The sequence below is a fragment of the Typopeltis vanoorti genome, chromosome 1 (assembly GCF_054136105.1).
Source record: "Typopeltis vanoorti isolate ZY-2024b chromosome 1, IOZ_Tvanoo_1.0, whole genome shotgun sequence".
NCBI classification, from domain to species: Eukaryota; Metazoa; Arthropoda; class Arachnida; order Uropygi; family Thelyphonidae; genus Typopeltis; species Typopeltis vanoorti.
In genome coordinates this window covers 80,193,383-80,265,471 of record NC_143549.1, presented here as the reverse complement: position 1 = coordinate 80,265,471, position 72,089 = coordinate 80,193,383, and positions in this window count along the sequence as shown.

The window sequence follows — 72,089 nt, the reverse complement described above, 5'->3', positions numbered from 1 at the left end:
AATATATCTATACTAATCATTTATCCGAGAATTATGGTTAAGAGATAAAAGGATTTTATCTCTTAACCAGAATTTAGCAATGGGAAATAAAAATGTGTAAATAAAATATTATACATTGTGATTATTGTGTATATTAGCGGCACACACACACATTTTTGCTATTTTTTTATATAGCTTCATTGAAGTTAAATGTTTTTGTTATTCTAGTGGAAAGTTCAGTATGACAGCCTAATCCACCAAAATAATTGATAAATGGGCACCTTTGCGCAAGCATACATACCTCTTAAAGGCGGGGAATTATAAATCCCCCACCTAGTGTCCCTCATGTACGCCTTGGGTGTGTGTGTATATACAAACAAAATGCTAATTGCTGTTGATTGGAATTGCAAGTATGCGTGTATTTTTTTAAAATCTATTTAAAGAAAGGCAGCCAACTAGTAAATTTCAACCTGCTAGCCTAAAGCAATGACACGACATTTTGTGTTGATTCCTAAGCTTATTTCGAAACGCATGGAAAGCGTTCATATACATGACGTCATGGAAGCATTCTACAATCTAATTAATATTTGCCCAGCCAAGCGCGTTCTCTGTATGAGAAATAGCTTACGGCTACGTAAGTTTCCTTAACGATTTACGTGAGACACCCATTATTCACATCGGTCTTTGTTCATAGGCTTATTTTTAAAGACAAGGAGAAGATTTATTTGTGTCGAAATTCGAGAGAACAATCTCTTCAAACATTTTTAACATATGAATAATGGATCAAATATTGGTTTCATGTTTTAAATATTGCTGTAGGTATTTCCTTTACGAGATCGGGTTATTGGTAGTAAAAGACTGAAACGACCAACCGATATAATCAGTGGATGAGCGTAGCTTTATGTTTATTTGTTTGCCAGCAATTCCCTAAAAGTAAATGGTAGTCAGGAATTTGATGCAATTTTCTAAAATGGCGGTTGGCTGAAGAGAGAGAGAGAGAGAGAGAGAGAGAATTTGAAAACCAGCCTTGCGAAAAAATGTCAAAGCGATTATAGGATTATATCATAAATATTTGTGTTCAAAAATAATAATAACATAAAAATATGAATTTGAAATAGCATAAAGAAATATAAATTGTATGTTATTCTAACATAAGTGGTAAGAATTTTTTTCTTGAAAACTTGGACAAACTAATATGTTTTGAATGAAGCGTGTATAGAAATATTTACATATTTCTTCCTACAAGTACACATCCGTTTCTTTGTGGGAATGCGCATGCTCATTTCACGTTCATACATCACTTGTCAAATTTTGACTTTGCTCCAAGAATTCTAATTATAGCACTCAACTTAATAGTCTCATATTAATAACGTCCAATTGTATTGCAGGTAATGTTATTGACGTAATTCCAGACAGTGAATCGCATTGTTCATTCAGAAATTTATCCTCAGGTATTTCTATCGTCGTTATTTAGATTTCATTACATACTAATATGGTAAAATGCTGATAATCTCTCTCTCTCTCTCTCTCTCTCTCTCATCCTTATTATTTAAAACGAAGTTCCATCATAAGCTGTCTACCAATATTGAAATCATCAATTCTTCCTAATTAACTATTTCAATATTCCAGCAGATAATTTTCTATTGACTTGCCAGCTACCATACTTTATTGCGTAATTCTCTAAATAAAAGGGAAGTAACTTCATTGCAAATACCAATAGATGAAAGGTAGTGTATTTAAACAATTCTCTCAGGCCCCCATACCTCTATCTTCTTCCTTTTCCCTCTTTTTTCATCCCTCCAAAATAGACAAACCATCCGGAGAACACACACTGCTAACAGGCATAATACATTGGCCCCACATAGTCTTAGTTGCCTAGGTTGATTATAAACAATAATTTTTTCTTTTATTACGTTTGCTCTCTCTCTCTCTCTCTCTCTCTCTCTCTCTCTCTCTCTCTATCTATCTATCTATCTATCTATCTATCTCTCATCTTTCTATTTATTGCTTTCAATTTTTTCTCATTGTCCATCTCTCTTTTCTTTTTGTTCTTTTTCATTTCTTTCTCTCTCTCTCTGTTTGATTATGTTTTTTCTGTTTTTCTTTCTTTACCTATCTGTTCAGCAGTTTGTGTGCGTGTACACACACACACACACACACACACACACACACACACACACACACACACACACACACACACACACACACACACACACACACACACACACACACACGCACGCACGCACGCATTGAGTAGCACTTTATTAGTTACATTCCCAATATTTGCGGAACGTTTCATGCCTGTATCTAGCTGGCATTTCCCTCAACGAGAGATGTTGTACGAATAATTATGTTGTAGAGACGGACGATACAGCAACGAGGGTAGGAAATGATTTTGGTTATAAGAAGCTATTGAGCATCGCCAGCCGTTAGTAGCTCACAGCTACTTGTGACACCAAATAAGTAAAAAGAAGATAGCTATAAGTTCGATGCTGACTAGGAGAAGTTTTGTAGGGGGACAGGGGGGGGTTAGCCGAGATTTAAGCAGGTAAGTAGAGCTTACCTCCAGGAAACTCGTATTTTTAACAGAGCAACTGAGAAAAATCTCCCATAGAACTCACGCCGTTTTAAACAGTATCAGTTAGAATTAGGAACAGGACATGGTGGTAGTTGTCTGCAGTATTTTCACACCCATAAATCCCTACAAATCGCTAGTAGAAATAAATTCACCTACCGATAAACGACAAAGGATAGATACTGGCTGTCCGAATATCGAACATTTTTAGTGACATGTCAATAAAAATTACCGAATTCTACTCAGTTCTACTCCTGTCACTTAAAAACAACCGCTAATGGTTAATTGAACATAGCAGTCTAGCGCTATACACTTGAGGATGGAAAAAGGCCATATCTGGCATAACAAATACTGCAGAAGAATGATAGCAAGGTTTAATGGACTCATGAGAGGTGGCAACAATGCGGGACTAATGATATGATCGTTTACTTGGTGTTTTCTTGACACACATTCCCTATACCGATGAAGCAATGTCTGAATGCCACAGTCTATTCGAATCACTGTTACTCATCAAATGGATAACTATATGCATACCTTATACTCGCAGTTTATACATAGCGGTGCCAGGAGCGAGACGGTAAGTTTACTATCCTGCATTGACTTCCTCTGTCATCTGATACTAACCTGTGTGAGCATCTTTGGGATAAGTGAAATGGGATATTCACGGTAGAGATACACTGAAATCCGGTGTGGGGACTTGCGTATACCAGCAGTCATTGAGAAGGCTTTTAGCATCTTGCTGATTGCAAGCCCCAACAAGTTGCTGAAGAGACTATGAACGTGCTCTTCCTTATTAAACAGTTGTACCTCTCTCTCTCTCTCTGTCTCTCTCTCTCTCTGTCTCTCTCTCTCTCTGTCTTTTCCATTCTCTAGACTGTTTTTTTTTCTCCACTTTTTTTTTACTCCTGGCTATAAAAACAGAAGCAAATTACGATGTTATCTTTTAATTTCGGTTAGCTACAACATGTTTCTTTTGGCTGTTTTGTGTTGTTGATGACAAAAGCAGGTTTCATTTAGTTTTTTTTTTTTTTTTTTTCTCTTTTGGTCTCCAAAATCCTTGGCAGAGGATATTGACAATGTAGCTAAATTAATTGAACCGTCCGGGTCACAGAAATTCTTAAAGTGATTTGATGCTTCTAATCTTCCCGAAGTGACTGCCCGGAAGAAAAGAGCTGTTCAGTTAATTACGTGGTGAAGAGGATTAAGGGATTATAGCAGGGAGTATGGAGCCACGGAGATGGATTACATAACCTCGCATGCGTCCAAGAAGAAAGGCGAAAAGGTGACGACAGCATGGAGCCTAAAGTAGAGACTTAAATGAGCGTACAATAGAAACGCGTGCGCTGCAATTCACCACAGCATCATCATGATTCATCTGACCTCACTAAGGGTTCAGTCGCTTTTTTCTGTACCCCAATATTGAGGTTAGTTTAGCAATGTCTTTGTGGTAGGTTTGCCCGCGCTATAGTTTTATTCAGAGGAAAGTTCTATCAAAAGACAGAATTAATCCTTTAATTTAAAAGAATGAGCGAACTCCCGCGCGTGTGTGTGTGTGTAATATTACTGTTTGTTTTCTAAAAAATACTACCTGTTTTTCTGAAAAAAAAATTGCATTTTTTTTTTTTTTTTTACTTTCTCAACTTTGAAAATCCTTTAACTTATTCAGAAATGCTCACTCGAGTTTTCTTTAGGACTTAGTGAGTTTGTTTTGAATTATATATTATACACGAAGCAATCAAGGACACGTGGTTAGTGTATGTTGTATGTTAACTGTGTGTGTGTTCATCTGGTCGTTTTCATTGGATGAAAATAATGCAAGGTTTTCAGGGAGAGAAAACTCTGCCATCGCTGCATGAGATCGGATATACCATTTTCATTCTCCTCCGTCCTAGATCGATTGACATCCCTAATTAGGAGTTTTAGGCAATTAATGCAGTCCCCTTGCCATTCCTCTGCTGCATGCTGTTAGAAAGTTGTGCTTTTTGCATTTTGTTTTAACAATTCTTTACTGTATATGATAAAAATCCTTTAGATTTTTAATATTTGTGATACTTCTAAAGACGAAGGACTCCCAGAAGAAGCAGAGCCATAATAAGATATTTGATAAGCTTGATATACTCATCTAGAGAACTGTTCACTTCATTATTTCTTCTTGGCGGGGTTGGTGAAACTAAGTCTTATCACAAATTGTGTATAAATTTTACCCTCTGTGTGTGTGTGTGTGTGTGTGTGTGTGTGTGTGTGTGTGTGTGTGTGTGTGTGTGTGTGTGTGTGTGTGTGTGTGTGTGTGTGTGTGTGTGTGTGTGTGTGTGTGTGTGCGCAAGGATATCACAAAGTCAGATGTCTGACGTCTTTTCAAATAATGAAAAGACTTGAGATATCTGACCCTAATCCAGAGTATTTTAATAATAAGGTAATATGCCTTTTTTATTATTTGTATATAAGAAATATATGATTTTGCATTAATTTAACCAGTCCGCGCGGTTAGCCTAGTGGCTGTGCGCTTCACAACCATATGTCTGGGGAAGGCGTGTCCTAGGTTCGATTCCAGTCGGTGACGTGAGGAGCTGAAGGATTTTCCTTAGCCATAGCCAAGTTAGCGGGTCTTGGGCGTGGACAGCAGGGTTTTTCCCCCCAGTTTATCCTGGGATTTTTCATCCTGCAAAGCAGGCAAACCGCCCTTCAGAACTCAACACTGCGGACATGGGATACACCGGGGCGTAGGGCTGACCACCTTATCCTGTGAACGGCTTGAGGTCCGATGATTAATAAACCTTCGACACCGCAAGGTAAAAGAGGATAAAAAGAAGATGAGATTAATTTAACTTTGATGTTGGTATCCTCTTGGCTTCAGCTGACACTGGTGAAAGGTTTCCAGTAATGCAGGATACTTTGTGGCCTTTGTCTCTGCATATCAATAGTTACAGGTGCTTGTTTATAACATACCTTCTGCTAACGTGACCTTGATCAGCGCCATTCAGTTTAGGCTTTCTCTAGGACAGGGTTTCTCAATCTTTTCCTACGACGGAATACTCCAGAAATCCTGAAATTTTAATGGAACACCTTGGTAAGAGTCGAGTATCATCGGTCTCGTATTCAATGAAAAGCTAAGCGCATACTATCACCGCAGCAGGCTGTATCGCATTGCAAAAATGCGACGGTGCACTACAGGCGTGCAGGGCCGCATTGCATCGCATTGATCTTGCTTACGACCGCACGTTTCCTAGAATAGATACCTCCGTACTTCACTCTCGCTCGGCGGTGTCGACAACCGCGAGCTAATAATAGCAAAATCCACACGCAAAGTGAGAAGCGCCTGATTTTCAAACATACTTGAACTTGTCGCAGCATTTCAAACCATTCCAGGCTCATATTAATTTTGATAATTTTTCATGAACTCTTATTCACTTTCCGTGGAACTATGCGACCTATCTGATTATTCTAACCAAAATAAGTGACCCGACTCGCAAGATTATTGTCTAGAAGATGAGCTGTTGATTTTGTCTGTCACAGTAAAACCACCGCCGATTCTAGACAATAATCTTGCGAGTCGGGTCACTTATTTTGGTTAGAATAATCAGATAGGTCGCATAGTTTTTGAAGAAGAAGACCACATTACTTATAAAGGTCCTGGTAGTATCCTCTCTTAATTCCAGAATTATCCTGTTACTTACTGTAATGAAGTTTAAAATAAGAAAATGAATTGCTATCATAATCATGTTCGAAACAGACATTGAGAAGAGATTACGAACGTGTTTTTTTATTTATTTATTTTTATTTTTTAAGAGTTTGGAGATTATTGTCTTTGTGAGATAATGATGAGATGAAATATCAGTGTCACAAAGCGCTTATATAAGTAAAAATAAATCTTAACTAAAAGTGCAAGTCTTTATTACCTATTGGGTACTAGACAAATCATAGAGTTGCAATGTTTTGGTATGTTTACACACACACACACACACACACACACACACACACATGCACTAAGAAGACCATGACTTATAAACATCGCTGCATTACTGTTCTCGGCAGATATTCTTACCATATATCCACTTGTGGCACATTCTGAGGTTTTCATATCAGTCAACAGCCTCTCTTCAATAGTATATAACTTGGTACTTTCAAAACATCCTAAATCTAAATATGATCATCTAAAACATTTTCTATCTATATATACAAAGATTTGAATCATTGTTATTTCTTTTTTCGGAAGTGATGCTTGTTAATATACAGTATATGAGTTGTTTCTATTAATCCTTAATATATGCATTCTATTCACTTCATTTAATTGGTAATGAAACGATTAAAATGGAGAGTGTGTGGCTTGTGCACATTGCGCGACAGTACTTAATTACTGTTTTAATCTTTTCGCAAATTTCATCTGCGAAAATTTCGGGAAGCAATTTTTTGAGAAAAAGACATTTTCTAAAGTTATTTCTAACAATAAAATTCGACTTATCATAACGCTCTATTTAAAATAGACTTTTAAAAGTAGCACCCGCTGACTTCACTTGTCACTATTGATTTAATATTCTAGAACTGGATTCCACCCAACGTTTCACCAACAGAACTAACAAATTGAAGTTCACCAATGATGCCAATTGTAAAAATCTTATGCAGGGAGTATAAAATTACTTATTTGAAGAGCACACAATGTCATTGTTCTGACAATTTTTTTTTTTCACTTACATCTACGAAAGGTGATAAACCTAGTATATTGGAATCGCATGGACTAACGGTTAGATAATCCAGAAATCCGTTTTTATGCATTAAGTAAGAATTTTGGAGCCTCGAGCCTCTTCATGTCTCCAGTAAGTGATGCAGTGGTTTCACATCCCCTGATGAAAATCATCTATCCCAAACATCCACGGACATCCAAATCCACTGTGGGATTCAAACCCCACTGCCTTCCCTGCAAAAATATTACGCGTGCACGGATGTTATCCAATAGCCAAAATTATAACCAGACTGTCTGTTTTTCACCACCAGACTTGTCGTTATTGATGAGATCATTTACGGGGTTGAGGTTTAGACTAGGAATCAATATGATATTGATTATGATATTGTCTAATTAATATATCTTAATAATCATCAAAGGCATTGTTGCAGATAAGAGCAGACAGGACTGATTTAGAATGATGATCCAATTCATATTGAGGAATCCATGCTCGTATTTATTAGATGAGAATAATTAACATTTCGGCATTTTTTCAATCTTTTTTTTTTTTTTGCACTTTATTTATCGAAACACCATACATTAAAAAAATCCAATGCTCTAGATGAAGACCATAGATGTATGCTGTTTTACCGGTGAGTAATTTTAAATTTTTCTGGCAGGTGAATGGCAACAATACAATTACTATTAGTAAAGATGCATCTATTCAGCAATCCATTAGTTTTTATTTATTTATTTTCTTTTATGTTGATATCGTACATGAGAGGTTGGTTAATCAACCCATAGTACATTAGCACCGTGTATGTGTAATGGATTGGGAAAGGAGAAACTTGTTCTGTGAGTTTCGAGGTGTACTGTGAAGGGATGATGGACGGCAGCCGCACGTGTACCAACAGACTTAGTACTGAGTGGAGGAATTATTGATGCTATTTCGGATGAACATTTGCCATGGAAATATGTATAGAATACACAAGTTGCAGAAACCAAACGCCTGTACGTAAGTGGGAGGAGTGAGTTGGTAAGAGATGGGTTATTAACCAATCTAATTGCCCTCCTCTCAGTTGAGTCAATCATTTCGAGGGAGCTTTTAGCTCCCCTACTCCAAATGTGAGAGCAGCACTCAATAGCCGGGCGGATTTGTGATTCGTATAAGGTTAACAGCTGTTCAGAGGTGAAGTAACGTCTTGAGCGAAAGAGAAATCCTAGTTTTTTTTTAGAAGCTGAGGATGGTTGTGATGTGTTTATGGCAGAGAGGCTTGATGTCAGGGTAATACCAAGAAGAGAAATCTCATCTTGTCTGGAAATTTGAGTATTGTCAAAGGTAATACTGGGAGAAAATGATGCTTTTCGTGAGAAATAAGGCAAACTGAGTTTTGCTAGCATTGAATTGACGAAATTATCTGAATCCCATTGGAGGATGCCTTGGAGATCAGAATTGAGGGCGATGGTGGTTGATGTTCTGTAGATTGAGATGATTTGTGTATAGTAAGGTTTATCAAATGAAAGGGACGAGTGCAATGTGGTGTCAGCTGCAAAACTGTAGATTCGGTTGAAGGTCAACTGAAGTAAGTCATTGATATATAGAAGGAAGAGGGTTGGTGAGAGAATAGAACTTTATGGAACCCCCGGCATTAGTTGAATGGCGAAAGGATAAGGAACCATTCACCATCACACATAGTGTGCGTCCAGACAGAAAGCTGGCAATCCAGCTGTAGAAGCTCTGGGACATACCAAATGATAGGAGTTTCCCTAAATTAATTCGTTATTTATTTATTTTTGTTGTTGTTCATTTAGTTGTTTTGAAATCAGACGAGATGAGATACTGTAGAAAGAACCATTTTTATATTAATTCTAAATCCTTATATATAATTTTTTAAAGTTAACAAATAAGAATAACTTGTAATAACGTCATACAAGGGTGGAGGAGAGCTAGGTAGAACAGGATCGGTTGGGAATTTAGGAAACCAGCATCACACATCCGAGTAATAAGTCATTTAAAGTTATAGATACTGAAGTCTGTTTTGTGAATGGCAATATTATTCGATAATTATTATTCGTCTTTAAAGATTCTGAAAATCATTTGATCCTCACTGCCTTTTCTAAAATTAATTACTAGTAAAATTCGAAAACTGACAGGGGGAAACGGGTTCGAGTTAAAATTTGCGAATTTCCCCTCCCAACTACTAACATTTTATAAGGAGTCTCCGTAGTCAATCGATACTACGGAGATTAGAATCTTTATAAGGATTTGATAAACGATGCCTATCAAATCCTTATAAAGATTCTTCACATTTGACACATGCGAGCTTAAATCTTTTCGGATTGATGGGCATCGTTTATCGATTGAGTACGGAGACTCCAAATAATGAAATCTATTCAACAGACTTATCAATTAGTGTAAAAACTGAATCTTGAAAATCGAATTATTATTGTTATTATTTGACATTTACATGGAGTCTCAGTAGCCATCGAGATCACTACACACACACACACACACACACACACACACACACACACACACACACACACACACACACACACACACACACACACACACACACACACACACACACACACACACACACACACACACACACACACACACACACACACACACACACACACACACACACTTCTCTCTACAATTCGCCGAACTCCATCTATTACATATATTTTTTTTTATCTGGATATTGTGTGTTCTGAAGCCGGTTTGTCTGTTTTCACTTGAATCTTTTATTTAAGGTTTCTGTAGTATTTTGACATGGTTATTATTTCTTGGATAACCATCACTTACATCAGTAGGACAAAGCGATCTCTGGTTGCAAGAGTAGAGGAATATTTAAGTAACATTCAGTATCACCACTTGGAAAATTTAGGCCTGATTGTCATAGATATTGACTTCCGATAGACTTCTATCAAATCTTTTTTGCATCAGGTGTAGATCATCTCAACAAAAAATTTAAGATCATAAATAGAAAAGCAGATTACGCAATAGACTGACATCGACATTTTTTTCAATAATTGCAATAAATGTCATCTGCATACAATTCATTGTGTAAAGCGAGTACTAACGTGGTATGTGTAAAGTTGATTGTTGTAACTATGAAATCAGTATTATCAGATAATTTTTTTATCTTATGGAGCAATTCGCAAGTAATTAAACCAGTTTAATACGTTATAGTTGCAATCAGGCAATTAAATGTCCTTTGGACAAGTAACATTTCATTTAGATCGGTGTAAAGGCTTGCAGAATACAGTTTATCTGTGAATTACACATCTGAGATGTTCAATATGCTATCACTACAGGAAAGGTAGACAATGAGTCACTCGTGACAGCAATATCAGTTGATTAAAAATTTTCATATTAACAAAGAAGAACAAATTCCAATTTTTTTTCTTTATTCTTAAAAAAAATTAAGAAAGTTCAAAACAACAAAAAAAAATATATATTGCAACCCACATCTCCATTGTCTGCAGTGATCGGACATTTTTTTACTGATGGAGACCCACACCATTTTGCGTATGCAAATCTCACATCAGTTTAAGAATTGCAAATAACTCGTGATAAGGAAATGCATTCGACTTAAGCACTGCAGTGCACGTTATTAATAATCACTGTTAACTCGTTTTTTGAAACAATATTTTTCATTCACAGTGATTTTATATTGAAACCTTGCATTTGTATATTAACAATATTATTTCAGTGTATGTTTTCTACGTTTCTCTCTAGTTTTCCATGTTATTCGATATTGTTGAGTCATAACAACCTTCAAATCCTATTTAAATAGGTTAATTAGATTTTATTGCATAGTTTAAGGCAATATATTGCACAGTTCAAATCCAGAAATATAACCAAATCTCAGTTGTTTCCAAGTACATCTGTTTAAGAAAACTTTTCGATTAATCGAAAAGTTTTCACACAAATTTGGATAATATTTTCTGATAATTTTGATGTCTGACTGTATTTTATTGTGACTCTTTCCTAAATTTGTAGTATAATAATTATTTTATGATATCAGGAATGTGTCATTTGAAATATTGTTATATGAATATGTGAATTACTTTGGGAATGAAAACACGGAATTTTAGAACAAGTTAGCTGCTTTAAATAGAACTGGGATATTCTATATCATATACAAAAAAGACGTCGACATAAAATATTTTAAATTTCTTGAATATAACAAGAAAATGATCATTAATATTTTCAAACCTAACCAAGTTCAAAGACACAAAAAAATAAAACTTTATGAAGTTCTAACAAAACCGTCTCTCCTATAATGGAAGTGCGATATGGACCATATGGAAGAGGGAAGAAAAAAATGCAAACCAGGGAAAGAAACCCATATGGAGAACAGCAGACTATATATGCTGAGGAAGAAGAAGAAAACTAAATTAATTCAGTTAATTGTAGAAATATAAAAAGAAATTAATCGAACAAATCCAGGACTATGCAAAAAAGATCATCAAATACTACCGACTTAGAACATCAAGAAGGAATCTGAAAAACGAAATATGGAATTAGAAGGAATCCACGAGCTTAAAATCCATGGGATAATGATGATGATGCGACGATTGAAGAAATAAGTAGTGATAAAAATATCCAATATCCAAGACAAGGGAAGCTATTTGAAATTTGAAATGAGAAAAGAATGCTAAAATGAATGAAATTCGATCCGAAATCGAATTTGGAGGTGCAAAGAGTTTTATAGTAGCTACACTCACATAGCTCAAAAGAAATAATCAGAAGTGTGGAATTACCGAATGAGAATGAGAATTATAGAGGAATTTCTTACGGAATTACAAGTAAGAGTTAACTACCATACTACTGGAGAAAAAATCGCGGAAGAAAAAGCTTGTTCAAATAGAAGTCTTCAGAATCACATTTTTACTTTACGACAAATTAGATGAAAAATCATCGTAATATAAGAAGGATTTGTGTTTAAGTTTTCTAGATCTAGAAAAAGCATATGATTAGAAGCCAAAAGATCAAAACAATACAGTGTTTGTATAATATCCTATTATATTGTGTAAATAGCATATATTATACAAAACAGTCCGAAGCTAGAAATGAAAGGGATACAGAAAGATATTTGATGTAAAAAGTAGGTGTAAGAAGGGTACATTATTCATCATCTATATTGATCCCATTATAGAAGAAAGTGTTGTTAAGATGATATGAAATTTGGAGATATTAGTCGTAACTCTTTACTTTAGGCGGATGTGTTATACTCCTAAACAAATCCAGTATAACTCTTCGCGACTCCAACTAAATTGAATAATGTATTATTCAATTTAGTTTTAATTGTCGTAACATATTCAATATGAAGAGAAACAAGGGAACATCAGCTACATCCTACACGAGAAACCTATAGAACTAGTAAAATATTTCAGCTATTTATGAAGAATTGTAGTGAAAATTATATAAATTAAATATGGAAATATACAATAGAATAAGTAAACTGGAATGGTTTGGAGCCAGTTCAATAAATTTATATGAAATAAAAGAGAAATTATGTATACAAAACAGTTGAGTTCGAAATAAACCCGTTTATCAAACTCTATAGAACAAGGATGTCATTAATGGCAGAATCATATTAAAGATAGAGATAGGTGAATATTTGAAGGAATTTGACATTGTTAGCCTTCAACAATGTGTGAGCGAAGCTAATTTTAGCGAAGAGAAACCAAAGGATTTTAGCATTCAATGTGAGAGGAAGAGTTAGCAAAATAAACAATCCTGATCAGGTCCAAGATCTAGGTGGACTCATACTATCAGTAGTGCCTTACAGAATCAAAGTGTACGATATGAAAATATTTTGTATGTGTATGTGTGTGATTTTCAGAATTAAGTTTGTTTTTTTTTATTAAAATTTTTTTGCTGATTTCAACTTCTTTGTGTAACTTAGTTTTGTGATGCAATTAAATTGTAACTCAATGTAAGTCAACATTCTGTTACAGTTTTAAGGCTATAAGAGAATATAGACTCTTATTAAGTTACAGTTTGAATACAAATTGTTTTGTTTACAGAGTCATGAAGTTACATTCTGTTCATTGTTCGTGATGTATTTGAACAAGTAATGATACGAACACACAAAGAAAACACATTTCAGCATGGATCACATTTATTGTACTTTTAGCAGGAACACTGGAGTAGTGGTTAACTCCTGGCAGTTCTAAATTATAAACATTTGTTCGGGGTACATGAATAATGGAAGGTTTCCTTTGTCATCCCAAATTCTTTGCTCCTTATCATGGAATACTTTATTTCCATTTAGCCAAAGTACAAACATTAAATCTACTGATCATCTAGCATTTTATTGCGTTGCCATGGTAACTGACATAACACGCGATTCTGATATGAAACAGCCTTGAGAAGTGGCAAAACACGCTTCTCTAGACAGGATGAGGAAATCAACTATGCGTGGCACGTGAATAATTTTTTTTTTTTTTTGTGCGCTCCATTGTTAGTCATATTCCTGTCTAATGAGCACGCGCAGAGAGAGCCTAACAACAGTTACAGTTTGCTGTATAAAAATAGGAAGGTTACAAGACTTCCATAGAAGAGATATGCAGTATATCAGCTTTACAATAAACTGCATGAAGTCAGCCATGAAAGAACAGCTTTCTCATCCGTTTAAAGTCAAGAGTAAATATACATATTCATATTATATATATACATGCACACATATAGTTCCGTAGGCTGCATGGGAACAGTTGAACTTATTGACTTGCTTATGAATTCATAGCTGTCTGTAAGTAAGTTAACATTTTTAATACAATCAGAGGGGAAGAAAGCTATCTTACATTGAATACAGAAATGCATATCTTACAAGACTAGATTATGGCCTCGCATTTCAAGAGATATTTAAATATAAATATATTTGAACTAGGAAATATGAAAATGGATACCATTTTTGGATATATTTCATTGAATTCGTATTGGATGCACACACTTCTGAGTCAAGATAAAACTCACACTCGCACGCACACACACACACACACACAGAAAGAGAGAGAGAGAGAGAGAGAGAGAGAAAGAACGAAAATAAAAATCTCATTTACTAAAATGAAAAGCCAAACTGCAATTGACTAAAAAGAAAGAAGGGAAAAAAACCCAGGAAACTTCGAAGCATTTTACCTTTTATGTTATTAAAAATACCAAAGTGACATTTCATTTGATTTTTTTTCTCCCTTTCTAGATGATTCTCTCATAATTTCTTTCTTAACGCTATAAATTTCATTTCATTCATTTTGTTAAAAAATGAAATCAAGAAAAGTTATAAAAATGCTTCTCTCTCTCTCTCTCTTCTATCTATCTTTCATTTCTGTCACGCTCCTTCTTTCTTTCCAAACTTCCTTAATAATCTCCTCATTATCGAGGCAAAATATGCAAATTGCCAACTACTCAATCTACTGAAAACTTACGTATCTAAACTTCCTTAACTGCTGTTTTGTATAATAGAATTACAAATCTGAAAATTTCAAAAATATTTTCAAGTTTTACAAACCACTTAAGAAATCTCTTTACATTATAAAATTCTTCTAATCCATTGGGATCCAATATATCGAAAAATCACATTTGGAAATAAGTAAACAAACATTGAATAAGGAAGTCACAGAGCTAACAAAGTAAAATGAATCACCAACTCCAACAATATTTAGTTACTTTCAGAAGGAAGACCGTGGCAAGCATTGAAATGAATGATCATGTACATTAAAATAATAGCATTTCCTTCAAAGAAATGAATTGACGCTAGATGTATAACAAAACAGAACAGCTGAAATTAGAATAAATTATGCCGACCTCATCCCAAGTGTATTTCCTTGCTTAATGCGAAGATCAAACCACATTTGTGGACTCCCAGATAGGATTCTTCTTCTTTTTTTTTCGTGTTAAACAATGCATAATTAATGTGATAATGAGCTTCCAAAATGTCTTCATAGTAAATTTTATTCATTTTTTCCCCTCTTTTGACATTTTCAATGGAATATTTGCATAGGTCTTCTGAGATTTGTGAGCCTTCTTTTGAATCTCTTTCCACTACAATAGGTTTATCTTGTGTTATTAAATCTTAAAAATCAACTTTGCAGATGGGAATACTTGACACGTGTTAGTTCTACAGTTCTCCAAATATAAAAACCTTTACTCTAAATCACTGATAATCAGCAAAAATCGAAATTGATTGCTAATTTTTAAAAGTAGTACTTTTGAAACATCATGTTGCGAATTGATTCTTTCAGGAATTGATAATGATGGCTTTGTGATATAGTTTAGCAAAAAATAATGATAAAAACTATCAACGGCAAAAATGCAATATATTCATATTTCTTTACAAAGCTATATTTTTATTTATTTATTTTTTAAGAGGAAGTTTTTAAAACTGATATCCTTATAATGCACATACAGAGCTTGTTCCATCTGTCAATAATATTAAAAGTAAATGATTTCGAATGTGACTCAGTCATTTGAGCACGCCATAATGATATTTATATATAATCCATCATGTTATTACTATTATAAGTGAAAAACATAAATATATTATTTTTGACAGTATAACAGATACAAACTTTTATAATAGATATATAATTTAATTATAGGTGTAATGCCAAACTTAGTATTTTAATTAAAAATTTTAGGTTTGAAACATTATCTAAAAAATAAAATTTTTTATCATATAAGTTACACTAATATTATATATAAATTAAATATAAATTAAAAATTGAATAATATTCCTTTATCACATCTGACATAATGGATCATCACTTTGTAGAGTAATCGAACATTTTTCATTATATAAAAATTATATAAAATTACAGTTCAATTATTTTGATAAATATTACCCTTTTAAAACGTGACAAAATGATGAGTAAAACAACAAACAAACAAAAAAAAGATGACAGAAAAATTGGGTTTAATAGGTCGGAGATTTTTATACAAACCTCCGACCTATTAAACTCAATTTTTCTGTCATCTTATGTAATATATAGTTGTCGAAAAAAAAAACTTTATCAAATACAAAAAAGTTCTGTCTTTTAAAGTATGACTTGCTTTCTGTTTTTTTTTTTTTTTTACTTTGTATGTTATTTAACTATGCTTATTTATATGTATATCATTATTTAAATTAAGGGGGATATTTAATCCCACATTATTTCAAAGCCGAATAAGAAACTCTAAGATAGAAATCAAAGAGTTTCATGCCGAATATAGCAAGCTATAAAAGTTCATTTCATACATCTCCTAAGGGATGAGTTTTACATTAGGGTTAATACTAAGAATAGTGATCCTAACTTGATCCTAATAATAGTTATCCACCTTTATTACGAGTTTCCCGGTATTGTACTACCCAGGTGTTTGCTTACGCTTGGACTCACCGAGCTTTTATAGCTTGCTATATTCGGCATGAAACTCTTTGATTCTTATCTTAGAGTTTCATATTCGGCTTTGAAATAATGTTGGATTAAATATCCCCTTAATTTAAATAATTTTTACATCGTCGAAGCCTTTTGGCTCTTTATTTCATTAATGCATATCATTATGTTTTTTGCTCTTAACGAGTTTAACTAGACATAGTTGTGCATCGCTCATTAATAATTTTTGAATCATTAATAATAGTAAAATTAATTTTATAGAACCAGCGAAACTTCAGAATATAACCTGTATAACTGATATTAATATTTTTTTAAAGAGAATATTTGGTTAACTCTGAATATTACAAAAAAAATCAGTACCATCAACGTTTTGATACTAATTAATGTAGTTATATAGAAACAGTTAACCATACTCAAATCGACTATTATAGACAAACAATGACTGACAACTTCTCCCTCCACACACACACACACACACACACACACACACACACACACACACACACACACACACACACACACACACACACTTATAGCTGTTAAAAACCCGAAGTGACTGCTTCACATTCCTATATAATACAATGGATTTATAATTTGTAATGTATAATTGTAATTTCGTATTTTGTATTTTTCTCTTTTTTAGGTTCCACCATCTTAACAGTACTGTTTCGATGTCGTTTCTGTTGAAGTTTAGAATTAAAAAAATAAAAACTAATAATACAAAAGGCACTCAAAACAGTACTTCCCATGCGGGTCACTTGGTTGTTCAATAAAATATCGTGTACGTTCTTGAAACTTTTTGTGTGCAATAAAGGGGAAGAAAATTAAAAACTACACTAATAGAAAGAGAAAATATTATTCCTTTTGAGGCTTTTTTTTTAAGTAGGGCACTCCGAGACAACTGGAGCAAAGATGGAGCAAGCTCTGAGCATAAATAAATGTCAATTTTGCCTTTGCTAAGTTCAAATACAAATATTTTATCTTCCACCAAATACTTCTTAAAACCTTGAAGTAAAATCTTTAAAATGCAGATTGAATCCTTTTGAGGGATTTTTTTCCCTTCAAAATAATGACTTAAAAGTATAACCTTATTTCATTCCTTAAAGCACAGCATAAACTACACCAAAATCCACATAGAAACGTATCAGATTCTAAAATCGATTCAGAGTTGGAGCAGTGTTCAGTGATGGGAAGATACTTGTATCTAACTACTTACAGGTGGCTTAATTACGAATGCGTTTTTGGTATTAGATAAGCGACTACTTTTCAGGACTAGAATGGTTGATGTGCATATAAGATGATTCTACAAAACTCGATCGACTCAAAAAAAAAAAATCCAGTGAAACAACAAAAAAAAAGTGGATCACACAGACTCCCAATGTTCAATCGAAAATGCAACATGTGTTCATTGTCCAGCATCAATTATCATTAAGAATTAAAGTTGATATGGCATTAAATAAACATTTATACAAGAAAATAACACTCTAACATGAATTACTATACAACTGAAGCTGATACCAAATGCATTCCATATTAATCAAGTGATTGCCAAGTACTGTCAATCTGATGAGGTCTTGGTTATGGTACTGAAATGGAGATTTGATCGGATACAAAAGTAATTATTTCGTAAGAAAGAAACTTCGAAGTTGACATTTGTCATAAAAAACAAACAATATAGAAAACGAAGTTTGTAATATTTAAATAAATACCATTGAAATAAACAATTTTCTACCTGGATACAAGAACACACGAATTTTACAATATAATAAACAGAAAAAGATTTTTAAATATTTTTTGCAAGCCACTAATTGTCCAATTCGGATTAAAAACATGCTTAAAGCTTCCAAGTGATCAAGAAAATACTCTTCACAGTAGAAAATAACAGAGCTAAATAAGCATACAGCATTTTGTTCCTTATTCTTACATAACTAAGATATTCTGAAAAAAAAAAGATTCAAAAATCAGTTTACCCAATTTATAAGAATAAATTTTCATTTATGATTTAAAAAAGAGCTTTAGAAGTGACTTTTTATGCGTTTTTCACTTTCGTATTTAAATATGGAAGTTTCGTATATGAAGGATGCCTTAATTTTAAAGGAGACAATCAGCTGAAATGGTACATCCATCTTTAATATGTACACAAAAACATGGCCATTAATGCTGTACAGTTAGATTGACTCATGCAGCTAAAAGTCTTCTTGTAGTTTTATTAATCCCGAGTTCTCTGAAGTGTTACGTCCTAGCCTGAAGACATCGCTACACGTAATTATTCCCATGTGAACTTCCGGAGGGTCGGTCTGCGATGCTTCATCCACATGCACCACGCACTCCTGACAGTCGCGTAGAAGTCCACTGTCTCCGTGAATCAGATGACCTAGGTTAGAGTAAGCTCCCTGTACGTCACTCGGAGACACCGATATACAAGGATCCCTTCCCGGTCTTCTATCGCTCGAGGCTCGACGCAGTCTTTTTTTCGTTTCCTCTCGGCAATTGCTGTCGGCGTTACGCTCTTCTGATTCCAAAGGTTCGTAGCCGTTGATCGCAGCGTTCAGGGAGAAAGTCGAACCCCGTAATTTGGTGAGTAAGCTCCTTGAGGGTTTCCTGGACTTGGAGGAAATCACATACGAACTAGTTCTCAAGTCACCCATGGACTGGCTTGTGGAAGACGGCTTATAATAAATCGGCACACGTGCTGCCATCTGGTAGCAAGCATTGTGATCACACAAAGGGGTAGGAGGGTAGGACAGAGGGGGAGGTAGTGGAGGCGGAAGTGGAGGAAAAGGTTCCGAACTAGTGTCTTTCGTCAGCTGAAGATCCAGGTATACTGCTGAATCGGGAGTGATGTCTTCGGTTCCGCATGCAGCATTGACCCTACCCACCTGAGTGTCCGCTTCGGTGCGGAGATTAAGATTCAGCGGAAGTTCGTGAACCCTGCGTGCCGTTTGAGTAAGGATCGGAGACACACTGCGCAACATCACTTCGTGTCCCTCGACACTAGAGTTCTTATCGTCTTCGGTTTCACTCCTGTACGAAGGATGCTGGACCACCCCTCCGCCGTTCAGGAAGAAAGTCACGTCGAAGCTGTTGGCGGCACTTTCGGAACTGCACGTGCTGCCGTATTTTCTCAGGTTGAAATCCAACGCGCTGTTCGAAAGACCATTTCGGAAGGTCACATTGCTCAACTGTTCTGAAGAGAGGTCGAAACTGTTGTCGGTAGTTTCGATACTTACCCGACTCATCCGTCGAAATCTGCGGTGGTAAGCATTTTGAAAGAAAGGTGATAGTGAACTTTGAACTATGTCGTCGTCAAGCAGCGAGTGAAAGCTCGATCCGGCATTCGCTTTCGTGGAATCGCATTCATCGTCGTTCCCTTCTTCGTGTCTCGGGTCGTCTTCATCGCTGAATTCCATGGGCTGTTCCGGATCTTCGTCTGTACGAAATCGGATGAATCCTTTGTCTTTGTAGAGCATGGATGCTGGTCGTGTGATACTTGATCTGCTCTCGGACACTGCTGACAGTGCCATCTGGTTGCCAAAGGTTCTTTCAAGGTCATCGAGACCATCATTAGTGGACAGGCTCAGATTTCGCTTGGATCTGTAATAAGACAGCAGAGAAAGAGCACTGGGATGGTTAGTGTTTCTTCCCCTTCCACTATAAGGAAAGTTACGCATCGGTAAGGTGTTCTCGATATCTGTAGATGGGGTGCGAAAAGTTGGCAAGGAGTTCGTCTGACCCCATCGTCGGTTATTCGTCGAGAAGGCGCAGTTTCTAAATCCTTGAAGATTGGCGTAATAATCGGAATGTGTTTCAAAATCGAAGACTTCGCTTTTGTTCTGATGGCACTTTGAGTGGCAGGGAATCCACATGAATACATTGCAGAATTTCTTGTCTTCGGTTTCGAACTGTCTCAAAGGTTGCGTAGCAACAAAAGAGATAATTCCCGCTATGGACAGTTCCACCAGACGACTAGCGGTTTGAAAACTCCACCATCCCCACGCATCGGGATTGGAATGGACGAACAATCCATAGAGACACAACAGACCATACACTTTCAACACCACTTCCAACAACCCAGTTATGGCACACGCGAGCATGGTCCTCACAGCAAGAGTCAAGGTAGGCCTTGGTAGTTTCTTGGGCAACTGAGCGCCATCTATGTGTAGTTTGGTGAACGTCACCCGTATCATTTCACCCTGCTTTTTCAATGCAGCTAGATGGATCTTCTTAAACATGATGACGTAAGCTATGAAAATTGTCACTGTCCACAATAGAAAAATCCCCTGGAATACAAAGTAAACCACAGGAGCATTGACGTACGTCCCGACGATAGAGTCTGTGGTTACCGAAAGGGACAGATGAAAAGCTGCGATGCATCCGAAAACAATGGGGCGTTGGATTCTAGCAGGAAGAATTTCAGTCTTGGTGGCTTCTAGTAGAGCCAAAAAAAGAATGGTAAAAGCGGAAACGAAACAAGGATGAGCAAAACTGAAAGTGAGACGAGCCACAACTGGAGGAAGAGAACCAGAAGAATTATAAGGATCGAAGAGTAAATTAACAGCCCTAGTAGTAACCGCAACAAACATGAGAAAGTTGACAGTTAAAAAGTAGCCAAGACTGAAAAGCCTTACAAAGCTACGTAACCTTAAGAGGCTAATGAGAGAATAAAGAGAAAGAATGGCAAACATACACCCAGCCGTGTAAACATGGGCCTCCCAAGCGGCACCCCATTGTTCTTTGGCAGATTTCCATTCAGGATGACCTTTAGAAGCTATCCCGGGGGATTTCACCACAGGATCTTCGATTTCTTTGATTTTTTTGGGAATTAATTTCTTCTTTGGTAGCGGTTCGTGTTCGGAGAACACACTAGGTCCCCGATTCCATGGAGGATCATTCATGTGGCTATCCAGTGTGGTAGAAGAAACGGGTTTGTCAGTGGTGAACAGTTCTTTGGTTTTTCTTTCGTGGAAGAATTTATCATCCTTGTTCGTGCGTCCGTCATCAGACAAAGGTCTATAGTCGGACTGCAATATGGTGCTGCCATCTGTTGGCGAAATGTTAAAAGATTCGCTGCTATTGTTCTTAGATTTAAGTGCGGGTACATATTTGATGATACCTTTTCTTTTAATTCCTGGAGAAACTCCAAAAGTAACGTTTCTAGGCGTTTTTGTAGGAATTAAAGACATCGGTTTCAAAATGCCATCGTATTCTTTTGTAGTTGCGTTTGCAACTCGTGTCGAATTAGATTCGCTTTTACTTTTAACGGAAGTCCTAACGCTGTCTTTTTTATCAGGCACTGAACGACTTGACGATGCGTCAGAGGGCGCTGTTCTCTCTATTTTCGGAAGCGAATCTTTTGAGTTTAGTTTAAGATAGGGTGAGTCATTAGAGACATCAGACGTATCGTTATCACCATGGAAAATAGAGGGATAACCGGGTCCTAAGAGATGACGATCACGGCCATTGACCCATCTTCCGTCATAATGGATGTCCTCGCTCTTCTTGTCTGCTTGTGCATCGCTATCTACGTCCAAGCTGTCTGCAGCACGTGTAAGAAGCCCGTCAGCGGGCGCTGTCATCTTCCAGTCATTACCTGGAAGAGGAAAGACATCACTTACTTGTCTGCCAAGTGCGGGCAATGATGTATCAGTAGAGGGATTCTCAAAAGTGCTCTCGTATTGCTGGCTAATATCGTCTCGCTTTTCAATCCAAGCCAATTCACTACCTTCTCGAGTAACCGGAAGGAGAGAGGATATAGGTGGCGCTGTGGTACTGCGAAATACTGGCGCAGTTCTAGTTTTTTCAGTGGATAAAGGCCGAGATGAGTTAGATATTTCCAAAGGTCTAAGAATAACCGAAGATGATTGATTTGTTATTAGAAGATCACCGGTCGTGTTTTCAGAATCTTCGTCACTAGGCGAAGTAACTTTACTCTCGGTTATATTTAATAAAACGCCACTTAATAATTTATCGTTGTTGATTATTTGTTTTGATATATTTAACTTTTCTGTATCGTTTCCACTGATTAGGTGAGAATCCAGACTTCCACTTAGAACAGTTGGGGAAACAAGAGGAAGAAGAGAAGTGTGATTTTGTGTCTGTCCACCGTCTTGAGAATGAATTCTTTTTGTAGTGAGCGAAGGAGTGATCAACTGAGCTATTTCAGCAATAAGAGGGGACATGGTTGTAGTGAAACGTTTAGATAAAGATTCATTTGTACCAGAGGTCGTAGTGAAAGGCTTTGGCAAAGTTTCGTTTGCAACCGAGGGTTTTTTGTATTGAATATGAACACTTCCAGCCATTCCTGCTACTGCCACCAGTATCCCAATGACGCAAGTGGTAACATAAATGCCTTTCATGATGCTCTGTACACCCACCCACTCACACACGCACTCACACACTGAGCATGCGTACTGATTTGCTCACTGATCACATTTCATCAGGAGAGGGAGCACATCGTTCACCCATGAACTAATTAACGTTACTCAGGATACACACACACTATAAAGTTCCGGATCACGAAGCACGTGTCACCATTTTTTTATTTATTTATTTATTGTTCTTTCTTCTTCTTTTTTTCAGTCTAATCACGAACTCTCAGTGATGTCTCCAATTTTCTTTCCTCACCAGACCCTAATCGCTCTTGACCAGATCATTACAACTCAATGAGCCGAAACTCCCCGTGGGTTTGAACTAACAGCCGGAAACGGGGATTCCCCATTTTGGTGGGAGAAAAAGAAGACAGATGCTTGTCTGAATAATTCCAAATCATTCTGACGCTTTTTTTTTTTTCTTCTCTCTTAATTCTTAGAAGAAATGATTGTCTTGATTAGACACTCACTTGTGCTGAGCTATTTTTATTTCTGGATTTCATAATAAACAAGTCGACATCAGAATCCTGAAAGGTAAAAGGGAAAAATTAGTATGTTACAAACGAATTCTACATGTATTGAAACAACAATGAAAACTCATTTTTTTTTTTTTTTTTTTTTTTTTGTGGGTGATGGGAATATAGATCGTACATGAAAAAAAGTGCATCCTAGATTTTTAGGAACTTTCAGAATCTAAGAAATATTTTGAAATAATTATTATTTTGTATTAAAATATAGCATAATTTGGACTTTTAAAAGTGCACTATATCAATTTTCATATTTAATCATATTCGTTAACTTCGAATGCCAATCGGATTTTTTTTTAGTTCAGTAATAACTTAGACCAGAGTATCAATTAATCAAACAGATTAATAGATATTTAAATCTCTATTCAATGCTCTTCGTATTCTTTTCTTTCTCAACATTGCTTACATAATGGTTGTATTAGCAAATATTTTAATGTTTTTTGAAGGGCTCTATATTTCATAACATTATATGAACACAATCCGTCTAGCCTAGCTTTAACATTATGATGATAAATAGGTAACGGTTGATATTTTGTAAAGTAAATTAGAATGTCAGATTCAAAATCAGAATTAGACCTACATTAGATTACATGAATATTGTAGGATCTCCGATAAGTCATTCGAAAATCCGATGTAATTAACTTGAAAATCAATATTTAATTCATAGTAAACATTCAAAAAACTTTACCTAAGAAAACTAATTTTTATTAATTTATGATACTGCAGCAGAAAAACTAAAGCAAAACAATGTAGGTATTTTTGTTTGAATAAATTTCATGAGTATTGAAAGGTAATGATATCCATCTCCATGACTAAACACACTCCAAGGAGTTTGTTTTAATTTTAATATTTTCCGTTTATGATGAACTTGAAAGAAAGACAGTATAATCTAAGGAAATCATGCTTATTACCAAGCACTTCAGCCGAAATTTTGAGCACATGCATGCGCCCAACAATGAAGTCAGATAGAGAATGTCCTTATAAGGACTGGGTTAAAGGGGCGAAGCAAGTATGCTTTTCATCTTCCCCGTTATCTGTAGAGGACAGTGTAGGGATAAGGTGTTATTGAGCAATTAAAGCTCTGATCATGGCAGGAGGGTAACAGCAATAGCCGAGCCTCAGTTAGAACTTCATTAGCTACAGCATTACCCATCGATTACCCTCCAAGGATATTGGATTCTCAAATATATGTTCTTAAAGTTCTTAAAAGAACTGGGCGATGGACTGAGTCCTTGACTCTTTATCCCGTCATCTGAATGAAGTAAATCTGTGTGGATGGAGTGTTATTGAGCTAAAAAGCTTTAGTCATGGCTGGGTAACGGCAATAGACGAGCCTCAGTTAAAACTTCATTGGCTACAGCATTGCCATTTGTTGCCCTGGAAGTCCTAAAAAGGACTTAGTCCTTCAAATATATGTTAGTCCTTATAAGAACTGGCTTAAAGGGGCGAAGCAAGAATGCTTTTCATCTTCCCCTTTATCTGTAGAGGACAGTGTAGGTATAAGGTGTTATTGAGCTATTAAAGCTCTGATCATGGCAGGAGGGTAACAGCAATAGCCGAGCCTCAGTTAGAACTTCACTGGCTACAGCATTGCCATCCCAAATATATGTTTGAGTGACAATTAAAAAAAAATTGAAAAATATTCCAAAACCTTTTATTTATTTAAATAAAAGAAGTATTTTAATTAATTGTCAAATATATGTCCTTACAGTCCTTATAAGGACTGGCTTAAAGGGGCGAAGCAAGAATGCTTTTCATATTCCCCGTTATCTGTAGAGGACAGATAACGGGGAATATGAAAATGAATATAAGGTGTTATTGAGCTATCAAAGCTCTGATCATGGCAGGAGGGTAACAGCAATAGCCGAGCCTCAGTTAGAACTTCATTGGCTACAGCATTGCCATCCATTACCCTCCAAGGGTATAATGAACCAATCACCGCATCTCACTGTCGATTGATCCCCTTTTTACCCAAATATATGTCCTTATAGTCCTTATAAGGACTGGCTTAAAGGGGCGAAGCAAAAATGCTTTTCATCTTTCCCGTTATCTGTAGAGGACAGTGTAGGGATAAGGTGTTATTGAGCTATTAAAGCTCTGATAATGGCAGAAGGGTAATAGCAATATAGCCGAACCTCAGTTAGAACTTCATTGGCTACAGCATTGCCATCCATTACCCTCCAAGGGTATTGGATTGAATGAATCAGTCACCGCATCTCACGGTCGATTAATTCTTTTCAATATCAACCTAATTTCGCCCAAATATATGTTTGAGTGAAAATTAATTAAAATACTTCTTTTATTTAAATAAATAAAAGGTTTTGGAATATTTTTCAATTTTTTTTTAAAACTTTATTTATTTATAAATTATAATTTTAATAATTAGTTACATTTAATATTTGCAAATATTTTATAGATAAATACACTAAAAATTCTTAATAATGAGATTATTACTTTTTAAATTTTTACTAGCCTATGCATTGGAACTCGAGCAAATATTTTTTAAGTTCCCTGTTTCCAATAAAATTTTCATTTAACAACTTCATTGACATTTCAGTGGGTTGTAGTAGGAATTAAATCTTTTTTTTTCCTATTAAAATATCTTCGTTTAGCGCACTTGTGGTTAAAAATGTGCTTTCCATGAACTGTTTTAAGTGAGATATTTGTATTATATTATATTATATTATACTATAAGTAGACAGGTGTCGCTAGCAGCGTTCTTTTGCTACCATTGTTCAATTACTGAAGGGCTGTAAGATAAGCAAGGCTATTAATAATGACATAAACAGATGTATCTGAGCTTTTAATTATCGAATAAACAAAATACATAAGAAATAAAGTAACACTCGTATTAGTTTTTTTTTTTCTTCCATCATACAGCATTAAATAAATCAAATAGGCATCATTATTTAGCTAAATACTTCTCTAAAAATTATGCCATTGTGATTTTATTGTGCTGTTACACGAGGATTTTTGCTATCATTTATTTCCGAATTTTCGACTTTCTTCTGCTATTCCTCCCCCTCAATTTTTTTAAAGAAATCTAGTGAAGAATGGCGGAGATTTGTAAGAAACATTTATTTCTCATTACGTCGGCAATATTTGAAGAACGGAAGCGATTTGGAAATGAACTCTAAAAGTGGTTTAATCATCTATCAATGGATTCAACGAAGATTTGATGATCATTCTTGTAAGGGTTTGATCATTAAAGGCTGACGAGGTAAATCTAGAGTTTAAAGCAACAGTAGCGATTTTCTTTGATAACGACGCCAGAATCATGGTTTTTAATATTACGTATTAGATTTTTTGTGTTGCAGACGAAACGAACTATGGAACATCGTTACTAGTACTGCACTGTAGTTCAGAAGTGTGGAGATGCAATTCGTGATTGCGTTTGATTAGATTTAAATTAATTAAATTTAAAAGGAGCATTGAGAGAAAAAATTCAAAATCACATTTCACATGTGCTCTTAAACAAACTTAGAAAAGATTCAATTTTTGATTAAATTTCATTCCACGTGTTTTGTGTAGAAATGTCAATGAAAAATTTCAATGAAACTTCACTAGCTGGCAAATTTTGACTTATTTAGTCATTTCAAAGCAAATATTGTGTTCACACGGTTTGTGTCATTTTATTCGTGTAATATAAAGTCGACAAATTTACGTAAAATGTCGTTTTCCATAAATATGTTAAGTAATTCGAATGTCAATTCGGTGTAGTTGTTTGTCGCAAATTGCAGTAGGGGTTGTTGATTCAACAATTATGTTGAATCAACATAATATGAAATTAAATATTGTATATCTTGAACGACTGTTAATTCAACTTTACTCTTTGCGTTTATTCATCCTGTACTAAATTAATATTCAATAAATATTCTTCTAAATGGATTAATTGTTCCGTTTTTTTTTTCTTAAAAGCGTCCACATTATAAGAATAATAAAAGTAAAATTGGTGAATGGGATAGAAGTTAGTCTCACATGATATTATACATTAGCTGTTATTTTTCACTTTTGCCCACACTACGTAGACACCATTATTGTTTCAATGTTTATGCTAAAGTAGTGTTCCAAACTGCGGGATAAAAATAATATCGATATAATCCAGTGTCAACACTCGCATGCCCGCGTGTGTTCTTCTTCCGTTCTCTGAAGCCAATTAATTCAGCTCTCTTTGAAAAATAAATGTTTCGTCGTACAACGAAAGAAATCGAACTCAAATCTTTCTAATCATGTGAGTTCAGACTGCTCCTTGTTAATATATGAATAAATCTAGAATTATGGTGTTGGGCTCAACGTATTCATTATTAAATCTTGGTTTATTCCTTCCATTTTTTTTCATTATTTCCAAATGGCTTGATGAAATCATGAGGCTATATTTGAGACACGTATGAAGTTGTCCACAAAATTTTTCACAAGTTAAAATATATCATTTATTCATGCAATATATCATTTAAAGCCACTGACAAACCACCGGGGAAAGGTAGTTATTTTCCAAATATGTTATATCGGACATTGCAATACCAGTTAGCGAAACTGGTTTGGAAAAGAGAATCTAAAATATGATTTAGAATATAGAAAGACAACAAATCTATTTACTGGTGTATTCTAGTTTCCTCCCCACTCTTAAACAGTCACTGAGGGAATTACACACTTAATGCAAGAATTTATCAGTTATTCATACCATTTCTTAAATTTTCTTCTTGTTCTTGTTCTTGTTCTTCTTTTTTTTTTTTTTTGTATTCACTTTTACAATCTACTTCACAGGATTGCTTAGGGTTCAAAGCTAAATAACTGAGAGTAAACCACCACATAACCTTTAAGGAATGAGGAGGAACAACTAGAGCTTCTGGCATTCATAGATATGCAGCTTAATAGGTATGCACTAGATACTGAACAAACAAGTATGCTATGAAAGTTTGGGACTTAGGACCAAACCGTATTCTGATTTGGCTTCAACCATATGAATGTCGTGAATGTTTTCAAATCTTTGACCTTTCAGTTTTGAAAAGAACTACAAGTTATTCGGAGGTAGTTCTGCCAAAAAGCGATCAAGTTGAAAGTCTCTTTTCATATCAGCCCTGCTGTTGTTTTGCAATTAAAGCCTCATAGTCTTAATTGGCTGCTTAGCCTTTGCCTTAGCTGGTTTCATATCCCTAGTTGCTGCAGCAATGTCCAATGAAGCCACCATAGTTAATTGCGTGTATGCCTCTTGCTTGTTTATCCATTTTTATTTTTCCCACGATCTGTAATCAAGATATATTAAGATCATCTCTGATGACATAAATACGTCAATTCTGCCAGTTTCCTGAATTCATATTTAAATCTGAATATAAATTCAACTACTACCACGTGTTTAAGATTCAGCATCCCATCCAAATAAAAAAAAGTTTCAACCGGATCATAAAAAAAACTGAACTATTGGACTATTTGGAGTTATGCCGAAGCAAATTATGGCTAGCAGCGTAACTAGGTTTTTAGCACCCTTGGAAAATTCGTAGCTAAACGCCTTTTATAGTGTGACAAGCTCGATAAGTGGTAATATATCCTGCCCTTCTGATATCGGTTTTCCTGGCAACTGCCTAATGTCGAAGCGTTTCTAATGCTTTGACATTAGGCGAAGCCTTAGAAACGAGGATTCGGCATTACGCAGTTGACTAAAGTTATGAGAATATGTGTCATATCTGTTAATTGCTTATGTTCTTTTGCCCGGTATTCTTCAACCAGAATTTCGGAATGAAAAACACGAATTTCGCGAGGATAAATCCCACCTCCTTATGAGACTGACTCATAAATGATGTTATGACCAGGGGCGAATGCTGGTCTTGAAATTCACGCTTGCTCTTGTTATAATTTAGGGAGTGAGAGGTGCGACTGAAGTCTGATTAGCGGAATAATGAATTACTGACCATTTAAAACTATGTACAGTATTTAGAAATTTATGTACATTTAATCATACAAATACAACATTTATTTTACAAATGATATTCTATCTTTTTCAATTTAGCTACTTGAATGCAAATTCTACCCAACGGTTCTTTTTTATGAACTGGTCAATAACATCGTCATAAAAAGTTTGTTGTAACTTAATTTTTCCAAGCAACACGCTCACTTTGTAAAGGCTGTTGAAGCTCTCTGGCTAGAGCTACGTTGACTGCGTATGGCCCGTGTTTAAGCAACAGAGTGAGACGACGTGAAATGGCTATGCGCGCGCATGAAATCACAGTGCTGCTGCGAGGACCTGGAAGCTCCTACAACCGAGCAAGACAAGGTAGCTTTGAGTAGACGAGCAAGCATCGGCCTTCGATACACAACGCAAAGCTCAATTATTGCCGCGCAAGCTTAAGACGTCTTCTGTCTACAAAAATAAAAGCCTAAATGGAATGCTCATAAATGCATGCATTTATTAACAAATAAATAGTACTTCTTTCTCAATTAATGAGCTTGCGCAGCAAGTATAGCAAACATGGAGAATTCGACACTGTTATGACAACACACACACACACGCACACACACACACACACACACACACACACACACACACACACACACACACACACACACACACACACGCACACACACACACACGCACACACACACGCGCACACACACACACACACACACACACACACACACACACACACACACACACACACACACACACACACACACACACAGAAACGCCGCGTATCTTGACGCACATAAACAATAACAAAATTCTTCTATCGCAGTGGGGAGAAATTCTAGTTATAATTATAATTGACTTTCTATCTATATTTTAACGTTGTTGTAATTTATTTTGGCATATTTTCTTCAGATTCTGCGTGTATGTATGCTCACACGCACATATATATTTCTATTTTTCAAATTATAACGGAGTGGGTGAATCCTCTTCAGTAATTCGACCAAGTTCAAGCCAATTTGAACCACTGCCAGTAACGAACTGGATATTTTTAGTTTCTCTGCATCACCTACTACTTACTACTTTAAGTAACTTAATGCTATTTTACGCTTCAGTCTTTGCGTTTCCTTATTTTTCGTCTTCCGCATACTAAGACAAGAAAAATGAGTGCTAAACGCCTACTATAAACCCACTCTGTTTATATAATTTGCAGTTAAAGCAAAGAGAGAAGAGGATGAGTCGAAATTAATGGAAGGGAAAGGCCTAATTAAAACAGATTTTTTTTTTTTTCAGTAATATAAACTCAGAATATTGCTCGTGTGTCACGAAATGGTATACTTATTTAAAAACTGAGTGGAATAATATACTCGTTATTTGCAGTTGCATTAAATTCGTATTCGAAAACAAAACTCATCAGTGAATTCAACTAAGTATACTTCAGCTGGGGTCCGCGCGGTTAGCCTAGTGGCTGTGCGCTTCGCAACCATATGCCTGGGGAAGATGTGTCCTAGGTTCGATTCCCGTCGACGACACAAGGAAGTGAAGGATCTGCCGTAGCCAAGTTAGCCTGTCTTGGGCGTGGACAGTATGTTTTCATCCGCACAAAGCAGGCAAACCGGCGTTGAGAACTCAACACCACTACGGACATAGGATACGCCGGGGCGTAGGGTTGACTACCTTATCTTGTGAACGGTTTGAGGTCCGATGATTAATAAAACCCTCGATACCGCAAGGTAAAAGAGGGTATAAAGAAGATGAGATGATATAAGACTTCAGCTGGGAACGATTGAGTATATGTCATATCTGGTGTTCTAAAGATGGCTAAAATGACTCAGAAAATACTCACACTCGCTAAAAAATACTCACAAAAGATATTGCATAACAAATATACTATTCATATTTTATTTATTTTATTGTTTTCACTTTATGAGTTAAAGTTTTGTGATGGTCTGATATTGGCCTAGTGTCGAGGATCACGGGGAAAAAAATCATTTTAGTACATGATACAGAATTCAGCTATAGAAATTATACGTACTAAACCCTGTCAATCTCTGCATCAGTGAAAGCATGTACCTGAATCAATCATTTGCGTATTAATATGATTCTTTTACCGAATTTTCCAACAATCGAAGCAAAACAAAAAGACAGTAATTGTCCAATTTTCTTTTTCCATTTTAATATTAAAAACAGTTTCGAACCGGGAATGCTGAAAACGAGTCATAGCGTTTTATATCAAGTCCAACATGCCACACACACACACACACACACACACACACACACACACACACATGCAGACGTATATTAAGCATATGCAAAAGTCGACAGGCAAGGAATGCTAATCAAGAAAGTCATCGATCATGTAAGTGCCAGTGTTTGCTTCACTGCTTTAAACATGAGTCATCGTGCGAGCAAACAGTGGTAGCGTTCAGCCCTAGTAACGCTGGTGGGTCGAATGAGGGACGCTCTCTAAAAGGATGCATGGAGTTAGATGCGTAGAAATATATACAAAGTAGATGATTACTGGACGTTTTTTTCCCTCCCATATATTAAATTTCTTTCGGCTCACTACCGAAGTGCTTAGGATAGTTCAATCTGAAGAAGCAGGGTGGTATTGTTAGTGTAGAAAATACTTTTTTTTCCCCCCCAAAAGAAAGAAGTTGATGACCTCACGTTATTATTTTCAAAACTACGTACGTCATCCACTTCAAATGACGAAGCATAAAGCAGTGGATACAGACAATTAAAAAGTGCCCTAATGATCAATAACTAGGTCAGTTCATTAAAAAGAAATAGCCAGTTCAAGGCAACGTACTATTTCTGAAACAATCGTTTCATTTCTATGCTCTGTATTAATGAGAATCCTTTATTCACTACTCCCTTCCCTCTTCATCAGTACGATAAAAGATGTTTTGTTCTTCACAAAAGAATTTATTTTACAGTCTAAGCTTATTTTTAAAGTTCTATGCTAGAAAGTATTAATAAAAGAGAAAATAATGAATGAATTAATCTAACTTTGTCGTATTGATCTTTTTTAAATAGGTGAAGTTTTTCTCCACTAGATGGCAGCAACATACGAGAGTAAAATGTTTGGTTGAGCAGTTCAATTTTTCCAGCAAGAACTTCTGTGTGCTGGCTGCTATATGCTAATGATGGCAGTTGCTCGGGATGGTTGACTTTTCACCGATACAGGAAAAAAAACTTGATAAATGATGCTAATAGATGTAATATAACATAAAAAGTGGTAATTTCATTATCCGGGATTGAGGATTTAATGTGAAGAGGTGCTAAAGCAACAGTCGATGCTTTAGCACCTCTTTAGACTTCGACTGCACATTTCGTAACAACAGAAAAATGACTATCGGTGGTACCTGTAGGAAACTACACTTGGCTCTCTGTCTGGGGGCAGTAAAAAAACAATGGACAAATAGTCCAGCGGCATCCACAGCAGTGTACTGGTTAAGGGGACCGCCCTATCCAGACACCAGCTAAGGGATCAAAATAAATATACATAGGTGAAGTGACAAACTAACATGAGATTATTGACAGTTTTGTTTTGAGAGGCTGCAATCAAAAGAAGAAGGACGGGAGATTGCTGCCAAGCCAGGAAAAAAAAAAATAGAAGCTTGTACGTTGCTGGATCAATGTATTCCAATACCTGGGGAGGGGGGAGATATGTTAAGAAATAATACATTGTATGTTATGTATTAGTATGATGCTAATGTTAATAAATACATTGCATATACTTTCTAACATATAACTGGATGCTGAATTCAGTTACACAAAACACACACACACAGACACACACACACACACACACACAGAGAGAGAGAGAGAGAGAGATTGGTTTCAAAATACAAAAAAGTAATGTGATGTATTTGTTGTGCCCAAACTTCTTTTATTTTATTCGTTAGCGATTTGGTTTCCTTTCTTTGTTATTTGCTGGTTCTCACTTACTTCATTATTTGTACTTCCAGAAATCTGCAGTTCGTTGATTTCCTTTCTTGTATGCCAGGTTTTCTGGTAGGATTACATCTGGTTATTGCCTCTTCAACCTACTTGCAGTCAGTCCCCGTAAGACATCCAACACCAAGAGAAATCCCACGCGGCAAAAAAAAAAAACAAATAGCAGTCATTCTTAGCGACGAGGCGAAATAGGTCTTCTCTGATCGAGCGACCACCGCAGTGCTGGCAAACACTTCGACTTTATTAGTTGTGAGCTCGTTCTCCTCATGTTTTGTGTTGAATGCTTATTACTTGTGGCATTGATTAGCCCCCCCCCCCCCACCTCCATTTTAGGTGGTGTGTGTCAATAAGACAACACTTTCTGCTGGTGCCCGGAGGTCTATTTGCGTTTCATTATCCATTGTTCTTTTGTTATTTACCGTGTTCGGTCCCGATATTTACTAACCTACCGAAGTTTTCTTTGTCATGGAAGCAAGATAAATTATGTAAGAAAGGCCTAGAAGTTTACCGGAAAATTCTTCTCATTATAATCTTTCTTTCCGTTTCTTGGCAATGGAAAAGTTTTCAGACATAAGACTACGTTGTCATTTCTTCTCGATCGGTATCACTACGATATCACAAATTAGTATAATGACATTCACACGTACCGCCTTTGTAACCTAATTATGGCTTGTGCGGAAATAAATTCAGAGATTTCCCCCTTCGTACGACTAACTGTAAGTCACTAATTTATTAGAAGTGGGAAAATCCTAGCCTTGCCAACAATTTCTTTCCTTAACTTGAATAAGTCATACATTCTGAGGCTTTTCTCTAAATTCATTTCACTGCTTCGTATTTTAGTAGTGGAATTACGTAGTTTTACTTTTTCCTTTCTGGTTGAAATTGAAATTTATATCTTTATTTTCTTCTCTAAAGTTTTATTTTATGGACTTTTTTTTCCACAGTAAAAACATACTTATACTTAAAGATAAAATAATAAATTATTACACCAAGCAAAAATTGGTATGTTATATCAGAAATATACATACACAAAACGCTCCCATGATTAATGCATTGCTAAAAATTCAAAGTTTTCGGCAATTCCAAGTTTTTAACTTTGCATTTCATTCTTCTAAGTGAAAAATCTATATAAATAAAAGGTGTATTATCTAAATTTAATTTAAAGGTAAATATTTTAAAAATATTAAAATATTAAAAATAACTTAAATTTATATATATAACTTTTCTTGATATTCTATATATAATAAATCATTTTTTACATAGATTATTTTATTATTTATTGCAATCCTTTACTGCCTCGTTTTTTATTTCACTAGCTCTTTAATAAATATTTTCTTTTCTCGGTAGATTACAGTGACTTCTAACAGAGTGATGGATTACTGATACATAATAACAACGTGATCAATACGCATGCCGTTATTATAATACTGTTGCATGAAGTTATCACATGACTTGATGCATGAGAAATATTACAGTGCTGACATCTTCCGTGAAAATTATTCGCTCTTCGAATACGTATAGTACATAAAACAATAATATACATACTGTAATTTCTTGTTAATTATAAATTAAATAGATTATCAAATTCATAAAAGACATAATTTCCAATTTTTCTCATAGAGAATATTTATGAATATACTATTCTAAAAGTATTTTATTTTGGGAAATATTTATTTAATATTCATAAATAAATATTCTAAATCAACTTCGGTCAAGGTTTTGATATGTGTAGTATTTGGAATCTAAATCAAATTTATGTACACTTTTCCATTTTAGTTTAAATTAGACATTCAGGTACTTAAACATGAAATTCCATATGCTAAATTATACAAAATCTCATTATAAGACATTCAGTTAGCATTGACTGATGACATTGGCTGAGAGCCTGGTAATTGTGACAATGTATGGCCCGCTTAATGTTATTCGACAACAATTACTGCAGAGGTGCAGAGAGTGTATAAACAACATGCTTCTGTTTAAGATGCAAATAATTTTTCGTACTACTTATAATGAAATTTACTGAATTAACCGATTCTATACTCTAGTTCATAACAGATGGCAGCACAAGACAGCACACTTCAATCTGTTATTAACGAGTTAAAATTCGTTAAATTATATTATTAACTGTTATAATCGCTAGAAAGGTACGCTGTTATTTTAAATTTATAAAAATGAATATCTAGAATTTACAAATAGTTGGATCATTGGGACAGGGTTAGTGCATAATGTTGAAATATTTTAAATATGCTGAAATACAATAAATATCATATGATTTAAGAGTCGAAGAAAGAGCCTGGAAGGGTTCTCTTTGGTGTTTAGAAAGAGAGGATTTTTAAATCCATCATATTTCATGGCCAAATAATTGAATTTGAAACGTAAAAGGCTTCAAAACTGATCCAAGAGCTTATGAGAATACAACCTTCGGAGTCGCTTTGATATTGCACTACTTAAAAGACACGAACTTTGTTCAGGGGGCTCATATATTCGCTTTTTATTAAGATTTTATTGAATTAAAAACTGTTCGAACTGTTCTTCTGGTCGTAAACTAGGTATAAATCTCATCAAGATCATCTTTTTAATCAAGAAATCCTATATTGACAAATTGTATTTTTCATAGGTTAACTTCTCCGGCCGATGGGTAAATTATAACAGTTGAAGTAAGAACATAGAGGACTTTACTTGCCTTATTTTCCTTTCATACCCGCCAGCATAGTTTCTCTAGCATCTCTCTCTCTCTCTCTCTCTCTCTCTCTCTCTCTCACACCATTATCGTTATACATGTAGCTTCTAACTCTTATTTTTGATAAATCAATCCGTCTTGTTAGAAAATTGTTCGATCATATTATTTACTTTTTTTTTTTTTTTTTTTTTGGTATTTAGAGTTTTAATAAGTACAAACCAGATGGCACCTCTTGTCTCCTTTATTCTATGTTAAAGTAACCCTGTTAACTTCCACTGTTAAAATAACACTGTTAACCCCCTTAAAAAAAAAAAAAAAAAAAGAGAAAAAAAAAAGAAACCTGGAAGTTTCATTGGCGTAAAGTCAAGACATATATATGTAGCCGCAATAAATAAATGTGGTTAATACCCAGAAGGCTATATCAATACTTCATTTTGACACCGCTGACTATCGCCTGGGGACATGTTCTCATTTTTTCGATTTATGTGCTTGCTATCAGCCAAGATAATCTGCTATCATTTAATATTTCTACACAACTAATGCAAAACTCCGATGTCTCTCAGTAATGTCACGTGAATCATTTGCTTCGCACTGATTCTAAATATCTCTCACTCCCCCCTTGCACGTATGGCTTCTCCGACCAAGTCTAATAACTCACCCGTTTTCTCTAGATATTTTCCTCCATTAAATGAAGCTTAATATAGAGACGCAAATGACTAAGTTTGTAGTAGACAGCAATATGAGACTCAATATTATACATGCTATGAAAATTTAAGTTATTTTAAAATAAAATTTTGGCTAAAAGATAAACGAATTTCTTAATAACGAATATGTATAACAACTTCGCTCTTGGTGGATGGATTTAATTTGAATTTAGTGTTTAAAATCGTTACTAAATTTTGTCCAGTCATCTTAATTTTGGTTACGAGACCATTTTTATGCAACCAAATCAGTCAAAATAAATGCACTGTCGTAAATACATAAGCCAACAATGGCTCAAGTCGATGTGATAATAACGAATCTCTATATAAGAGAGTTACTATGGCAATTTGGAGGTAACAACAAAAGCAGCTCTCGCTATGAGTCCAGTGTATTATATCTATTAATTGCTTGTGTTTCTTCTGGCCTATTTGTATATTTTTAAAGAGCGTACTGAGGACGCACTTTTTTCATTGGCTCTAATTATTTCCGTACTTGTTTAATACAAATTAAGGGAACCTCTCAAGACAGCCTTTAATGTTATTTAAGTTATAAATGTTTTTTTTTAAAAAAAAAACTTTAGAAACGAAGTTCTTAAATATGCAAGAAAAAAGAGGGTTGCATTTCTTTTAAAGACAAATTAAGAATAATGTACTCGCATAGCCGAGAAAATGAATCAAGATAATTGACGAAGAAGAAAAGTTCGATGAGATTTTGGCATTAAGACTAAATCCGAAAAAGTTGTTTTTTATTTTGATAGTTTTTCTCGCTCACTCGTATTTTAACATTTTAACTAGATTTCTAGCATTTTTTCTGGCATTTTTCCAGACTTCAGCACAAACAAAATGCAAAAAACTGTTTTCCAAAGTGATTTCTTCTTTTGACTGTGTAAGAAGATGCATAAAACATGCCAATAGTGTAGTACTTTCAATATTATCGTTTTAACAGAATTCACCGCATTAAATAAAAAAAAAAAGCCATGTAAACTCCTCTGTGACAGAGGGGAATTGAACTCCCCACTCAGAATCTTCTGATTCTCTTTTCCCGCAAGGCTAAGTTATTTGGTCTTAGTCGGATGCAGTTTTTATTCATCCTAGTAACTTAAGAAGTTTTCCTCCCCTTCTGAACATTAAATATTGATGTGTTACATCCTTTATTATATACTTGTGTGACATTACTAATCTTAGTTGTCATGGTAACCGACGCTATAAGCTTAAGCAATGATAGTGTTTCACATAATCTTTAGACAAACTTAGCATAATTTTTCTAGCGTCATTGTCTTAGCTGTTTAAGTTCACACCAAACTGTCTAATTAAAGCAACATCGAAACAAATGTATATTAGATTCCAAATTTCACATTTTTTAAATATTGTCTAGTACATGGCGTCTGTTATTAGCAGACGAATGAGAGTCCGAAGCTAATTCAGTATTTGTGATTATGTAATCATTGTTAAAAAAAACATCAATAACCAACAATAAAAAGTACCATTGTTAAGTATAAATGCATTTATTCTGTTTTATATTCAGAAAGTGTTCGTGGCCCGATGTAGAAAATAAGAGAAAATCAAATATTTAGTCACTTGAATTTTCAAATGATTTTATTCATTTGTGCACTTTCAGATTTTTCTGTAATATGATAGGAACGGATCTTTCCAATGAGTCTCTCCCTCTCCTTCTCCTCTCCTAAACCTTAGAGTAAAGACAAATTGCGCATTTCTGGCCATAGTTGAGATCTACTAAAACAGTCCATAGAAGAATTATGTTTTAGTTCATCTCTTTATAAGTATACTTGAGTCTCGTAGAAGCCTTCGGCGATATTAACTAGGTGTACGCAGAAGAAAGATCAGATTCAATTCTAGTCACTGAAAAGAACCATTTTATAAACTTTTATTTATTTATTTATTTTATTCCTTTTTTTTCCCCCCAGCCTATTCCAGATTTTTCGGGAAAGCAAGTAAGTATTTTTCTTCCGGAAGAAACTCTAGTTTTAGCTCAGAAACTCTGCAAAATTTGACTATAAAAGAACAAGTACATAAAAATAATTACTAGGAAGGATTAGGAACACTACATGAGCGCAGTTGATTGCCACATTCTTGCGTCACTTAGGTTTATCCAGGCCGGTTAGTAAATGCACTAATCTCTGACAATACCGAAGGCGGAGACGTGCCCAACCGATTTCAAAAATTCAGAGTTCTACTTACTTACTTCGAAATTAAAAGGTGACAGAAGTTTTTGTTTGTTTGTTAACAATGCTTTTCACAAATTGTTTCTTACAAACAACTACAAACTAAAGCCCCACGCCTAAAAGCGATAAATGTATCGTCAGAACTGTTAAGCATTCAGCTGATTCATGTATCTTGAGAGATCACTGAAAATAAATAGTCCCAAGGAGTTCACCTACTTCTTCTGTCTATTAATTGATTGTACACTGATGAAGGATGGAACAGATTCGAACCCAGGTCTTTCCAACCAAAAGGCGCATATTTTTCTTCTGATTCCGCTATGAAAGAACTATTTATAAGGTAATGTGGTATAAAGAACAAAATAAACGTCTATATAACAGTCCTGTTAGCCTATGGAAAATATGAATTGTAAACGTGGTTAACTAGTGTATTTGTACAGTGAATTTACATTACTCATACTATCTTACTATATTAGATCGATTCCTCAGGAATTTTCCTTATCTATCAAGTATTGCTATTGGTTTGAATGAAGTAACGACAAAGGCTACGAGAACATTATATTATTATCTGTTAATAATGTATTATCTTCTGGATGATTCGCCTGCGGGATGAGAAACCCGAGTTTCTAAGGGAGAAAAGTCTGTCGCCACCGTAATGAGATCGGCTAATTCATCTTCGGTTCGAAAGCTATCATAAAGGTTCTACGCTAATGTGCTACGAAGGCATTTTGTACTGAGGTTCACATTTTCCAAGGAAAAATACATTTGATAGTCATTTTAAGAAAATAATAGTTATTTTTGTTATAATAATTAATACGATAATTTTATTATTTTAGATATATTTGAACCTTACGACTCTTCCTCCCCCCCCCCACACACATAAAAACGTAAAACTAAAAAAAACTAAACTAAACCACACATAAAACTAGTCTTAGAATATTCAAAAATTACTCGCAAAGAATTGCTGTTTTTTTTTCCCTTTTTTTTTAGCCACATATTTAATGGTAAATAAAATGCACTAGAAAATGAACAAGAACGAGACTGATTTCAACAATTCGCTTCAAACAATCACGAATATGAGAAATCAACAATTGACTTCTATAATTATTATTCAACCATAGCGAAATTATTTCTGAGTTTTACGTTGAATAGTTTGTATGAGAATGCAATGAGATTTCAACAATTCTCTAACAGTCGAAAAGCATCAGTTTACGTGGAAAATTCGACGTAACTTTACCGCAAGCAGGAATGTTAGAGATTCTGTAAGACTCGAGATGATTCTGGCAGCTGAGAAAAGGCTACTAAGCAATACTGTCAGAGGACAATGCCGCCAGTCTCAGCAAACCTAACAGGTCACTCAGATAGCTGTAGACAATCTGACAGGTAGTGTTGCCATGAAATAGGATTTCGCGCTTCAGTAGGCTATCGTAATCCGCAGATCGGTGACAACAGCCAGTCAGGTGTTGTTCCAAGTCTGTACTAATGGTGTCAACGCTGAATGTCAGTCTTAGAAGACTCAGAAAAGATTGCCAAAGAAAATAAATGAACGATAAAATTATTGTTCTTCAAAGAATAAAATCGTATAAATTTATTATTTTAATTAAACTGAATATTTCAAGAGATTTACAAACGTTATTGTGGTTGCCATGGAAACTTATACCAATATTAACAAAAGGGACTTAGAAAGCAACTTGTGAAATGTACAGCTAATTCATAACATAAACATCATAACATTCATAAAATAAATAAATAAACAACCATTTATACTCGTCAAATTTATTTGTTGGACTTAATTTATTTATATTTATAAATACATTTTCTCCCATAAACATAAAATTATTATGAAAATTATTTCATTAAAATTATTTATGAAAATAATTTTATGAAAATTATGCATGAAAAAAATTCTATGAAAAAAAAATTAAAATTCTTTATGAAAAAATTAATGAAAATCCGTTATGAAACATAATTAATTTATGAAAGTAATTTTATAAAAGTTATTTATGAAAACTATTTTTATAATAATTTATACTTCATAAAATTTACCTACGAAAATATTTTTTAATATTGTATGTAATGGGTTAATTTATGGACAGTTAAAATGTATTTGCATTCTTAATGAAAAATCTATAGAACAAGTAAAATATTTCAACTATTTAGGCATAATTGTTTGCGAAGATGGCAAATTTAGTGAAACTTTTGTTGTCTGTTTCCACATTAAATTAATATGGAAACAGATAACAAAATAAGCAAAGCTGGTTTGGCATGGTGCCAGCTGAATACATTTATATGAAATAAGAGAGCAATTGGACAAATCACTAAATTAGCAGAATATAGGATAGTGTTCAAATCAATTTTAATCTTATTTATCTGAGAAGTAGATTAGAAATAAAACATTTCACCAAAGATTGCAGATATCGGAGAAAATTGGGAGAGTGAACAGATGGCATCAATAACTTGACATTATTGACATTCAAGGATGTGTGAGCAGAGCTAATCTAGGTGAATTAAGTGGACATATTAAATTTATTTATCTTCTAAATAAAGTTTATAAGTCGTGAAAGTATAAAATTTATGAAAATAGTTTTTATAATAATTTTTTGAATCATAAATGTATTAGTGAACATAATTTTTAAAATAATTGATGATTAGTAAAAGTAATATATGAATCATTCCGTCCATGACTTACGATCCATATCTATGAAAATATTTGACAAAAAACGATTCACAAAAATCATAAATTTTCAATGAGAACGAGAGAAATCGGAACCACCGATTTCCAGCAATAGTGTTCGATAATTGGAATCCAAAAATATTCTTTTGTTATCCTGAAAATCACAAACGCTTTTCGGGGAAGGGATCTTCTTTTTAAGGGCTAAACGAGGGCAATAAATGGCTGACACACTTTTCTTCTTTTAGGGTATAAAATAAGCACGAGTGTCAATTCTTACCATATAAGTGGTACCTATCGGTACCAAACCACGTCGATTATTAGAGCGAATCACACAACCTGGTAATAAAGCCATTCTAAATAGGTCATAAACGATACGACTAAGCATCGATAAAAGGGAGCACATACAGCAGTTTTTATGCAAGAAGTTTCTTGTCAGGCAAAAATTGCAACAAAGGAAAGCTGTGTGCAGTGTCCCTTGAGAAAATACTTTTTTTAGTTGTTTATAAAAAAAAATAAAAGATACTTTTCTGTATTGCAGTAAAGTAAGACAGCTTTAGAAAGTTGTAGAAAATGTCTTCGAGTTGGAAGGATAGAGAAACTTAATTTAGAAATGTCAGAAAAGGTCAAGAAAATAGTTAAATTGCATCTCTGCATTTGTTTGTTTAGAAGACAAGTTTGACTAGAATTGAGGTAACAGAACTCTGCTAACTAAATAATTGAAATAACATTTCATATTACATATTCTCCATTTTATGTTGCATTCTTAAAAATTTAAAACTCGAACATGGATAATTATGGAGTCACGAAATTCATCACCTAAAAATTCTTGAATATGATTTATATAAAATATTTATATTTTTATATTTATGGTGTATTATTGTATTCTAAATTCTAAAACTGAAACTAGACCAAAATTATTAAATAATAGCAATAATAATTAATAATTATTAATTATTATTTGAATTAATAATGTTAGAGTGCTAAAAGTACACTTTGTAAATACAACCAGCATCATATAAAAACGCGGTTTTCTATCATACAATGTATGGCTGAAACAGGATAACGATCATCTTCCCCAACATGCACATACAAACACACGTAAATCAATAATGCAATTTCAGTAACTATGTAAAGTCACGAAGTAAATATTGACCTTTAAAATATTAAGTTTTAGTTGCATCACTCTTGTCTATTTACTGTTATATTACATTCCTTCTCTCTCTCTCTCTCTCTCTCTCTCTCTCTCTCTCTGTTCTAGTTGTGATTCAGGTTTTCTACCTATTAAAATTTAAAACAGTAAATAAAAATGAGCTTTTTCTAAAGTTGTCAAAACAACTTTGCTGTACGGGCAACCTCATGAATGTTTGTTTGTTTGCAAAGAAAAGGAAACGCAATATGAATTTAAATCTGCTGAATTAATCTAAGAAGTTTAACTTCTGGAAAATTTGAGATCTTCATGCAAGTTAGTTTCAATTCCGTTTTTTTTTTTTACTAAAACATCTATAAAAGAAATTCAAGAGATTTAAATTTAGATGGATCTAGAAATAGAATTATTATTTTTAATACTTTAAGAAAGATTTTGTAACGACTATAGGTTGGTCTATTTTTATATTTTTATTTTAAAGGTAAATTTTTATTTTAAAGGTAAACGAACTCCTCGAAGATGTGCAAATAAAAAAAAGTTACAATATTAACAAATGCGCAGCAATTAATGCATTTTATAAACAAATGCGCATTTTATATAGCAGTTATAGTTGAATGATACAAAAATATGACAGGTGTTTAAAATATATTCTTGTAATTTATAAAATTTTAGCATAGTTCACTGTGATTAAATAATTATACCAAAACATTTTTATAAAATCGAAACTCTGTTTAAAAATTAGTTCATTAACATGTCATTTACAGAGCAGCCAGTAGTTAATAATTATTACGTCACATACGACAGGGCTAAATTAATTCAAAATTATACAATTAAGTCAAAGATAGCTTTTAATTTGAATTTTTGGTTATATCTGAAAGCATACACCAGAATCTCTCTCTTAAACGTACTAATCCTGAATAGTTTTGGCCATCCTTACTGCAATTCATTTTCAGTTTTATTATTATTATTATTATTATTATTATTATTATTATTATTATTATTATTTTAATGAAAACAACTACCTATTTTAAATATACTATCATTTTGGATTCCATCTGTTAGATACTTTCCTGCATATTGCCCGGTGTTCGTACAGTATTAGGATCTCTGACTTATGATCAGTGCTTTGACCATCATGTACGATCTGCACAGAAGACATACGATCCTTTATCACCTTGTCAACATCAAATCTTTCCGCCTGGTCAGCCATCTCACGACGAACAAGAACTTCGTCGAGACAACCACTATGTGTGTGCACTCCCCTTATTTCCACCCTCTTCCACGCTGATGCAGCGTGGCTTTGCCACTTTCGGAGTGGCTTGCTAAAAGGTAAAGGCGAGAGGCATGCGGACACGAATTCCTAGCGATGATCACATGCTGTTCCCTTCCCCCTCTCCTCCATCTCTCTCTCTCTCTCTCTCTCTCTCTATCGGGGTGACTCATTCGACCTCCGGACACTGTTCGTTCTGGTAAAGAGAAAGAGAGGGAGGTTTACTAACCACGTGCGACATGCTGTAATGAATGCCTGCAGAAGCTGAAAGATTAATATGACACAGATCACCAGAACAGCTTCCGTTCGTATTCTGCGGGAACAGAGATTTTATCAACGAGCAAATTATTCAGTAAGAGTTTGGTCATCATATTCAAGTCAAGTTTTGTTTAGAGTTCCAAACAGAGGAATTCCCCCCCCCCCCTAAATTAATGTTTAACATTTTGATTTTTTTTTTTATTTGTCTTGATGGTAATTCTTGTTACTTAACTGGACAGTTTTAAGACAGTTTTAAAATTAGACATTCAATAGGCTAATACCTAATTGCGTCATTAACAAACAATGACGGTTTGTTGCGAGTCGTTGTTTATCGTCTATTTCGTTCTTGACTACGCATAATCAACATATGTATAGTTCCTGACTATATACGAGTCAGGTTATATATCTGTATATGTCATGCGTTTTATACATTTTTGCTTCTTGCATGTTTTATATGCAAGAAACATCACTTCGTTCGTCTTAGTCAACAACAAGGAAGCTTAACATTTAATTTAATACTTTTATCTAAAATAATTTAAAATCGATTCCATACGTTTATGTTTTATTTTATTTTATGATTTGTCTAGTCTCAAATAAATTTACACTAAATGATTACAAATAATTTCATTCCACTTGAAAGGAGTTCCTGTTTGCACTGGTTCGGCTAAACCGGCAGTTCTAAACGAAGTGCTTGAACACTTTCTTTACAGGTAATCGAAATGCAGCAGAAACTCAAGTTTATGCGAAAAATTGTTAAAATACCATCGAAAGATTCTGTTCACCTTTAGAAATGTCTGTTGTTAAGCACGACTGTGAATTTTCCAAGTATAAAGGAACGACATCAATAGATTCCTACTTTGTCCTTGCACACACACACACGTCACTGGTATGTGCTTAAGTTTTGCAACTTTTTTGTGTGTGGAAATGAAATAAAAAAAATAATATTTATAAATAATGAATACCAAATGAATGCCATATGGACAAACTAAAGCAACATTGAGTTATTCTCTGAACAACTATATTATTATTGTTAACTTGTTGTTGTTTAGGATTTACGGCCGACCGAAGAACTAAGACAACTAGTCTGTTAATTGCGTGTGTTTTTCTTCGCAGGTTTTGCCTGTTTTATAGAATGGAAAAACCTGAGTTTCCGGAAAGAAAATCCTTCTCTTCCTCCGTATGAGAGATGCTAACTGACCATCAGATTAAAATTCATGATAAAGGCTCTTCCTGTACTAAACAAGATTCGAATCCAGGTCTTTCCAAAAGGGCACTGCCAATACTCACTGAGCATTATTGTTATTATTATTACACACACACACACACACACACACACACACACACACACACACACACACACACACACACACACACACACACAAAAAAAACCTATAGCAAACCGCCTCGCAAAAAACACCATTACAAGGACGCAAACATACCATACCCAAATCCAACTCCACTTGCGAAAAAAGTTAACCCAGCACAAGCAGTAGTAGTCTTCTAAGCTTTTTACCTACAAACAGTAAAATCAACACCTGGATTGAGACGGATATAGAAACAAAACCACGAAACTACCGCCATCTATTATCTTCCTCAGATAAGCTCTGCAAAGCTTCGAGGAAGAAATCAAAAATGTCACCCAAAGAAATAAGTAAATATTATAATCGATTTAGTAAAAAGTGAACATTGTAAATATGTATGTGAAAAAAGTTGTAAAACACATTGTTAATATCATTACCTATGCAATTTAAATAAGATATTTTCCTAGCATTCTGTACAGAAAAAAATTATATAGATAGATAGATAATCGTGTAATCTATCCTGTGTAACTGAACTATAACTGATTATAAACTATTTAAAAAATCGTTATCACTACTAATAACACACAAATTGTTGTCTTATAGACTTGCGCACTTTACAAAGTATGGGATAAATTGGAATCTGAATTGAACCACAAGTGAAAAATTGTAGTATTATCTCTTAAATTGTATGTATTATATAAATATGTGTATTATATGTATTACATAAATTATGTATAATTAAATTGTATGTATACGTGTGTAATATATTAGACAGATAATAAAGTATTATTTGACATAAAAAAGTACATTTACATTAAAAAAAATCAATCATGTACTCTACATTTTGTACTGAACAGAAAATGTAATAGTATGTTTTATTGTATATATGTAAATGCTCTGTATGATGATAAATAAAATGTTATTACAGTTTAAAAATATTATTATTATTATCATTATTATTATTATTATTATTATTAATGACAGTCCAGCTTATGAAAGACTGTAAACCTATAGTACTTTAGTATATTCCAGAAACCTTTCTCTTCAAGCCACATTAGATCTTCAATAAGCAGAGCAGTCTTACGTCGAACGGTGAAAATTATCTGTCACCTAAAGACATTTGCAAATCTTCATGTCCCGTAGGATTCTAATCCACAGCCTGTTGGTTGTAGAGTGCGTAGCTCATCAGTGGCCAACGGACTCCAATGTTAATAATTTGTGCCCATCCAGAGTGCTATACATCGAATAAACTCATGTAGATGGGATTCCCAGAAAAGAAATAATTAAAAAATAAAACACAGAGATAAAAAATGACGTCTTGGGAGACATGCACAGGCAAGTAAGAAAACTTTTCTGGGTCAATCAGCACTACCCAACATGTCGGTAGAGTGAACAACTTGATCAGTGATTTTGTGTAGTAAAAATGTAGCCTAAAAATACCAAATACTGTAATTAGCATTAGGTAACTGATGCTTTGTAATTCCTTAAAATGCTATCGTTATCAGAATATGTCATCTTCGGGATTTGGATATTTAACGGCATCTAATGAGTGAATGAATGAAATAACAGCGAAAATGCCTTTGATGTCATTGAGATACAGCAGGAAGACGGGGGGGGTTCGATTTTTGCTTCCCAGATGGTGACTCAGTTATAAGGTCTAAATTCCAGCCGAAGTCTCTTCCAATCAAAACGATGATGAAAAAAAACTTCAGAATGGATCGTGTAGCACAGGAACTGTTCAACTGTTCATTGAATAAAAGTAATTTTCAACGATGAAAGGCCCCTTTCACGACAGTCTCATGCTCCCTTTGTTTGTTCGATGCAATAGTAACGAAAAACCATTGAAGATCATTCCTCTTTCTTGTGTTAGCTGAAGTGATTTTCTTACTGTTTTCAAACAGCTCTTCTGCCTCATAGTTACTACAGTTTGATACAAACTGCAATCACGACTTTGGGAACTTTGGGAGAAAAAAGGGGAACTTCATACTCTGCTCTCCAAACTCATGTAAGCTATAAAAGTTATGTAATTAGTAGTTTCCCTATTGGTCAAAATGGCAAACATACAGTATTTCGATTGCCTTTTCACTAAACAATATTACTTTTATAAAGTATATAGTTGCTTTTTTTTTAATAGCAAAAAAAAATAGTTTACGCTGTATAGAACTCTCTCCCTAATAGCACTGAACTAGCACGAGTAAACCTGTCGACTTCGATAAGTCCTCTCATTTACGAAGTTAAAGAACAGACAGTTGTCTGGGAAACCCGCTGATCTGCTTTTAAAGGAATGCAAGCGTAATGAAAAAAAAAAACACTTACAAATAACTCTTTAATTTTGTAAAGTTTTCACGATGCTTTTCAACTTTTTTTTAAAAAAAAAAACACTTACAAATAACTCTTTAATTTTGTAAAGTTTTCACGATGCTTTTCAACTTTTTTTTTTTTTCATACAAATAACAGATCAAAATTGGCATAACACAACTGACGACTAATGTCTTGGTTTGTTTTAATAATCCAAAACGTGATTATTATGTGTTTCAGTAAGCACTTGTTTTTCAATTCAATAAAGTAAGATTAATTTTACGTGATATTACAGTGCATAAAGCTACTGAAAGGAAATATTTCATTCCCTGACCTTTTTCTTACGTATTCATCGAAATTCTTGTAAAGAAAATAAGAAAGGCTGTTTCCGTGTGGTAAAATGACACTTGTCATCTATTGATATTTATGTGGGAGACTGTTATAAATATTCTGTAATTATTTCCTTCGGTTTTGGAAGTATAAAATGAAATCCTTCAATGCATCATATAACATAATACTTAGCATCATGTCCAGCAGTGGAAAAATTAAATTGGTAGCTGTCTTCTATTTATAATGAATCCATAACAGTGATGACGTTATGGCTTTTGGATATGTTACTGATTACTTACTATCGAACAAGTTCAGGCAAGAGAAACATAAATCAAGCAACAGCTACGAGATAAAACAACACATCTCAATAGAAGACACGACACACAGGTTTTTTTTTTTTTTTTTACTAAATGGGTGAGAAGCAAGAATGCTTTTCATATTCCCCTTTATCTGTAGGAGAAAATGTATGGATGGGGTGTTGAGCTATAAGCTCTGATCTTGGCGGGGTAACAGCAATAGCCGGACCTCAGTTAAAGCTTCATTAGCTACAGCATTGCCTCACGATTCACGACACACAGTTCTTAAAAGAACTGGGAGATGGACTGAGTCCTTTACTCTTTATCCCGTCATTTGAATGAAGAAAATCTGCGCGATGGGGTGTTATTGAGCTAAAAGCTCTAGTTATGGCTGGGTAACGGCAATTGCCGAGCCTCAGTTAAAACTTCATTGCCAACCGTTATCCTGGAACTCCTAAAAAGGACTTTTCACTCCATCTGATGAAGATCACGACACACAGTCCTTATAAGGACTGGCTTAAAGGGGCGAAGCAAGAATGCTTTTCATCTTCTCCGTTATCTGTATAGGGCAGTGTAGGGATAAGGTGTTATTGAGCTATTAAAGCTCTGATCATGGCAGGAGAGTAACAGCAATAGCCGAGCCTCAGTTAGAACTTCAATGGCTACAGCATTGCCATCCATTACCCTCCAAGGGTATTGGATTGAATGAATCAATCCCCTACCCTGAAAGTCCTTATAAGGACTGACTTAAAGGGGCGAAGCAAGAATGCTTTTCATATTCCCCGTTATCTGTAGAGGACAGTGTAGGATAAGGTGTTATTGAGCAATTAAAGCTCTGATCATGGCAGGAGGGTAACAGCAATAGCCGAGCCTCAGTTAGAACTTCACTGGCTACAGCATTGCCATCCATTACCCTCCAAGGGTATTAGATTGAATGAATCAATCACCGCATCTCACGGTCGATTGATTCCCCTCCTAATTTCTACCCTGAAAGTCCTTAGTCCTTATAAGGACTGGCTTAAAGGGGCGAAGCAAAAATGCTTTTCATCTTCCCCGTTATCTGTAGAGGACAGTGTAGGGATAAGGTGTTACTGAGCTATTAAAGCTCTGATCATGGCAGGAGGATAACAGCAATAGCCGAGCCTCAGTTAGAACTTCATTGGCTACAGCATTGCCATCCATTACCCTCCAAGGGTGTTGGATTGAATGAATCAATCACCGCATCTCACGGTCGATTGGATCTACCCTGAAAGTGCTTTGCTCATAATTTAATTGTAGCTGTATGATATTAAAAGCTGAAAGGTGTATATGATATATTTTTAGAATTCTAAGAAAATTTAAGATATTTAAAAAAATTTAAATTATAAATATGAGTTACATTGTTATTTCTAACATAACCATTATCGACAAAATACTAATTTATAGCTTAAGGGGTATATAGGATACTATGACAATGGCGGTACTAATTGAAAATTTACGTGATTACTAAAGTCCTATTAAGCTTATTCTGATCTGTCAGGATTTCAATATAATGGTCTGATGTAATATTTCTGTCTTCTAATCGCATCAATACACCTAGATCGGGGTCTTCCTCTAGGTCTTTTTCCTTCCATTGTGGTGTCAAACACCTTTTTGGCTAACTTTACGTTTAAGTGACCATATCACCTGAGATTAGCTCAGTTCACATATTCCTGAATGCCAAAAATCTTAAGTTCTTTCCCAATGTTTCATTTGTTAATATGATTCTGCCATTGATGCCATCTATTTACTCCCCTCATTTTCTTTTTCAGAACTCCTATCTCCGGTGAATACCAAATTCTCTCTTATTCCATATAACTTTATTCAATTGACTTCCCACTATACCAGCTTTGCTAAATTTTTCTGTCTATTTCCATAATTTAGTTTCTCCATCTTCATGAAAATATTGCCTAAATAGCTGAAATGTTTTACTTGTACTATAGGTTTCCATTTTGGATGCAGGTGATGTTGTTTTCATTTCCCTGTCTATTTTCAGAACGTTTTGTCTTTTATTTTTCATTTAATTAAAGAATGTGATCAGTTAAAAGCTACCGAATTGAGCTGAAGAATCATGCAGACTTGTACTGGACTTGTTTGAGATGAACATCATAAAGTAAAGAGCTGAGATTAAATATCTTAATTTTGATATTAAGGCAAATACACTTGCTTTCATAATGAGATCCATATAGATGATGAATAACAAATGAGTATGGTGTAGTATTCACCCTTGTCTCACATCTGATTTCATATCAAGTCATTTTCCTGTGCCCTGCTGGCTTACATCTTATATATATATAGACTATTTTCTGATTGATATAACGTCCCATTTACACCATAAAACTATTCTCTTTGTACAAATGCCTCTTCCAGATTTACAAATACAGATACTTGTTAAAATTCCAATGATTACAATAACAAAGTGAAACTCGAAAAATGGATTGATTTGAAAAAGTAAGGGCCGAGTGATGTCATTCATGAAACAACTCAATGGTATAACTGAGGAAAGATTGTAATATTGATAATTCTTTAGCAGTTATTGATGTGTGAGTAAAATAAGACTTTCCCATATCTTAGAAAGAGGCAGTCTTTCAGATTTAAATTAAATTCGGACGATGAACTAATCTCAGAGCTTTCTTTAAATAAGCATTCAAATTTATACTGACATCGATGAAGTAAGCGTGTTTCAGACTATATTATGTTCTGGTCTGGATCTATTTCGTGCGGCGCTTTAAATAAATAGTATTACTTATTCCTTGTGTATTTTCGTGTTAATTTAAAGATATCTGACAACTTATATTTGGCCCTAACCCAGCTAGTACTTCGAGTTTTTCTTCGACAATATTTTTAGCCTCTTTAAGTATGTTTGCATAGATTTTACTTGGAACACTCAGTAAAGAAATTCCTCTATAATTCTCATATTCAGTTTTCATTCCATTTTTTACAGATGAGTACTATGAGCTCTACTCCAATCATCTGGTATTCTACTTTCTCGCCATTTCTTATGTATTCAGTGCGGTCACTGTAAACCTTTTATACCTCCATACTTGAGCATTGCTGGTCGAATGTCATCTTCTCCTCATCTGCCTTTCCAAATGTCGATGGTGTTTTCCACAGTTCTGTCACTGCTTGTTTCATTTAACTGTCTTTCAAAAATAATTACTAGAAACATCTAGGATATCTTTATCATCTGTGATTTCTTTTACGGTACTCTTTCCTCCAGTTCTGAGATTTTTCAACATCTTTCAGAATATTTTTGCATCTTCCTGATATTTCTTTTCTATTTTCTTATCAAAATCTTCCCGTAACTTTTCTTTAGCTAGTTTTACACAGTGCTTTTCTTTTCTTTTTCTTTTTTTTTAACATTTTTCTGTGCATTCTCTGAGAGCATAACTGACACTTATATGCCTGCAACCTTCTTTCTTATTTTCTTGGACTGTGAACTTCCAGAGTCCACCATGGAATACTAATTTTTTTATCCTTGCAGATAATTTTCATACGCCCCCTTAATTGGTCAATGTTTCTTCAGGGTATACCAATAAATGTCTAAAGTTTGATTCTTGTTTTACAACTCTCATTTTTTCTGGATTCATATTTGTGTATTTCAGTCTACTGTTTACCTTTGAAAGCAGCTCAGCTTTTCTTGGTTTTAAAATTTTCTTACCCACATTTCTTTTCAATATGATATTCAATTTTATCCTAATCGAAACTAAATGGTGACCACTTCCAGTTTCAAATCCTGAGAAAAATTCGCTATCAACAATGAAATAAAAGATGAGACTTTTCTTATTTCTGGTGCCTTCTTTTGATTTGAATTTATGTATATCTTTATGTCGGAGCATGGTGTTAAGAATGACTAATGCATGCCCTGAGTAGAAATACAGTAGGTACTTACTTTCTTTTTATTAGCATTGCAATTTTCTCCAAATTTTCTCAAAAACATTTCATTATGTCTGATAATCATTACCTACTCTACTGTTTAGATCTCAGATTCTCTGTTCTTTTTATGCCAGCTGTCTTTTCTAATAACTTGAAAAATTTCGCCACTTCTTCCTTAGTAGAACTTTTTGTGAGATCATAAGCACAAAGAAGTCTAATTGTGCACTTCTCCATTCTGATGTGTGCCTAATCACTCTACTTCATACCGCCACTCAAGAAGATCATGCTCGTATTTATTGTTGAATACTATACCTACTTCTTCCTTTCCCTGATCACTATTTCCTGATATAATATCCTGTAATGGTTATTTAGAAGAATTTTCTCCATTTTCTCTTCTTTATTTCCATAACATAATTTATGTCAACGTGGTCTTCCTCTAATTCTTCTGCCAGTTCTACTTCTTTCAACCTTATTAAGTGTGCCTATCTTGAAGTCTGCTAATATTGAGTTGGAGTTTGTTCCAGTAGGTGACTTTTCACTGTTCGCCCTGCTTCGCTGAACAGTGGAGAGTGCCAAATTTAAATGGGCGACGCCCCAGTAGGCATGGCTGTTCACGTGTTGTATCATCATTATCTTCTACTTAAAGCCAATATAGAGTGCAATTTCTTCGACTTAATCCGAACTGCCAGTCCATCCTTGTTCATTCAGTATCCAAGTAAACATCTACTAATGGGGTGTAGTAGTGTACCACGAAGAGATGATTGTACACTGGGTCAGAAACCTTTGTGTTTTCCGTATTCTTTAAAAGATTATGTGGAGGTCTCCTCCCAGTTATCTAGCTGGGAGGAGATCTCTACAAGAGATCCAATTTTTACGAGAGAAATAGGCTCAGTATGGTAATGAATCTTATAAAAATAATGTGTAACGTCACTTTCATTCTTAAGCGACTCATGTTTTCTTTCTTTCTTTCTCTCCATATGAGGAAATGAGAAACAATTTAAGCCATAACATATTGATAGCTTTTGAAATAATTCCAGTTCCAGCGATCTTCAAATTCGAAATATGCTATTGATCCAGCACCTCCTCACTAAAAAAAAATATTCTGATAATTAGTATATTATTTAGTATTAATTTGAATAACAAGCCAGATAAAATTAGTTTTAACTAATTACTTTGCTTAATGAAAGGTGTTTTGTTTTGGTTATAAAGTAGCAATAAACGGCACTCATATTACATTACATGATTTCTGGTGCTCCACAAGGTTCAAAAGATCGAGTTCCAAGTCCCTTTCAGTAGTAAACTCAAACCGTTTTTTCGTTTTATATTTTTCTTTTATTCTTTCCATAGCAGGGTGTGTCTTTAAGTTATAAGCATATATGACAAAAATTTTCCCTAAGAAATAATAAAAATTAAACTTTTTCAAACAAATAACGAGTGAAAATTACGTATATTTTTTATTAAATTATTTATTTAAACTATTTAAGAGCATTAAATAAAAAAAAACATTTAATATACTCTCTGTTTGTATTAATATTGTCAAGTGTTCAGCATTATGAATCCTGATTGGCAGCAGTAATATTGCCTTCAAAGTACCGCATAATGATGTCATGCACGTTCCAGAACTGACAACCCAAGGTCACGACTACACCGACCAACTACATGGCTTATTGTGAAGGGAGTAATCCCAAGCTCCAAACACACTCGGTCTATTGACTACAGTTAATGCACTGCACTATACTGTGCTCTATAAGAGCTTAAACCTGACACACACACCGAGTAAAAAAAAGCTTTTACCAAAATTTCTCATCACGAATTAGAGTATAATGACTTACACATTACAGTAGATTGCACATGCTTATTACATACGTGATCCATCCACTACTGCAATTTACTTAAAAAACAATAAAGTGAATTTAAATAATTTAAATAAATAATATTAAATCTCTTCCTATTGGAAGGCTTTGCATTGGAGATACTTTTAGAAGAATCAATGACCTGATTCTCCTAAATGGGCTAAGTTAAAGAGGAAAGCGTTACTTGATCAAATAAAGTTTAATGTCATGAAGGGAGCTAGAATTGGTTCGATCAAGAACAGTGCTTGCTTGTTCGTGGTTTAATGTACTGTGAGACCACTTCAGATAGGTGTATTTGTTGGTTCCATCTCTTACCGGTTCTCGAGTCATATTAAAAGTTATTAGTTAGGGTGATTGTAGATGTTATTTTTATCGAGCGCCCTCCGTTTTATCGCTTAAGGAATTATTTGATCTTTATAATGAAAAAGGAAAATCGTTCCGGATAAAACACAGAATGCAATGACATTTGGATTAATAGCAACTATCTTTACTCAGATGTCACTATCATGTGACTTTAAATAAATAAACACATTTTTTAAAAAAATCTTTTTTTTTTTTGTATGAAATTGTCAAGAAAAAAACGAGGCAAAATATTTTCATCTTCTCCGTCTGAGACTTACTCATATTGCTAAAAAGAATGATAAAATAAAAATGGCTGTAGATTGCAATTTAAATCCTCACATTTTCTAACTACCATTTGAATGGTTTTGCATGTTCTGAGGTGAACAAACTTCCCTTAAACAAATCCCCTTTTCGGCAGCAATTTTTTCGAGTTACCGAAGAAAGCGTTACTGTAAAAGAAGTTGAAGAACACGGCTTGTGTTGTGGGCATGGTCTGCCACAAGTGTTCGTGATGTGTCGTGATATATGGCATTTCAAATATGTTACCCACGTGTAGTGACGTCTCTGGCTGGTGCACGCACACGTTCCACAGTTGATTATTTTATACTTACTGCTGTCACTTTAACGACACTTTTGCTTCCTAAAACTTAATGTTCACAAAAAAATGTGAAAACTGAAAAATGATCATTTACCTCAGTCAACAACACCCACGCTAGCAGCGCCCTCTACGCTAAGTCGGTTGTTACTTTCACGTTAACGTGAGTGTTAAAGGGCTAAACATCCGGAACTCATTTATTTTTTTTTAATTATTTTTAGATAGTGATAACACTTTCGTGTTAAGATTATTTTATATTTCATATTCTTCTAAATATACAAAGTATTTTAAGATGTAACTATTAAATTTAAAATTTATAAGTACACCTTAATATTAATACGATATGCAGAGTATATTAAAATAATGATTATAATTTCACCAGCATGGGACCACCATGCCCTTGGAGGGTAATGGATGGCAATGCTGTAGCCAATGAAGTTCTAACTGAGACTCGACTATTGCTGTTACCCTCCTGCCATGATCAGAGCTTTAATAGCTCAATAACACCTTATCCCTACACTGTCCTCTACAGATAACGGGGAAGATGAAAAGCATTCTTGCTTCGCCCCTTTAAGCCAGTCCTTATAAGGATAAGGACCAGCATGTGAGCTATTTAGATATTTAGAGATGCCCATCCTGGGAGGGTAATGGATGGCAATGCCGTAGCCAATGAAGTTCTGACTGAGTCTCGGCTATTGCTGCTACCTCCCTGCCATGATCAGAGCTTTATATATATATATATATATATATATATATATATATATAGCTCGATAACACCTTATTCCTACACTGTGCTCTACAGATAAGGGGAATATGAAAAGCATTCTTGCTTCGTCCCTTTAAGCCAGTCCTTTTAAGGACTTCACCAGCATGTAATTAGGTGAATTAATGAGCTGTATTCGCTGACTTATAGCATTTTATGAATGTATGTATATAGCATTGTATGTATGTATGTATATAGTGTTGTATTAACATTTGGGATAGTGATAAAGAAAGATAACACTACACAAAATTGTGTATATAAAAACGTTAGTTAACAAGAATTTAACTGACGGATATATTAAGTATCCGTGTTGCGTAAACGGAATGAGTATACAGCGATTGGACACATTTCAATCAGATTAAAAACATTATCGAGAAGCTATTTCTACTCAAGGGCGTAGCCCGATTTTGCAGTCAGAGAAAGTCAACATATCTCCAGAAGAGTAACGTTTCTATTAATCACATCAATCTTTCGTCCAGAGTAAGGGCATTTTTACATTTTCTCCCGTATTTTCTAGAAGCAATAGTACTTTCTCTCTACTTATACAGATTGTTCCTTCAGCTACATATTTTCCAGGGATCCTGTAACCTCTTGAGAGTGCGTCCCCTGGGTGATGGATAGGAGATAGGGACTGCCATATATATATCTATGGTGGGGGATGGTTCGAATATATTGAATAAGGACTCGTGTACCAACAGGGCCATAAAGGGCAATCATCTTGATTGCCCCTTATTCCTATTGATTGCCCATGATGATTGCCCATTACCCCCTAAGGGAAGTGGCACTCCAATGGTCCCCTAGCTGGATCTATCCTCTTCTTCCTCTACTTTGAGGAAGATGTACTCATGTTAATCTTTCTTTAAGGCCTTGTCAGCCAACTCTTCTTATTTTATGACCTTATGCTATTAGAATACTAGAGGGCCATGATATCTTTCCATTTCTGGCATATATCTATGTCTCATCTATAAACTACTCTACTATAATTCTACTCTATTCTACTATAATCTACTCTTTCCCCTTCAATATACCCTATTCCTCTTTAAGGTAACAGCCCTACCACTGGACTATCCATCGCCAGGCTAGTCACCTGATATGGAGAGCATTATTGTATTTTTAACCAACAGAGAAAGGTAATTAGAATGAATCTATCGACCCTGGAATGGAAAAGATAAAACGAAAATGAAAACGACAAAATATAATACATATAGCAAACTGGAACGTAAGAGGAATGGCATATAAAGAAATTGAATTAGACCAAATATTGAAAGAAATTTCAAATAGCAGTACTCACTGAAACAAAAAAGGAAATTAAAAAAAATAATGGGAACCGAAAATATTAATGTGATATGCAGTGGAGTTGACAGAGACCAAAGAGCACCAGCAGGAGTCATGATTTGGATTCAAAATTCCCTTTCAAAGCAGTTAAAACATTATAAATTATGGAATGAAAGAATAATAAAAGCTAGAATAAAAATACATAGAGGTTATTTAACAATAATTGGTTTATATTCCCCAGAAGAAGGAAGAGAACAGGATAATATTGAATTTTATAATCAGTTTCAAAATATACATATACTAAAATAAATAAAAATGATTACGTAATTTTAGCAGGAGACTTAAATGCAAGAATTGGAAACAAGAAAATTAATAATAATATAGGAATGTATGGAGAACATACTCTAAACAGGAATGGTAAAAAATTAATCGACTTTGTAGTTTATAATAACCTTAAAATAATGAATTTTTTCTATAAACATAAAGGCATATATAAATATATTTGGGCAGCAAGAGGATGGAAATCAATATTAGATTATTTTATCTTAAATGAAAAGATATCAAAGGTATCTTTAGATGTTAGAGTTCACAGAGGATATGAAATAAGTAGTGACCACTTCCTCGTTAAAATAAAATTAAGATAACCACCTAAATGATTACAAATAACAAGAAGAGAAAGAAAATTTAAAACATTTGTTTATAAAACTAGATTATTAAATGATACAAATATACAATGGCTATATGAACAAAGAATTAACTAATATCTAGACAAAATAAAACAAAATGAAGAAATAGAAATAGAATGGATTAATATAAAAACGATACTAAATGCAGCAGCAAATGAAAGCTTAGGAAAGACCAAAAAAATTCAATAAAAGGAAAAAAACTGAAGATCTAGGATGATACAATGAAAGAAATAATCAAAAAGAAAAAAGAAGCCTATCACAAATGGTTAAGCAGTAAAAGATTAGAAGATGAAATAGAATATAAAAGAATAAGAGCCATAGCTAAAAGAGAAGTCAGGAAAAAACAGAGAATCATGGAACAAATTTGTTTCTAATTTAGAACATGATTTATATAAAATAAGACCCAATGTATACAAAATTTTGAAACACTTAAACGCAGATACCAAAGAAAACATAAAATTAAACACTGAATTGAAATTAGAAGAATTTCTAAATTACTACACAGAATTGTGGACAGACAAATATTTTAAAAAAGACAACTGGCAAACAATTAACGAAAATGAAAATGAAATAACTAAAGAAGAATTAGAAATCAACCTGAAAGAAACAAGAAACGGAAAATCACCTGGAGAAGATAAGCTAGGTTCAGAACTATATAAATATGCAGGAACAAGATTCAAAGAAAGACTCTTATTATTTTAAAATAAAATTTACTCAACTGGTATCCCCCAATAGAATGGAAAAAAGCAATTGTGGTTCCTATCTTTAAAAAAAGGCAATGGAGATGACCCTAAAAACTATTGAAGTATCCGTATACTAAATTCCTGTTACAAAATATATAGCAGAATTTTAAATAACAAACTAATAAAATATTCTGAAAACTATTTTAGAAGTATAGAATGGATTTAGTAAAGGACGATCATGTATAGACCCGGCCTTTTTCCTAAAATTAATAACAGAGAAAAGAAGAAAATAAAATTTAGAAAAAACATATTACATTTATTGACTTTGAAAAAGCATTTGACAAAATTAAAAGAAGCATTTTATTTAACATATTAAAAGAAAGACAAATACCAAATAATAACCTAAAAGTTACCATAAGTATATATGAAAATAATCAAATACAAATAAGATTAAATCATGTTTTAAACCAAGGGGTCCGACAGGGAGGTCCCCTTTTAGCAACTCTTTTTAATATTTATCTAAATGAAATATGTGTAATAATAAAATGGAAAAAAATTTAATTGGAATAAATATTAAACTTTCTCCTACTGTGAACTGAAACACTCTCCTTTTTGCTGGTGACCAAATAATAATTACAAATTCTGAAGATAACTCACAGAAAGATATTTTAAATTTAAATCAGATGGCCAAAGATTATGGAATGATAATATCAACAGAAAAATCAAAAACTATGGCCTTTAAAGGTAAAGATCCAGCAAGAACTAAGATAGTAATAGATAACAAGATTTTAGAACAGGTAAATTCATTTAACTACCTTGGTTGTATGATTACATATGAAAATGAAAAAGATATAAACCTAAAAATTGCGAAATATTTAAAAATAACAGGTGTAATTAACTCTATATTTAATCCAAACCTAGTACAAAAAACAAACCAGACTAATGTATACAATACATTAGTCCTACTAGTCTTAATGTATGGAAGCGAAATCTGGACAATAAAACAAAAAGACAAACAAAGATTAACAACAGCAGAAATGAAGTTTATGAGAAAAACTGCAAAGTATACCCTATTTGACCACAAAAGAAATGAAGAAATTATGAAAGAATTAAACCAGGAATCAGTAATAGAAAAACAAATAAGCATAAATTGATGGAACACGTTGAAAGAATGAAAACAGAAAGATTAGCAAAACAAGCCCAAACCATTAGGAAATAGAAAACCATCGTTGAATCTTGAGAGATTCAACGATGTCTTCTAAGGCCGGGACAGGCCACTCTAGGCCAAAATCCTTGACAACTATGATGATGATGATGATGATGATGTTATTAATTCAATCAATTTTAGAACCTACCTAGCATAAAAATAATCTAACACTTCATCTCATTATTAAAATAAAATTAATTCCCCTTTTATGTTTGCAATTTAATAGTATGCTGTTTAGTGTTACTAATATGCGATATTCAAACAAATTATTTATGAAATTCTGCGATAGAAAGCGGTTTTCACGTTGAATATGCCACTAATTTCTTTATGTTACTAGCGCAATTTATCATCCCGGAATAATCTTAATAGAAGCACTGGAGACTTTTTAACTTTATTATCGAACACAGATGTGTTCGATATGGACAGCAAAAACGTCCAATATTGGGGAAATCACGTGAACTTTTAGATACCATAAAAAAAGAAAAACTGTATGTCTTAGTCACCTACTTCGTAATGGAAAATATAAAATACTTCAGTTGCTTATAAAGGGGAAGATAAATGGAAGAAGAAGACGAGGAAGACGAAGAAAATCTTGGCTGGCAGACATCAGACAGTGGACTGGCATGAGCTCTGAGGGACTGTTTAGAGTGGCTGAGGATCGCTTAAAATTTGCCAAGGTGGTCGCCGACCTCTGATAGGAGATGGCACTCAAAGAAGAAGAAGAACACAGAATAAATATTAATGATTGCCATATAGTTCTTGGGATACAAAAACAATATGACAAAAATTTTATAGTTTTATAAATTCTTTTCTTTCTAAAACTTTGTTAAGGTTTCAAACGGATTAATAATAATTTGATTGATTTATATTTTATAAGGATAATTTAAATTTAAATTAAAGTAATACTCTCAAATTATTTTAACACCTTTTTTTATATATTTTCTTTTATAACATATATTACTCTTGCAATATTACTGTTTTAATGGGTTGGTGAATCAATCGACCGTGAGATGCGGTCGATTGGTTCATTAATGCCCTTGGGGGTGATGGATAGCAACGCAAAGCTGTACCAATGAAGTTTAACTGAGGTTCGGCTGTTGCTCTTATCCCCTTGGGCGACGAGTTTTTGAGTTCGCTCTCTTAAGGTTTTTGCCTTAAGGGAGCACTTTGAGTCTCCGGGGAAGGTATTCTCCGGCACGGCCCGCTGAGGGGCTTTGTCGGTGAATTATTTTCCTCGGAATTTGAGCGGTTCTGCTCAGTGGTCGGGGAGCCCGTCACTGAGTGGAACCAACGCTGAGATTAGGACGGTCTTTCGCCCACTATGGAGTGGCCTAGAGATCGTCCGTATTTTTGAGATTTCACCTTTACTTACATAGTCGGTGATTGATCCATTCAATCCAAAATCCAATACTCTTGGAGGGTAATGGATGGCAATGCTGTAGCCAATGAAGTTGTAACTGAGGATCGGCTATTGCTGCTACCCTCCTGCCATGATCAGAGCTTTAATTGCTAAATAACACCTTATCCTACACTGTCCTCTAGAGATAACGGGGAATATCAAAAGCATTCTTGCTTCGCCCCTTTAAGCCAGTCCTTATAAGGATAAGGACTGTTTTAATACTTTTCATCTTCCCCGTTATCTGTAGAGGACAGTGTAAGGATAAGGTGTTATTGAGCTATTAAAGCTCTGATCATGGCAGGAGAGTAATGGGGTGATAGTCGACCGTGAGATGCGGTGATTAATACCCTTGGGGGGGTAATGGATGGCAATGCTGTAGCCAATGAAGTCCTAACTGAGGCTCGGCTATTGCTGTTACCCTACTGCCATGATCAGAGCTTTAATAGCTCAATAACACCTTATCTCTACACTGTCCTCTACAGATAACGGGGAAGATGAAAAGCATTCTTGCTTCGCCCCTTTAAGCCAGTAAAGGACTGTTTTAATTTTTTATTTTTTTTGATAGATATTTTCACAGAAATAATTTTTCGCGAACTTTTTTTTTTAAACTACTTAGAATCGAGCTCCAAAATCCAAAACTAGGTGTGGTTTTCTAATGTCACAAAAACAAATTAAAAGAAATACACGGAAAATCAATTCACTATTTACAACTTCAGTAAATAATTTCATGATCAGAAATACTAATAATGAATTTGAGGTAAAAAAAATAATGTTTATGCCCAAAGTTCGAGGAAGATCTGCAAGACACTTGATGCATTGCCCCTTTCTTTACACACAGAAGGTGGACAATAAAGCATTTGGAAGTGGAAGATCATATTAAATTGTGCAACTTCCTTCTACCTTGCTACTTCAAAAATTGGAGGATTCTAGACTACAGTCAACCAAGATACTGTAAGAAGAATCTTGCTACGATATAATATTCGACTTATGTTTCTACGAGAAACATACATCTACAAACACCAAGCTATCAGATCTCTTACAGATAGGTTCGCTGCTTGTTGCGGAAGACGATGTATGCCGGAGAAGGGGTATGCTAATTTTTGTCCCCCCGTCATCGAAACATTCCACAATATTCAAATAGATATATAGAGGCTATAATATATAACATATACAATACTAGATTGGAAGTTCCAAGGTTTCCCTATAAGATTTGGCAAATATATATATATTTCTCATAATATAGAATTCACTAGTTTTCGAAGAAAAGAACTGTTACTAAATTCGAGCAGTGACACAAAAGCTATATAGACTCCTTCCCAGGGGCGAATGCTGGTCTTGAAATTCACGCTTGCTCTTTTTATCATTCAGGGAGTGAGAGGTGATTTTAACGGAATAATGAATTACTGAACCATTTAAAACTATATATTTAGAAATTTATGTACATTTAATCATACAAATACAACATTTATTTTACAAATGATATTCTATCTTTTTCAATTTAGCTACTTGAATACAAATTCTACCATACGGTTCTTCTTTATGAACTGCTCAATAACATCGTCATAAAAAGTTGGTTGCAACTTAATTTTTCCAAGCAACACGCACACTTGTAAAGGCAGTTGAAGCTCACTGGCTAGAGCTACGTTGACTGCGTATATGGCCTGTGTTTAAGCAACAGAGTGAGACGACGTGAAATGGCTATGCGCGCATGAAATCACAGTGCTGCAGCGTGGACCTGGAAGCTCCTACAACCGAGCAAGCCAAGGTAGCTTTGACGAGACAAGCAAGCCTCGGCCTTTGATACAAAACGCAAAGCTCAATTATTGACGCGCAAGCTTAAGACGTCTTCTGTGTACAAAAATAAAGGCCTAAATGGAATGCTTATAAATGCATGTTATTATTAACAAATAAATATTACTTCTTTGTCAATTAATGAGCTTGCGCAGCAAGTATAGCAAGCATAGAGAATTCGCCCCTGCTCCTTCCTCTGACCAAACAGAAGAACAAGATTTTTCACTCTATACGGCAATTTCTTTATGGTATCCACTACATAATGCCAGTAAGATGATTGTAACTGGATCGAAAACTTGTAGGCAGATAAAGTTAGGAGAAACCCTGAAGGGTAATTATGTCAAAACAGTGCCCAGTTAGCAAATAGATGTATTGCACATTCACCAGAACAAAGATCGACAGAATCTGCATCTCCACTCTCCACATCTCTCTTCAATAAAGTAATACAAACTAAACATTTAGGAATCAGCATGACCAATCACCAACCTCTCCTACTTTAGTTTTAGTGCATAGGACAAGTCGAAATCAGTTCCGATCGCTGGAGATTTTGCCAGTTTTCCATCAATCTTTTCTGTCGAACTCCTAATCTCTGTGATGAATGGGAGAATGTCACCTGGAACTCGGGCAGATGGTCTCAATTTAAAACAAGCATAAAACAAAATATGATTGTGTGGAGAAAACAATGGGCCCTTTTGAAAAGTGCAAAACTCAGAGATTTATACAAAGAAAGGATCTGGTTCACTGTTAACCAGCTCAATTTGGAAAGCACCGACATCATTAAAACCATTGATCTAGAAATAGAGTTGGAAATCTACAAGCATGTCTTGAAGGATAATGGTTCCTGAAACTAATTCTGTGGAGGAGTGATGCCTTTAGAGCACCCAATCAAGCCAGATTCAACGCTCATTAAGGACAATGATGTCTATGAAGCTTTCAAGAAATGGGGAACACGGAAGTCGCCAGGACCCAACGGACTGGGAAAGTAACTCTACAGTCAATTTGATAACCTTTTTCTTCTTAAAGTTGTTTGTATTCAGCTATTTGCTAAAGTAATTTGCATCCTGCCGCATAGTTTTCATACAGAATACGAACAGAGATCTCAGCCAAATCTGAAACTGGAGACCAATTTCATCATCTAATCTTCACTGTATAATCAACTGTTCGTCTAAAAATAGGCATGGGGCACATTATTAAAAGCACGCATGTTAGTTTACATAGTTCCAGGTCGATCATCAGAGTTCAACCTATTCCTACTTCGAGTCCCAGTTATATATATATATATATATATATATATAATCATATTTGAAATTCATTCCTTGAAAAATCACTATTACGTGTTTTAGGTTTGTAATTTCTATTATTATTGTAGTTTACTTTGGCTTGTTCTTTACTAATGTCTCTAGTAAAAGAAACTTTTATGACTTTCCGAAGCTATACAAGTACACAATTTTTTATACCCGAACCGTTTTTCATTCATATACTTGGAAATTACCACCTAAATATCCAGTTTATGTCCATTTTAAACTTATTTCAGGCTGTCACTTTCAGTGAGAAGACACAAAGGAGCAAATTAAGAAACTCCATGAATCGCATTGTCCACGTCAAAATATTAAAGAAATCAAATCGATAGTTCAATATTTTTAAGCTGTGCTCTTGCATTCTTTGAGTTTAATTTGAAAGAAATAGCCAATGATGTATAAAGTTAATATTGCTATTGTTCGATAGTGGACTTGTATGAAATAATCACAAAGAATACAAGAACTCAAAGTACAATACATAAGTGAAATAAACAGACATTTTCGAAAGGCATTCTTAATGATTTATGGTCATAATTGTCTTATTTTGGGTAAAGTCGAAATGTTAATGAATTAATACTATCTCAAATCACATTGAAAGATAACGAATTGGTGAAAGATATGAGAGGACGTAACATGCAGACAATATCCGATAAAGAATAATTTAAATAATATTACAGAGATTTTTTAAGGTAATATTATAAATATATATAGTATATAACATATAGTTATACTATAGTATATATAAGAGTATAAGAGTAAATCATAATATATAAAGTTCAACAGAATATAATCTATATATAACAAATAATTCTGCATACTTTTCTAGCATTTTTTCCCTAAATGAGACGGACATTATGCCTTTATGAGCATTGTGTGTTCAAGAGTGTGGACGATGAAATATAGTTCTATATATATTTAATAAAATGGAAGGAAGACGTGATTGCCGACTCCTATAAGATAAGCCTTTGTCTTTGGAACTATAATTCTCTGCTCTCTCTCTCTCTCTTCTCTTTCTCTTTCTCTCTCTCTCTCTCTCTCTCTCTCTCTCTCTCTCTTTCTCTTTCTCTCTCTTCTCTCTTCTCTCTCTTTCTCCTCTCTCTCTCTCTCTCTCTCTCTCTCTTCTCTCTCTTCTCTCTCTCTCTCTTTCTCTTCTCTCATCTCTCTCTCTCTCTCTCTCTCTCTCTCTCTCTCTCTCTCTCCTCTCTCTCTCTCTCTCTTCTCTCTTTTAACTCAAGTAATCAATATATGTTTTAGGCCTTCTTTATTCGCCTTTCTTCTTCGTTTTCTTTGTCTTTCCAAAGTATATGAAAAAATAACGATAGAGTTTTAGCCAAAGCACGCATATTTATCGAGTACTTGACACAAACTGTCACATGCTTCAAGTCTGGAATAACAAGCATGCACTTCATCAAACAATGCACACTATAATTCGTATAGTACTGAATACAAAATGGTTTTTTGTTAAGTCACATAGTGTATGGTACTTAATGTTACTGTATGACTGACAGCCAATACAAAGCTGAAGTTGCGTAGGTTCTTTTAGATATAAACTAATTCTGCTTCGGTATATTTTACTGAAACAAAGTTTCAGTACTACACGTGTTTCTCTCTCTCTCTCTCTCTCTCTCTCTCTCTCTCTCTCTCTCTCCGGCAAGAAAAACGTACACCGCTTTCTCAGAGTGGCTTATTGATCTTTGTTAGAATTCTCTTCTGATTCTTTGATATATGTATCGATCTCTCATTGGCCTCGTTTATCGTGTACGGCCACTAGCAACGCATTGGTCCGTCTTTGTGTCCCTTGGTTAGGGAAGATGAAAGGGTGCTATTTGCAGTTCTTAGCAATGCATTAATTCCATGGAGAGGTGTTATGCTTAGTACGTGGGTAGGTTGTTTAGCAGAGTCCCTCTGGGCAAGAACATGGGTCAATAATGCACGCTAGCCATGCACAAATGAGAAAGAACGGCTTTAAAAATTAAAATAGAACGCTAATTATGGTATTCCATGCTACTGCACCGTTCTGTGAGGAATGAGATATTTTAGAAAAAATAAGTTTATAAATTTCATTTATTTATTTATTTATTATTATTATTTTTTTAGTTTTTCGTTATTCGATTTTTTATATATCTTAATAACACTGGAAATACGTTATGGCTACTGTATATATCACTGTTGTTTTTATGTCCAAATAACAACACTTTTTTTTTTTTTCAGTTTTATCAAGGTATATTTTTTTTTGTAATTTTTTATTTATTTTATTACATAGTTTGGAATCCCTGCTCCTGAGAGCAAACGGGGAACTTTTTTTCAAGCCCTTCGGACCTCCAATAAGCGGGCGATGAAATTCATCTCCGACCTAAAGATACACTTTTTGTTTTTCCTAACTTTGCCATTAAAATGATCTGATTGATATAATATTAAAATTCCATTCAGGCAGAGCTTGATTATTACCATATTTATAATTTTGAAATGACTGAATGAAAATAAGTTGATTAAAAGAAACATTCAGAAGGTTCGATACTTTTTGTATGAGTAAAAAAATTTCGAAATTTTGGTTTTAAAGAATTCAGCTTTAATATTTTAAATACGAATATGAACTTAAAACTATTTATATTCCAAATTTAAATTTTAAAATTCCAGTTTTATATTTTTTTTATAAAATCTGATTTTATTTTTTTAAATCCAAATTTAACTTTTAAAAATTTCGAACTTAAGTTTTAAAATTCGAATTTATTTTAAAAAATTCAAATTTAATTTTTAAAAATGTAAATCTATTTTAAAAAATAAAATTTAATTTTCAAAATCTAAATTTAATTTTTAAAATCTAAATGAAAGTTAAATTTTATCGAATTTTAATAATATCGATTTCAAATACCGAATATGATCCATTACGAACTGTGGCAAAATTTGGGTTCATTTTTCAGTATTAACAAATCAGTCACCACACTAAAATGCTATAGTAAAATTGTTACGCTTTTTTTTTTTCAATTTTATATAAATATTGTTGTAATTTAAATATTTACTGTGAATAAGCATTTTAAAATAAGATAGGAAATTCAGATTTCTAATTATTTGTTGGAATGTTTATTTTTTTCACAGGTTCACGATTAAATGTCCTAAACCTACAAAAATCCAGATCGTCAACCTTTTTTTTTTGTTGTTGGTCCAACCTTTCAAAAACCCTCCCGAACGTCTAACCTTTTCATTATTTTTTTTATTTATCGCTTTAGTTCACAGTGGCACCCACATATACAAAAAGTAAATAACAGCAACCACTTCTACCGAATATCTATTCCCATTGATACCATCAGCCATTTGTCCACACTTATAAAAGAGGTTATATTTCAAAAAACTCTAGTGTTTCCCCTAAAGAGCCATTTTGGACTGTTTTCGAACAAAGAGTAAATGAATAAATAAAACTTCAGTGCAATTTTAGTGCTATTAGACCACAGTTACGTTTTCCTTTTGAACAATTGGTTTACCTCACATTTCTTTTGGTCGATGAGAATTACTTTTATTCCTTAGAGATTAAGAAAATACTCTCTCTCTCTCTCTCTCTCTCTCTCTCTCTCTCTTTCTCTCTCTCTCCGGGTGCGTTCTATGGATTGAGGAACAACAGTGATGTTGGAGAGTCTTTTAGAAAGTAGTTTTTGCAAATTATCTATGGAAAAATGTTGGCTAATGAATAATTCTGTATTATTTAGAGGAATAATCATTCAGCTCAACTAAAGAAACAACCTTGATACCGATGGAGAAGGTTCGATTGTGATCGGATGTCACAAAATTGGTATCCAGATTCGCATGTTTAGTTGTGAAATTGCAACTTTCCTATAATTTCATAACCATTAAACAGCAATGAATGGTTTACCAGGCTAAATTACAGTTAAAGACATTTTTCATTCAACTACTGGGTTCTTGTAAATAAAGCAAACTCATTTAACAGAACTGCGATGGCTTTCTTTAGTTAATTGAATTCGAATAGGAAGTCCTACATCTCACACACAATAATTCTGTTTGTCGTGTGGTGTATAGATCTCCATCAGTTTTAATTACAGAACGAAGTTCGCCTATCTCTTTATTTCTTGTTGGTAATGAGATTTCATGTCGTTCGTATCCAATGAAGAGCTGATCTTGTTTTGTTCCTTGTTGGTTGTTGCTAAGAATGGACTTTTGGCCTTTCTGTTAAATAAATTCCATTGACAGAGTGAATGAGCAATTGTTAATTTAAGTTTCTTGAGTTTCGTTAACAGGAAATCTGTTTGGAAATAGACCGAAATGAATTGGTTGTTTTCAGTTTATCAATTAATATATTTGTTACTTGATTATTGTAATAGTAACACAACAATTATCTCTGACAATAGCAGACTGCTGGATGGAAGCCAGAGAATTATTCAATTTGCGTAGCATATGATTTGATGGAAATAACATACGTGGAATAAATAAAATGTAATTTATGTTTTTTTATTATTTTTTATTTTTTTACGATCATCCATATAAAATATTGGAAACCTGTAACAAATTAGTACTATTGGTGGACTTTCTTGAGGCCTTCGACAATTAAGCTAGTGGGCTTAACAGCGGCCGATGAACATCAAAACTAAAGATACCACATAAACATTCATTTCTTGGTGGATATTCGACATTCGCCCTGTTTAATGACAGGGGGAAACGCTATACGTCATCCATCCAGCTCGTTAATTACAATTAATTTGCTATTGTCGCTATAGCATCTTCAACATAAGGAATTATTAATCTTTTTATCTTTTTCAGTATTTAAAATAATCCTGTTTCTTGAAGATGCTATAATGACTATAAAGATTTTTTTTTGTAATAAATTAAATTTTATTTATTGAAATACTATACAAATCAATACAATTCAGTTCTTTACTCAGAGGAGACAATTGAAATAAATAAAATGTAATATATTACCAAAATTTCGCTGTGGTCACTTCAGCATGCTCGGGGCACAGAATTATTTTTAAATGTTGATGGGAAACTTACTGTTATTAATCCTATATTATTTTTTCCTGATAGTACAATCTAAGAACTCTTTAATATCATTTCTTATAGAAGAAAAGAAATGGTTCGTGTTTTGATGCATAATTTGTACATGTTTCAGCAAGGCTGTGTAAATTGGAGATCAACCAGGCCGTGTTTCCGCTGGATTCCACAATTCTCAATCTCTTATTGCATTTATATTCATGATTCTATTGTAGCAATCTTTACTAGAGTAAAAAAAAAAAAAAACTTTCTAAATTTCCTCTTCTTTCTATTTTGCACAGTAACCACTCATCATTATAGCTTGTACAACTCCCCTCTTTGAAATGCGTCACATTCTAACAACAATACAAACATAAAATCCTAGTCTCATTTTTGTTTCATTATTTTTTAATATTTTATCCTAATAATGGAGAAAATGATGTACTTCAAATATAGAAATAGAAGATTTTGGAGCGTTACCAGTAATAATAACAGCAAGAATAACGAAAACAGTAATTATCAAATATATTGGAGGGAATCCCTAATGTAGCTCTTATCCTCTGGTTCTCGCATACACTGCGCTGTATTCCAGAAAGTAGTAAAATTTAAGAAGAGTATTGACGAAGTATTCTTTTGATCGCAAAGTGAATCATTGGAGAGAATTTCGCAATTGTGAAGCCACAAGTTATTTAAGGAACAGTTATTTTTCCTAAATGACTGCAAAAGATCTTATTACTAATTACGATGAGTGGATGCTATTCAAACTTTCCAGAAATAACCAGTTAGAAGTTTACACATTAATAAAGAATTATTCTATTTCAAAACGTTTCCTGCTATGCATTATTATTCAAAACAAAATAAACACAAAAACGTTGACTCCGTAGCACTTAAAACAGACAACATATTTGACACATTTTCATTCTCTAAAAAGATTATTAAAACATTCAGCCATGCGAATGGCATTTAAACTAGTGGATGAGTTATAAATAACTGAAGAAAACAGATATGGAAAAAAAAATAAAATAAAATAAAAAGAACAGAATATTCGCAAAAGCGACATGCTCTTCTATCGAAAAGACTACGTTCGCATTGGGAACAACAACCATAACTGCAACAACAACAACAACAACAAAAAATAACAATCATAACAAGAACAAAACCACAACCACAACAATAATAATGATAATAATAATAATAACGGTTTATGGAAGAAATTATTTTAAGTTTTATTATAAATGTTTAGATTCTTGTTGCTGATTATGTCCTCCCTCTTCCATTCTAAATTACTCTCGAGAAGTGAAGGATATTATTTCGTAAAAACACATATAAATAATGTTAAATGCACTGTTATTGTAACGATAGCTTCTTGCATAGAACAGAATTTTTAAACAAATATCTTAAAACTCTGCTCAAAGAAGAGATACAGCTATCCCTCGATTAACGCGGTTAATTAATCCCTCGATGTTATCCCCTATATCAAAATCGCGTTAATCAAATCTAATAATCAATGGTAAAAATTACAATTCGTCCAAGATCGATTAATGTATTAATAATTCGTTTTATATGGTACTCCTTTAGGAAAGATAAAAAATTAATGCAAAGTAAATGTTTAATAAAGGCTTGTACCTACATTATTTACTGCAATTTTTTTTATCAAAAGAAGTTATCAAGAATCGTTTGAACAGTTTTAGTTTTTTCTTATCGGCATAAATTCTACGATAACAAGCAAAATGACTCTCTAGACCTCGGCAAACAAGCAATAAAACATAAAGAAAAAACACTGCAAATATAATACATGATGGTACAAATTAAGTGGATATTGAATCCAATATTATTTCATAGCCGAATATAGAAATTACAAGAGTTTCGTGCCGAATATATAGAAACTAAAAGTTTCGGCGGATGCAAACATAAGCAACCTTATGGGCAACTCGTAGTAAAGGTGGAGTAAGCTCCGGTTCATTTTTCTTGGTATTTTCCATAATGAAAAGCACATCTCCTAGAGGACATGTATGATAAATAAGCCTTTGACTCTCTCTATTTCAGTAATACATGATGGTTTATTTATTTTCAGTTACAATCTAGAAAGTATTGAACAAAGAATAATAAAAAAAAAAAACAGCGCGGAATATCACTCGTAACATATGAATGCACAGCTACTCATCACCTCCAAGCTATACACTGAATTATGTAAGAATATTTATATTAAACATTTTGCATGTATCTGTCAGACCAGCTGCGAGCTCCGCAGGGTTAAAGGCGCGTTAATCAAAACTCTTGCCGCGTATATCAAGGGATTACTGTAATTAATTTCGCCTCGTTAATCAAATCCCGCGTTAAGCAAGGGATATCTGTATTTATTTTTACGACAGCAGTAACACAATGTTCACTGCTCACTTTGCAGGAAAAAAATAGGCACTATCTACCACAAAATTACTTTAGAAATATTCTAAAGAATTTGATATTTTTATAAAAGAAATTGTTTGTAAAATATTACCTTTTAGAAATAAAATATTGTTTAATAGAATAATAGTAAACGTATAATACACCATGTTGATTTATCTATAAATTTGAATGACATTCTCCCTCGGAAATAAATGAGAATGGAAGACCCTTAAGATCAAAGTCCTTTTTAGGACTTCCAGGGTAACGAATGGCAATGCTGTAGCCAATGAGGTTATAACTGAGGTTCGGCTATTGCCGTTACCCAGCTATGACTAGAGCGTTTAGCTGAATAACACCCCATCCACAGAGATTTTCTTCATTCAGATGACTGGATAAAGAGTCAAGGACTCAGTCCATCGCCCAGTTCTTTTAAGAACTATGAATTAAAATAGAC